This window comes from Lolium perenne, chromosome 4 (genome assembly GCF_019359855.2).
Source record: "Lolium perenne isolate Kyuss_39 chromosome 4, Kyuss_2.0, whole genome shotgun sequence".
Taxonomy (NCBI): Eukaryota; Viridiplantae; Streptophyta; class Magnoliopsida; order Poales; family Poaceae; genus Lolium; species Lolium perenne.
The window spans coordinates 143300530-143365912 of NC_067247.2; the positions used below are offsets into that span (position 1 = coordinate 143300530).

General features: G+C 44.4%; 1 protein-coding gene and 1 pseudogene across 2 annotated transcripts; both read left to right on the plus strand.

The window, feature by feature from the left end:
- Positions 1 to 13500: 13500 nt before the first annotated feature.
- Positions 13501 to 37203, plus strand: LOC127294096 (putative disease resistance protein At3g14460; annotated as a pseudogene).
- Positions 19312 to 27905, plus strand: LOC127294099 (uncharacterized). Of its 2 annotated transcripts, XM_071818811.1 has the most exons (11): positions 19312 to 19855; positions 19975 to 20086; positions 20243 to 20308; positions 20524 to 20642; positions 20877 to 21192; positions 22974 to 23073; positions 23181 to 23336; positions 23644 to 23693; positions 24053 to 24137; positions 24501 to 26679; positions 27539 to 27905. In XM_071818811.1, exons 1-5 carry the CDS (start codon positions 19838 to 19840, stop codon positions 20967 to 20969), a joined length of 408 nt encoding a protein of 135 aa, XP_071674912.1. In that variant the 5' UTR covers positions 19312 to 19837; the 3' UTR covers positions 20970 to 21192; positions 22974 to 23073; positions 23181 to 23336; positions 23644 to 23693; positions 24053 to 24137; positions 24501 to 26679; positions 27539 to 27905. The 2 variants fall into 2 exon arrangements, with proteins under 2 accessions (XP_071674912.1, XP_071674913.1); XM_071818812.1 differs by lacking the exons at positions 23644 to 23693; positions 24053 to 24137; positions 24501 to 26679; positions 27539 to 27905 and having other exon boundaries at positions 23232 to 23574.
- Positions 37204 to 65383: the final 28180 nt, after the last annotated feature.

Sequence of the window (65383 nt, forward strand, 5' to 3'; positions counted from 1 at the left end):
AGGGTTGGGCCCCCCAGGCACCCCCTTGCGCCGCCTCTTTGCCTATATAATCTCTCGTGACGTGAAAACCCTACAACAATTGACGAAACTCCAGAAAGACTCCATGGACGCCGCCGCCATCGCGAAACTCTGTTTCGGGGGACAGAAGTCTCTGTTCCGGCACGCCGCCGGGACGGGGAATTGCCCCCGGAGTCATCTCCATCGACATCACCGCCATCTTCATCGCTGTTGCTGTCTCCCATGATAAGGAGGGAGTAGTTCTCCCCCGAGGCTGAGGGCTCTACCGGTAGCTATGTGGTTCATCTCTCTCTCTCATGGTGTGATCTTTATGTGATCATGAGCTTTGTATCACTATTAATCTATGTGCTACTCTAGTGATGTTATTAAAGTAGTCTATTCCTCCTCCATGTAATGTTGACAGTGTGTGCATCATGTAGTACTTGGCGTAGGTTATGATTGTAATCTCTTGTAGATTATGAAGTTAACTATTACTATGATAGTATTGATGCGATCTATTACCCCTTTCATAGCTATTGTTGACAGTGTGTATGCTATGTTAGTACTCGGTCTAAATTGCAACGGTCTATTATGCACTCTAGAGGTTGCTCTAATATGAACTTCGGATGTTGTGGAGCTTGTTTACTCCGGCTTGAGGTGTGCTTTTGTAGCCCTACACAATGAATGGTGTTTGTTATCCAACAAGAGAGTGTAGAAAGTAGCATTTATTTATTCAGTTATGTGATCAATGTTGAGAGTGTCCACTAGTGAAAGTATGATCCCTAGGCCTTGTTTCTAAGCATTGAAACACCGTTTCCAACAAGTTCTGCTACATGTTCGCTTGCTGCCATATTTATTTCAGATTACAATTACTACTTACAATCATCCATATTACTTGTATTTCACTATCTCTTCGCCGAACTAGTGCACCTATACATCTGACAAGTGTATTAGGTGTGTTGGGGACACAAGAGACTTCTTGTATCTTAATTGCAGGGTTGCTTGAGAGGGATATCTCTGATCTCTACCTCCCTGAGTTCGATAAACCTTGGGTGATTCACTTAAGGGAAACTTGCTGCTGTTCTACAAACCTCTGCTCTTGGAGGCCCAACACTATCTACAGGAATAGAAGCGTGCGTAGACATCAAGCTATTTTCTGGCGCCGTTGCCGGGGAGGTAAGGTAAAAGGTATTCACATCCTCCGACTATTAAGCTATTTTCTAGCACTGTTGCCGGTGTGTGAGTGCTCGAAGCTATCTCCTTTAGATCCTGCAATTATATCTTTTTGTTTCTTGTTTTTATTTTCACTAGTTAGGCTTAATGGAAAACAACAACAAAATTAGAGATCTTTATGAACTTTATATTGAATTAGGACATGATGTGTTTGAAGAGAGAATTAAAAAACCCATGGAACTTTGTTTGCAAAATAGTTGTAGCAATGTTATTAGCATGAACTCTTTGGACACTATTATTGCTAATGCTATGGAAGAATTTAAGCTTGGGGAGGTCGGTTTTGATGAAAATGATATTTTTAGTCCCCCAAGTTTTGAGGAGAAAATTTTCTTTGATGATACTTTGCCTCCCATTTATGATGATTATAATGATAGTGGTATTTTGGTGCCGCCTACTATGGAGGATAAAGGTTACTATGATTATACCATGCCTGCAATTTATGATGATTACAATGATGAATATGGTATTTTCAGTCCACCTACTATTGAGGAGAAAATTAATTATGATTACAATATGCCTCCTATATATGATGATTACGGTGATGAGAATAATAATGATAGCCATTTTATTGAATTTGCTCCCACTACAATTAATAGTAATGACTATGCTTATGTGGAGAGTAATAATTTTATGCATGCAGCTCATGATAAGAATGTTTCATGTGATAGTTATATTGTTGAGTTTGTTCATGATGCTACTGAAAATCTTTATGAGAGAGGGAAACATGGTTATATGCATCTTAATAATATTAAGTTTCCCCTCTTTATGTTGAGAATATTGAAGTTGCGCTTGTGTTGCTTTTCTATGCTTGTTGCATTATGCTTACATGACTTGTTTATTTACAAGATTCCTTTTCATAGGAAGTGGGTTAGGCTTAAATGTGTTTTGAATTTGCTTCTTGATGCTCTCTTTTGCTTCAACTCTTATTTCTTGCAAGAGCATCATTAAAACTACTGAGCCCATCTTAATGGCTATAAAGAAAGCACTTCTTGGGAGATAACCCATGTTTTTGTTTTGCTACTGTTTTGTTGTGTCTTGGAAGTTGTTACTACTGTAGCAACATCTCCTTATCTTTATTTTATTGCATTGTTGTGCCAAGTAAAGTCTCTAATAGAAAGTTGATACTAGATTTGGATTTCTGCGCAGAAACAGATTTCTACCTGTCACGAATTTGAGTAGATCTCTCTGTAGAAAACTCGTAAAATGCTGCAAATTTTCATGCGTGATCCTCATATATGTACGAAACTTTTTCATTAGTTTTGAGTTTTTTCATCTAAGCCTGTTAAGTGCCTCTAAAAAATTCGTCTTTACGGACTGTTCTGTTTTGACAGATTCTGCCTTTTCTTTCGCATTGCCTCTTTTACTGTATTGAGTGGATTTCTTTGTTCCATTAACTTTCAGTAACCTTGGGTAATGTCCAGAAGTGTTGGTAATGATTGTGTCCTTGCTGAACATGTGAATTTTTGATTATGCACTAACCCTCTAATGAAGTTTATGAGAAGTTTGATGTGGCGGAAGTTTTCAAGGGTCAAGAGAGAAGGGTGATATAATGTGATCAAGAAGAGTGAAGAGCCTAAGCTTGGGGATGCCCCCGTGGTTCATCCCAGCATATTTCAAGAAGACTCAAGCATCTAAGCTTGGGGATGCCTAAGGCATCCCCTTCTTCATCGACAACTTATCAGGTCACCTCTAGTGAAACTATATTTTTATTCCGTCACATCTTATGTGCTTTACTTGGAGCGTCTGTTTGCTTTTGTTTTTGTTTTTGTTTGAATAAAATCGGATCCTAGCATTCCTTGTGTGGGAGAAAGACACGCTCCGCTGTTTCATATGAACACTGGTGTTCTTAGCGTTACTTTTAATGTTCATGGCGAAGGTTGAAACTGCTTCGTTCATTGTTATTTGGTTGGAAACAGAAAATGCTTCATGTGGTAATTGGTATATTGTCTTGAATAATTTGATACTTGGCAATTGTTGTGCTCAAATAGATCATGTTTAAGCTCTTGCATCATGTACTTTGCACATATTAATAAAGAACTACCATAGAGCTTGTTAAAATTTGGTTTGCATGATTGGTCTCTCTAAAGTCTAGATATTTTCTGGTGAAGTGTTTGAACAACAAGGAAGACAGTGTAGAGTCTTATAATGCTTGCAATATGTTCTTATGTAAGTTTTGCTGTACCGGTTCATACTTGTGTTTGCTTCAAACAACATTGCTAGCCAAAGCCTTGTACTGAGAGGGAATACTTCTCGTGCATCCAAATCCTTGAGCCAAAACCTATGCTATTTGTGTCCACCATACCTACCTACTATGTGGTATTTCTCTGCCATTCCAAAATAAATTACTTGAGTGCTACCATTAAAATTTCATTCTTTGTCTTTGCAATATATAGCTCATGGGAAAATAGCTTAAAAACTATTGTGGTAAAGAATATGTAGCTTATGTATCTTATTTCTTATAAGTTGCTTGTTGAGCGGTAACCATGTTTCTAGGGACGCCATCAACTATTACACCTTTGTTGAATATCATGTGAGTTGCTATGCATGTTCGTCTTGTCTGAAGTAAGGGTGATTTATCATGATCAAATGGTTTGAGTATGCTTATTGTTAGAGAAGAACATTGGGCCGCCAACCAAAGCCATGTAACATGGTGGAAGTTTCAGTTGGACATTAAACCTCAATCTCTTATGAGAATATTATCTGTTGTTGAATGCTTATGCATTAAAGAGGAGTCCATTATCTGTTTTCTATGTTGTCCCGGTATGGATGTCCTTAGTTGAAATCTATCAAAAACGAGAAATCAAATGCGATCTATCTCCTTGGACCTTTGTACAGGCGGCATAGAGGTACCCCTTTATGACACTTGGTTGAAACATACGTTATGCAATGATAATCCATGTAAATCCAAACTAATTAGGACAAGGTGCGAGCACTATTGGTATTCTATGCATGAGGCTTGCAACTTATAAGATGTCTTATGCATAACACATATGAATTATTACTACCGTTGACAAAATTGTTTCTATGTTTTCAAAATAAAAGCTCTAGCACAAAATAGTAATCCATGCTTCCCTCTGCGAAGGGCCATTCTTTTACTTTATGTTGAGTCAGTTTACCTACTTCTTTCTATCTTAGAAGCAAACACTTGTGTCAACTGTGTGTATTGATTCTTACATACTTGCTTATTTGCACTCATCATATTACTTTGTGTTGACAATTATCCATGAGATATACATGTTGAAGTTGAAAGCAACTGCTGAAACTTATATCTTCCTTTGTGTTGCTTCAAAACTTTCTACTAAGAATTTATTGCTTTATGAGTTAACTCCTATGCAAGTCTTATTGATGCTTGTCTTGAAAGTACTATTCATGAAAAGTCTTTGCTATATGATTCAGTTGTTTAGTCATTGTCTTTACCATTGCTTCGAATCACTTCATTCATCTCATATGCTTTACAATAGTATTGATCAAGATTATGATAGTAGCATGTCATTTCAGAAATTATCCTTGTTATCATTTACCTACTCGAGGGCGAGTAGGAACTAAGCTTGGGGATGCTTGATACATCTCCAACGTATCTATAATTTCTGATGTTCCATGCTAGTTTTATGACAATACCTACATGTTTTGCTCACACTTTATAATGATTTTATGCATTTTCCGGAACTAACCTATTAACAAGATGCCGAGGTGCCAGTTCCTGTTTTCTGCTATTTTTGGTTCCAGAAAGGCTGTTCCGGCAATATTCTCGGAATTCGACGAAACAAAAGCCAAACATCTTATTTCACCGAGACGGACCAGAACACCGAAGGGGAGCCGGAGAGGAGGCCCAGGGCCCCCACACCACACTGGGGCGCGGCCTAGGAGGGGGGCGCGCCGCCCTATGGGGTGGGCCCCCCAAGCACCCCCTTGCGCCGCCTCTTCGCCTATATAATCTCTCGTGACGTGAAAACCCTACAACAATTGACGAAACTCCAGAAAGACTCCAGGGACGCCGCCGCCATCGCGAAACTCTGTTTCGGTGGACAGAAGTCTCTGTTCCGGCACGCCGCCGGGACGGGGAATTGCCCCCGGAGTCATCTCCATCGACATCACCGCCATCTTCATTGCCGTTGCTGTCTCCCATGATGAGGAGGGAGTAGTTCTCCCCCGAGGCTGAGGGCTCTACCGGTAGCTATGTGGTTCATCTCTCTCTCTCTCATGGTGTGATCTTTATGTGATCATGAGCTTCGTATCACTATTAATCTATGTGCTACTCTAGTGATGTTATTAAAGTAGTCTATTCCTTCTCCATGATGTAATATTGACAGTGTGTGCATCATGTAGTACTTGGCGTAGGTTATGATTGTAATCTCTTGTAGATTATGAAGTTAACTATTACTATGATAGTATTGATGCGATCTATTCCCCCTTTCATAGCTATTGTTGACAGTGTGTATGCTATGTTAGTACTCGGTCTAAATTGCAACGGTCTATTATGAACTCTAGAGGTTACTCTAATATGAACTCCGGATGTTATGGAGCTTGTTTACTCCGGCTTGAGGTGTGCTTTTGTAGCCCTACACAATGAATGGTGTTTGTTATCCAACAAGAGAGTGTAGAAAGTAGCATTTATTTATTCAGTTATGTGATCAATGTTGAGAGTGTCCACTAGTGAAAGTATGATCCCTAGGCCTTGTTTCTAAGCATTGAAACACCGTTTTCAACAAGTTCTGCTACATGTTCGCTTGCTGTCATATTTATTTCAGATTGCAATTACTACTTACAATCATCCATATTACTTGTATTTCACTATCTCTTCGCCGAACTAGTGCACCTATACATCTGACAAGTGTATTAGGTGTGTTGGGGACACAAGAGACTTCTTGTATCTTAATTGCAGGGTTGCTTGAGAGGGATATCTCTCACCTCTACCTCCCTGAGTTCGATAAACCTTGGGTGATTCACTTAAGAGAAACTTGCTGCTGTTCTACAAACCTCTGCTCTTGGAGGCCCAACACTGTCTACAGGAATAGAAGCGTGCGTAGACATCAGCGCGCTGCGGCCGAAGGAGATGGCGACGGAGAAGCTGGCATCTTCAACCTCGATGCGCCCCTGTGGATGCTGTCGACGATGGCCGAGAGGGTGCGCCCGGGAACGACCCAGAAAAGGATGCCCCCTCCTTGGTCCACGTGTTTCTCCGCCCGATGAGGCCGTCGGTGCTGTTCATGTCAGCGTCGTACTACGCCTGGAAGAAGTCCGCCCACCAGTCATCGTTGCCCGGGGGGCACAGGTGGGATCGGCGCGCTCCTCGGCGCTGAGGCGAGCGCGATGGGTCCTAATCGCGTCCCTCAAGCGATCGGTTCCCGGTGGCAGCGGCGGGATGCTGATCCCATTGACAGCCATCCTCCGGCCGCCGCTGCTTGGCAGGCGCATGTCCTACGGGACAGGGTACCACACGCGGTACAATGCCCACGCCTCCGCCACCTTGAGGCTGCCGCGCTTGAAGCCATTCGCCGCGAGGATGTTTTTGCGGGAGGAAGACATTGGCACTGAGGCGAGAGGAAGGAATGAGGTGCGGCGAGATTGGAATGAGAAACGTGGAGAGAGGAAGGAGGGAGCTCTTTATTGTACAGCGGCGGTAGGCGAGGCGGCAGCGGGGCGTTGGTCGCAATAAACACCGGCGCGGATGGCCACACGACCATGCACAACGAGACGCTTCACTGCGTCGCCTGGGAAAGCTGGGCACCATTAACGTCGCGCTTGACCAGAGGTTGGCGACGGGTTTTATACTTCCAATTCAATGACGGGTCGGGCCCCCCACTTCTCGCCTCGCTTCTCGTTGTGTCCGGTGTGCCCGGAGTGTCCAGGGGACGGGCTCGGCCGGGCACCATATTGGACCGCGGTAGACGAGAAGGGTTTTTTTTAGAGCGACTCAAAACGGAAAAATGTTCAACGCCCCCAAAATGCTTTGAGATATGCTTTGAGATAGGTTCGCTGCAGATGCTTCTAAATTTTGAGATTGTACACCTGATTGACTTGAACGGAACGGTTGAAAACAAACGAAATTTGATGGCGGACGTCCGCTGCATCCTGAAGTCAGGCTAAGGGCATCTCCAGCGGCGCGACGCAATTTAGCGTCCGCGCGCGTCCGTTTGCGTCGGTCAAAATGGTCAAAATCGAGCGCGCGTCCGTTTGCGTCGGGGGTGGCTCCAGCGGCACGACGTATTTTTTTTTGGCCGAAACTTTTTTTTAATACATGAAACATAATTTACATAGTTAAAACATGAAAAAAAACCCTAACGCCTACTGCTGCTCCTCGTCGCTGTCGAGCACGATGAGCTCCGGTATCACCCACGGCCAGTAGCCATCCGGGGGAGCGTACGCGGGGCGCGCCGCCGGTGCTGGAGGTGGAGGAGTTTGCGGCTGTGGCGGCGGTGGAGGCGCCCAGGGCTGCGGCTGTGGCGGCTGTGGAGGCGCCCAGGGATATGGTTGTGGCGGCGGTGGAGGAGGCGCCCAGGGCTGCGGCGGTGGCGGCGGTGGAGGATTCCAGGGCTGCGGCCGTGGCGCCGCCGAGTCCTGTAGTGCCAGTCGAAGGGCTTCATCCTCCGACAGGCCCGGCGGCATGACGCCGGTGGCGTAGCGGGGCAGCGGCGGCTGCACAGGCGCGTCGTTCTCGGAGACGAGGACGCCGAGCTTCGCAATCTCGTCGTCTGTCATGTTCTCCGGGAACTCGAAAACGCGGCCCTCCGCCACGGCCTGCTGCCATTCGTGGAAGACGGCCGCGACGTAGTCGTCGCTGTCGTCCTTCACCTCCTCGTTCTGGTATGTGAGCGCCTCGATGTAGTCGTCGTCGTCGTAGGCGGCGTAGGCGTCGTCGTCGTCGTCGTCGCCGTTGTCGGCGTCGTTGCGCTGCGCGCGCGTCGCCGCCTGCTGACGACGCCTCGGCGCCTCCTGTCTTCGTGGACGAGTCGGCGGTGCAGCCCCGAAGGGGAAATCCCTGTCGCCCATGAAGCCCGCCTTCTTCTCTTATCCGTCTCGGTTGTCAGATACGTACGCCAGGTGTCGGAGTCGACGGCATACGCCAGATCGGCGCGGAGGTCCGGCGGTAGGTACCGCCTCCTTCGCCGGATCTCCGCGCTCCGATCAGGCTCGCGCGCAGGGACGGGAGGGATGGGCACCCGGCGGCAGCTGAGCCGCCAGCCGCCAGCCGCCATGTAGTTGCACGCCGGACCAGGCCTCGCACGGCAACCATTTGCCGTGCATGAGCCTCCCCAGCGTGACGGGGAGCGGCACCCTCTTGCTGCCGCTGCCGGAGGCCTCGAAGTCGTTCTTCTTCCCCATGGCGCTGCAGCGGTGGTGGTGCGAGTGGAGGTGTGGGGGAAGGAGGAACGCGGCTGGTGGTCTTAAGGGCGGCCGCGCGCGAGATACGATGCCATTGAAGGCGCCGCAGAAGCCCAGCCGCCATCCGCCAGTGCACGTGCAGAACAGGCAGCCGCGCCATTGATGGCGAAGGCTGTGGCGCAGATGCGGAAGCGCTGACCGCCTGAAGCGATGCCCTCGATGCAGACTCGCTGCCAGGCGGGCCCGGTGGGAAAGCGAGCGGACACTTTGCGCGTCCACCGAACGTCCGCAGAGACGCAAACCTGGCGCAACCGCGAACGACCCAGTCACTTTGCGTCGCGTCGCTGGAGAGGGTGCCAGACGCATTTCCGGTCGCCGCCCAGCTGGAGATGCCCTAAGCTCATATGCACGCCTCCTGCCCGTCACACCGTTCCTCCTCGCTCGCCGCCGCCGCCGCTCTATTGCCCGGGTCAAGATCGCCGCCCCAATCACGCAAGCGCTCCTACCCACCCCGAAGCACTAACCACTGCAAATAATACTGTAGCAGGCATCCCGACCCTGATCCTCTCCGCCGCGCTCGCTTCGTCGAGGGCCACGATGGACCAGCTCGCTATGGCGTCCTCCACCGCCGGCTGCCGCGGTTGCTGCCCTGCTGTACATCGCTTCTGCATTCTCCAACTTATGGCGTCCTCCATCGTCGAGGGCCACGATGGACCTGTCGCGGCCTCGCGGGAGCTAAAGGTGGATACCCTGTACCCGAAATTAAGAGCTTCTGAACGCTCTCAGTTGAGAGTGAAACTCCTCCCTCCCCTCGTTCCCCCTCGTCGCTCCCGTGGGCGACGGGAGGGAACCCTAGCCGCCACCAGCCCAGACCCCTCCCCCCGGCTCCTCCCTCCCCTCGCCGCCGCCGGAGGGCGTCGCTGGGCAAAGCCCGGGCGCTGGCGGCGGCGAGGACTCCTCTCCCCCTCACGTGGAAGACCTGGCGCGGGCCGACGGGGCCGGTGAGGGCGGCGCGCTTGACGAGGGGCGTGGCGGCGCGGCTGCTGGAGAGGGTGCCAGACGCATTTCCGGTCGCCGCCCAGCTGGAGATGCCCTAAGCTCATATGCACGCCTCCTGCCCGTCACACCGTTCCTCCTCGCTCGCCGCCGCCGCCGCTCTATTGCCCGGGTCAAGATCGCCGCCCCAATCACGCGAGCGCTCCTACCCACCCCGAAGCACTAACCACTGCAAATAATACTGTAGCAGGCATCCCGACCCTGATCCTCTCCGCCGCGCTCGCTTCGTCGAGGGCCACGATAGACCAGCTCGCTATGGCGTCCTCCACCGCCGGCTGCCGCGGTTGCTGCCCTGCTATACGTCGCTTCTGCATTCTCCAACTTATGGCGTCCTCCATCGTCGAGGGCCACGATGGACCTGTCGCGGCCTCGCGGGAGCTAAAGGTGGATACCCTGTACCCGAAATTAAGAGCTTCTGAACGCTCTCAGTTGAGAGTGAAACTCCTCCCTCCCCTCGTTCCCCCTCGTCACTCCCGTGGGCGACGGGAGGGAACCCTAGCCGCCACCAGCCCAGACCCCTCCCCCCGGCTCCTCCCTCCCCTCGCCGCCGCCGGAGGGCGTCGCTGGGCAAAGCCCGGGCGCTGGCGGCGGCGAGGACTCCTCTCCCCCTCACGTGGAAGACCTGGCGCGGGCCGACGGGGCCGGTGAGGGCGGCACGCTTGACGAGGGGCGCGGCGGCGCGGCTGCTGGAGAGGGTGCCAGACGCATTTCCGGTCGCCGCCCAGCTGGAGATGCCCTAAGCTCATATGCACGCCTCCTGCCCGTCACACCGTTCCTCCTCGCTCGCCGCCGCCGCCGCTCTATTGCCCGGGTCAAGATCGCCGCCCCAATCACGCGAGCGCTCCTACCCACCCCGAAGCACTAACCACTGCAAATAATACTGTAGCAGGCATCCCGACCCTGATCCTCTCCGCCGCGCTCGCTTCGTCGAGGGCCACGATAGACCAGCTCGCTATGGCGTCCTCCACCGCCGGCTGCCGCGGTTGCTGCCCTGCTGTACGTCGCTTCTGCATTCTCCAACTTATGGCGTCCTCCATCGTCGAGGGCCACGATGGACCTATCGCGGCCTCGCGGGAGCTAAAGGTGGATACCCTGTACCCGAAATTAAGAGCTTCTGAACGCTCTCAGTTGAGAGTGAAACTCCTCCCTCCCCTCGTTCCCCCTCGTCGCTCCCGTGGGCGACGGGAGGGAACCCTAGCCGCCACCAGCCCAGACCCCTCCCCCAGCTCCTCCCTCCCCTCGCCGCCGCCGGAGGGCGTCACTGGGCAAAGCCCGGGCGCTGGCGGCGGCGAGGACTCCTCTCCCCCTCACGTGGAAGACCTGGCGCGGGCCGACGGGGCCGGTGAGGGCGGCGCGCTGACGAGGGCGCGGCGGCGCGGCTGCCTCAGCAGCGGCGTGGAGGCTTCGTGGCGGGGCGGCGACCCCGCGCCGAGGCGGCGGGCGCTCTCGGGCAGCCACCAAGTCCGGCGGCGGGAGGCGCGGCCGTCGTATCCTAGGGTGGCCCGCGACGGCGCCGGGGATTGCGGCGACGCGGCTGGGACGACGGCGGCAGCCGGGCGACAGCGTGGTGGCCGGGCGGCCGGAGATGGCGCCATGGCGGCGCAGGCTTGCCGGCTCGGGTCCAGGCCCTTCGGGCCCGATCCGGGTTTGGTGGGCCCCGGCCGTTCGCCCTCCCCGCGCTCGGGTGCGGCCAGGCACCTCCTCCTTGTCCGTCCTCCTCGGCTCCGAGCGCATGGTGCTGCTGCTCTGGCCGGGTTGAGTGGAACCCTATGCCATCTTGGCGTGGCGGCTCGTGGCGTCCGTGCGGCGCTGGCGACAAGGTTGACGGTGCTGGGTGGCCGGCGATGCTCTCTGAGGTGGATGTGTGCAGTCCCGCAGCGGCCCACCCCATGGTGGCACCTGCGCCGCTTGCGGCTCGGTAGTGCCCCTCTTAGGCGGCCTGTCCCTTTGGGGGCATGGCTGCCCCCGACCTGGCGCGCTGGACGTGCTGCCGGCGGGTTGCGCTGCCGAGGCTAGCGCTTTGAGAGAAAAGGGTCAGCGCACGAGGTCTTGGCGAAGGATGGACAGTGCCTGCAGTGGTGAGGAACCATGCTCTAGCGAAAGCCCTGCCTTTCGGGGCCGGTGACGGCGACGCCTGAGGGTGCCGTTTTCCTCTTGTGGCGTCATCGAGGAGTTTCGGTACCTCCCTTGCCTAGGGTCTCATGCTTCGGGTGAAAACCTCAGATTTGGCTAGCCAAATCGGGCGACGACGGCGTCTTGGACGTCGTACCCTCCTTGGAGGCGTCGTCTTGGGAACTTGAGTCCGGGCCGTAGTTCTTCCTCGTGGATCTCAGCGCTGACCACATGGGAGGTGTCTTGCGATGCAGGTAGCGCGCCGGCCTCTCGAGTGCTATCGCGGTGGCTTGCGCGACGAGGATCTTCCTCGAACAGCGCGAGCATGCCTCTGGATGCGCAGTGGTGGGCTGGCCTCTGTGTTTGTTGGCGGGCTGCTGAAGACTGCACGCTTGCACGTCTGTCGAGGTTGCCGGGAGCTAGCCGCTGCGCCGACGGCGTTCCTTGGATCTGGGTCGAGGCCAGAGCAGCAATGCTCCCAGCTGAGCCGTGGTGGGCTCGCGGGATTCAGGTGGTACGCGTCTTGGCTGCGGCCGGGTGTGCTCTTGGTAATTTCGACGATGCACAAGCACTGCGACTTTCATCGGCAAGGGTTCTGTCTTGCGGAGGAGCTCACTCTGCAGCGTCCTGGAGGAGCACTCGACGGATTTTCAGCCTTTTTGTCGTAGTCTAGTTTGAGTGTCGGGTGTGTACCGGGGGCGTTCGGCCTTTTCTTAGGCTTGTAATGTAAACTCCTTTTCTATCAATGAATCGAAACGCAAGCTTTGCGTTTTCGCGAAAAAAAAATGTAGATTTCGGTCCATTTGTTTTGAGAATTTTGAGCTTCAAGTTTCAAATTCGGTGTGAAAGTTACGATTTGTATTTCACTTAAAATGTGAATATTAAGCTGAAACTGTCCGTTTTCCTAGTTGAAACATCGAAATTCTGAAGTTCTGGGCTTCTGGCAGGCTGCGGTGTTGGACGGAGAGGCAAGGGCGGCGGCTTCTATGAGTGGGGTAAATGGGGATGGAGGTCCTCTGTAGTAACTCATACTCTAGAAAAATCAATCCACATACACATTATGCACCGTCACCCGAGGCGGAAAGCACTCCGTCAGGCACGAGCGATGTGCAAGGCTACAAGAGCTGGGAGAAGCTGCGAGGAGGTATCCGATGTCTGCCCAAAAACCCCCTACATTGACAACATGAATAATTCTAGACCAGGGGTCAATTCTTGGATGTTTGTGGTGGCAGCAGCAGTGGGGAGCGGGAGACTACAGATCGAGGAAATAGCCTGGATGCTCAGCTACCAGAAATTCGCTGGTGCACATAAACGTTGTACTCCCTCCGTCCACAAATAAGTGGACATCTAGCCTTAAACTTTGTCCATAAAAGAGTGTACTTCTATGTTCCCAATGCACTTTAAATTAGCAAAAGTTATTTCTCTCTCATTGCACGGAAATCAAACCCAATAATATCTAGCACATGTTATCTTAATTTTATACATGCACTTAGCCTATTGGAGGTGAAATAATTAAAGAGGGGAGAGATGTTGGTTGCATCTTCCCAATGCATTTTTTCTCCCCTTTTACTAATTTGTCTTGAAAATCCCGCACGTCCACTTATTTGTGGACGGTGGGAGTATCTCATTATGTCAAGCATTTAGTGTCCAATGGAATTTTGGTGGAGGACCAAAGGTAGCATGTCCTTCTCCATACTTAATTTAAGGAGGTACATTTATGCGATATTTTTTCCTGCCATGGCCACATTATATGGATATTGCCAAGTCAAATTTGTTGTCTGCTTCTAACTAGTCAGCGTCACACCAAGTTTCCCACTCTCTAAGGAATAGTGTCATCTATAATCCTTTTGACTAGTGGACGCCGTGTATGTAACTTGACCAGGTCTATATACTCAGTACCTGATATGTAGCTGTCGTTCATTTCCCAATAGGACAACCCTGTAGCAATTCTCTGTGTGCACCTTGTACCTCCTTGGGTATTTCTTTAGTTGCGTGTTGAAGTGGAGAAAGAACTTGATGCTTAAGTTTTTATATAAAACCAATGTAGGTACATGCACTTGTTGACTAATTAAGCTTTGGTGCTGTTGTAAGATTCTTCTCCTTATTGACTGACATTCAGGAACTGATCGATGTTGCTTGGTATCCCCAACAATACTTTTGCCTAATCCGTCTCATCCGAGCATAAATGGCACCAATTATTCCACACGCCACAAACTGAGGGCAACCTGGAAAGAAATTGCAGAGCAACCATGGAAGTGGTTGGGGGCATGCTTGCTTCTGCCGTCCTCAAGGTGGTGACCCAGCAGATTGGGGCCGCCATTGGAAATCAAGCCAGGCTGCGGTGGAATTTCAAAAACGACCTTGAAAAGTTGAGGATGCTGCTGGAGTCGGTAGCGGTGGTGCTCGTGGATGCTGAGAGGAGGTCTATCAAGGATGCGGCAGTGCGTCTGTGGCTTGATCGCCTGAAGAACGCCATGTATGACAGCTCCAATCTGATTGATGAATTCGAAGCCAACACCATACCAGCTTCCCGAAAGGTATATATTATATGCAGCATGCGCTTTGCTAAACCCAGTTATTCCATTAAACTGGATTTGAATTTATTGTGCTTTTAGAATATCTTACTTACCTTCTGGTGTCTCCATTTGATAAACCTTATTTACCCTTTAATATGTCCATTTGAGAAGCTTTATTTCTATTTGTGGGGTAGGGAGTAAGTATGAGTTTCACATTGTGAAAATTGTTCAGATTTTCCAAGTTACTGAAGAATCAATGTAAATATTTTGCAGTTGGCAATTATGGTTCCCTGTCATACAGTTGTTTCCAAGATTGCTATGGGTAATAAGATGAAGAAGATGAGAGAGGAACTAAAGGCCATCACAAGTCAACACCAGAGTTTTAGTTTTGCAACAGACAGTAGCTCGAACGTACATCGATTTGTCGATGTACGGGAAACATCATCAAATGTCGAAGAAGCACTCATAGTAGGAAGACTTCAGGAAAGACGTAAAATCTTTGCTTCCTTATCGAAGAGCATGGCCCAAGAGACCATCCTTCCAATATATGGCATTGGAGGCATTGGCAAGACGACCTTAGCACAATGGGTTTTCAATTCTAGCCACTTCAAAGACTATTGCAAGGTCTGGATTTATGTGTCCCAGAATTTTGACTTGAATAAAATTGGCAACTCCATAATTTCGCAAGTTTCAGATGAGCAGATCCAGATGACTGAAAGGCAGATGATACATAATCGCCTTGCAAAGGTACTTGCTGGTAAGAAGATTCTGATTGTTTTAGATGACCTGTGGGAGAAGGATCCATCTCGGTTAGAAGATTTGCAATGTATGCTAAAGGTTGACAAGGGGCGCAAGGTGGTTGTAGTAACCACTCGTGATGAAGAGATTGCAATGAAAATGTGTACAGTTGAACCATTCAAGATGGAGCCCTTAACAAATGATCTTTGCTGGACAATAATTAAGCAAAAATGTGCCTTCGAAGCTAGAGCTGATAAAGAAAGTTTGGAACTGGTAGGGAGGGAGATCGCAAAGAAGTGCGGAGGTGTGGCATTAGCAGCTCAATCTATTGGGTACATGCTACGGTCTATGACATTTGATGAATGAAGATTGGTGGAAAAGAGTGAAATATGGAACATACTTGCTGCTGAAGATGCATCTTCACCTCATCATGTGCATGCATCCTTGAAGTTAAGCTATAGCAGTATGCCGCCACTGTTAAAGTTATGCTTTGCTTATTGTGCAACCTTTGCTAAAGGTCAAAATATAGTTAAAGATGATCTGATTCATCAATGGAGGGCTCTTGATTTCATCAAGCCAGTGAACATATTCTCTACTTGGCAGATTGGTGAGAATTATGTTAGTCATCTATTGGGCATGTCCTTCCTTCAACATTCAAAGTCAGGTTTGGTGAGTTATTGCATTTCTCTACAACTGGACAATTTTATTTTTCTGCAGACTAGTCATTTGTATAAATTACATAGCTGCCAAGTTGAGCAAAAGAGAAGAAGGAAATAACCTTTTTAGTCAAGAGTTATCTTATGTAGCAAGTTACCAAGCTAGATATTTTCTAGTCAAGCTCTACAACTGGAGCAGTATGTTTCTTTGAAAGACATGCCATCAATAGAAAGAGTCAACTCTTTGTCCTTACCTTCCCACAAGAGAGGCTGTCCACTCCTCTCCATCCTCCACTTGATATGTTCTTCTTTTCTCCATTATAACCATAAGGGACATACATGCTGCAACTCTCATAGTATCTTTGTAGTGAGGCGGAGAACACAAGCATTCCATTATATTGAAATTACGACATAATAGAAAGTTACGACTTACAATAAACTTTCTTTATTTTCAAATGAATGGTGTTTCAGAAGTTCACATGTATCCCAAATTAATCTTTGACCATTTACTTTCACTATAGTACATTAGTAAATAACTATAAATAAATAATATTATAGTGATAATTTAGGGCTAGTGCTGAAACGTAAGAAAAATCAGCATGCTACATCATTTTTTTTCTTTCAAATATTCCAATATATATATATATATTATAATTTGTATATAACCCTCCACTATCATGAGGCGCACGCACACACAAAATAAAAGAGGACGATTACACTCTCGGTGACTTCTCACACTCCATTATTTCATCATTCTTTATGCATCCACCTCTGTTCCACTTTCAACTTTTTAAGTAAAGATACACTAGTTTGGTAGAATTAACTATATTCATTTGGTATTTGGCCGTCCACAATGAATCGGCTCTTAGCGCGTAATCCTAGGTGGGGGTATATTGAAACTAAACCTGGCATATTTTCTTACCAAAAGTTGTCTTTGTGGTTATATATTCCTAATTATATTTGAAGTCTAAGTAGGCTCACATTCCTCTTTTTACCTTAATTATAGTTTCAGGAATCTATATTAGTATTTCCTATGCACACCTCTGACGGTCTGACCACTAATTTTTCAGTTGGTATACTAAAAATTTCATCACATATATTTTATAAATAATACACTAATATAAAATGATTGGACTACAGAAAACTTACACTCTGAAGTCCTTTTGCTACAGACTGGTCAATTGCACAACAAAGATGTTACATTGTTCACCATGCATGACCTGGTGCATGACCTTGCAAGATCAGTCATGGCTAATGAAGTTCTGGATGCTAGCAAAAATGGAAATATTGGAGGAAGCAGTTGCCTGTATGCATTGCTCACAGATTGCAGCAAGCCATTGAATTTATCTATTATTTGTCCTGCGAAGATAAGGACTCTACGTTTTCTGGACTGTGGCAAAATTGTTGTTTGTGGGGCTGCATTTTCGTCAGCTAAGTACCTGCGGGTCTTAGATTTAAACGAATGCTCCTTACAGAAGTTGCCACGTTCTATTGGTAGACTGAAGCATTTGAGATATCTTAGTGCTCCGCGGGTGCATGATCGAATGATCCCCAAGTGTATCACAAAGCTCTCAAAATTGAACTACCTAAACTTATGTGGATCTTCTAATCTTTCAGCATTGCCGGGGTCAATTGGCAATATCGAAGATCTAATGCATCTTGATTTATCAGGTTGTTGGAGATTAGAGAAACTCCCGAAATCATTTGTAAAGCTTAAAGCATTGGTGCATCTGGATTTATCACAATGTTATATGGTTAATGGTATCCCGGAAGCTTTGCGAGTCCTTACCAAACTCCAACATTTGAATTTGGCACTGCGTTATTGGATCCAAGCAGACAGACATCATCTCAGAGGGCTACCAGAAGTCATTGGCAATCTCACTGAACTCCGGTATTTAAATCTATCACGGTGCATTCGTGCTATCTTTGGTGTCCCATTAACAGATCAAATTGAAAGTTCCACTCGCCGGTGTTCTTTGTCTGACAATTCATTAACAGATCCAATTGACAATTTCATGGGCCATATCTGTGCCCTTTCCAATCTAGAGCATCTGGACTTGTCTGAGAATATATATCTTCTTAGTATACCTGAATGTATTGGCAGCCTTAGGAAGCTACACACACTGGACCTTTCAGGTTGCGACGAACTAGCAAGGCTTCCAGACAGTATGGTTAACATGGATAATCTGAAGGTTCTTAATGTGAAGGGCTGCCACGAACTGGATAATTCCATTCTCTCCCGCTTCAAGTTTTTTGCCTTGTTGCCGCACTTTGTGGTGCATGCCGGTGATGATGAATCTAGCAATTTTGTCCTGCTTCAGCATGCAAATCCTGATGAACTGCACATAAGTAGAATTGAAAATGTGAAATCTACAGAAGAGGTGCAGAGTATAAAGCTGATGGAAAAACAAAGAATTGTAGAATTGAAATTGGAGTGGACTGTATACGCTGAGAAGTACGTGGATGATATGGAAGTGTTGAGAGAGTTAGTGCCACCTTTCACTTTAAAGAAGTTTGAGATACGAGGTTATGATTGTGTCGGCTTTCCAGCTTGGGTATTGAATATTAGTCATTACCTCCCAAATCTTATCAGCATTACGATGGTGTATTTGCCCAAATGTAGCAACCTACCACCACTCGGGCAATTACCGAACCTACAATCATTGGTACTCGAAAGAATGGACAACATTGCGAAAATTGATGAGGGCTTCAACGGTGGAGCGAGAGCATTTCCTCGACTGGAGAGATTTGAACTAACTGGTATGGAAAGTCTGGAGGAATGGATCACGATATACTCCAGTGGTGAGGATGGTACGAACAAGCTCATGTTCCCCAACCTTGTCAGACTGAAGATACGTGATTGCCCTAAGTTGAGGTTGAGACCCTGTCTCCCTAGAGCTGCCTACTGGGTGATATGGAACAGTGATAATGTACTGTTGTCACGGGGAGAGAGTGTGCCGCGAACCGATGCTTCCTCTTCTCCAATAACTAAAATAGATGTTGGATCCTGTAAGCTGCCTCTACATCAGTGGAGATCACCACCTCCCAGGGCTCTCTAAATTAATTATCAGCGATTGCAATGATCTGACCAGCTCTTCAGATATCATCCGAGCCCTATCACCCCTCCAATCACTACATTTGTCCTCTTGGAAAATCATGACATCACCACCACTCTGGTTAGGAGAACTCAACTCTCTCAAGAAACTTGAGATCTGGGGATTTAAGGGCATTGGTTCTTTTCCGGAAATCATACAACAGCTCACCAACCTCAGAGAGTTACAAACATTTTTCTGCCCTGAACTAAAGCAGTGGTGTGAATCAAAGGAGAACAAGCCCAAACTTGCTCACATAGAAGAAATGGTACGACCCTGCCAATTATTTATCATATTGCTTTTATTTTTGCATTGAACCCAGTACTTTTGGGTCCCCGTGGGTCCTTTATTATTCAACAAACTGGCAAAATAAACACACAAATGAGTTCTAGACACAGACAACATAATGTTAATCTTGAGGATAATCTGACTGGTAAGAACACATAACAAAATCAGGACAGCCACATGAATTTACTACGTAAAAGATTCTCTAGAAGCTATACTCTCACATGTGTGGGATGCATCTAACCTATAATAGATGCCCCCCAACGGGGGCCTCACAGCGCATCCACGACAGCCACTTCGCGCGGGCCGGTTGGGTCGCTTGCCTCGCGTCTAGGCCACGTCTGGTTCGCTGATTGGACATGAATGGGTGTGAGGTGAGACAAAATCAGAGCCCCCTGGAACAAACCCTAGCCATTCGCGTGCAGCCGCCGCCTCTGTCTGCCTCCTCCTCTTGCCCCGCACCCCCATCCCAGCCGCCACCTCCCTGCTCCGGCTGGTCCTCTGCGCCGTTCCGGTGCCGCTCCGCCTCCCTGGCCACCCGCCCTTCTCCTTCTCCCTTTCTCCGTCTTCAACCCCCAGCCTTCGCGTGACCGCGCCACTCCGCCTCCTTGGACGACCGCCGGCCAACAGGAGCAGCGCATCGACGGCGCAAGCAGGAGGGGCTGCTCGAGCTCCGCCCTAGATGGAGATGGCGGGGCGTGCCGGCAGCGCCTCGAGCTCCACCTCGATCTACTGCCTCGCTGCCAAGCAGCACCAGAGGGAGATGCTTCTCTGTAGACACAGAGACGGACGGTAATGTCGAGTCGAGATGGGCTGAACTCCGAACAACATGAGAGAGGGTGCCGATGTAAGTTTTTCCTTCCCAAATTGATAATTTTTAGGCACCATTTCCTCCAGATTTCGAGTTCTAATCACTCTTAGATGAACTTCTAATTTTATTTTGTTCTGGGTCTGATGTAGCTTTAGATGAGGAGCAAACACATTTATCAAAAGAGAAACTCTCATCTCAAAGTTAGGCAGGAAAAGAAGAGAATGAACTTGACCAGCCAGAAAAAGGCTTCTGAACATTCACACAATGGTGATTCAGTTTTTCTTCTTCTGGTTTGTTTGGAGGATTTTGTTATTGCAGCACTTGAGACCAAATTATTGCTGGCGCAATGTTATTGCGTCTGCAATTTTAGACCAAATTTCATACAACAACGAGAGATTAATATTGTTTCACTTGATATTGCAGGAAATGTAGTGGTGCCTTTGAGATTGCCTCCAGAGTTGGATGTCAGAGTGTGCAAAGCATTGACAGGTACCACTTCTTTTTTCTTTGTTTTTCCTCTCTTCCACTTCCATATATGGCGTGAACGTGAGCCAATGCAGCTCATGCAGATATCTTAAAATGATGTACTTGACGTTCACTTCTTTCTTTTGATTTGTTTGGCAACTCGCTCTCTGGCATAATATATTGGTACGTTGTAATTTGCCATATTGATTCCCCAGATCTTGCTGTTTCTGTTTGTGCAGATTTTAACGTGGAAGAAGCACATGTCTGTATTTATTTCTTCTTTCTATCTTTCGTTGTTAAGATGAAGAAAATAAATAGAAGAACCAATTCCGGTGGTGGTTTTCTATTGAAAGTTAGCGTGAGATACAGAAACATCTGCAGATTTCTTATATAATGGCAAGCTAGGATTTAACCTGTCATTGGTCGGGTAGATTATGTTGAATACTTTATTTGGTATTCTCTCATCAAAGAAGTTCACAATTTGTATGATGCGTCCCCTCTTTGGCTATATACTTGCATACTTTATAATTTCAGATATTCTCCCTGGTTGTAGGTATTTGAATTCTAGCTCTGTTTGCTCTCCAATTGACAGGTTGAAGCTATAGGAGAGTCAGATCGTCAATGTCTCTGCCACTGCCATAACCACAGACTAAAACCGAGAGATTACTTGGAAGGGAACCACTGATCCCTTTGAGAGTGGATATCATCAGCGGCATGACATGGCACGGGAAGCAGCAACCAAAACAAGGCAAGGCCAGATGTCTTGAGCATCACGAGGCGTGTTGCCTGGTGTTGCAGCGTCACCCTATCGGTGGAGCACGCTGAGCCTGTCGGCACCCATCATCCAAGCTGACGCCGGCGATGAGAAATTATCCGGAGCTTAGGCGCCCAAATCCTCAACCAATCAGGTAGAACCTTACACTTGCGCCAATAATATGTTTTTTTTTTGGCTTTCTTCTGTGTTGATCTGATACATGGTTGTGAGAATATAAAATATGCATGCGCAGATACATAGAGTTGGCATCCCGTGTATAAAATATGCATGCGCCAAGTTCTTCTATGTTGCCCGATTTAGAGGTGGCATCCCGTGTACATAAATATGCATGTGCAGATACATAAACATCAGATTTCAGTGTCATCACAAACATGACACATATCAAACTAATGTAATGTTTAATCAGAAATGAAAGGAGGCTAGGAGCTTAGTAATTGGACGATAATACTGGTCAAGTGAGGAAGGAAACGATTTGGTTAGCATTTATGTGTTCATTCTAGATCTGCGTACCATAAGTCAAGTTAAGGTTCATTCCTTTTTAACTAAGCTGATTGTACCATGGGAAAAAATCACATTGTATATTACGTATTGTTCTGTAGAGATTTGTGTTTTGCGACATGAGAACCGTCTTGTATCTTCCGCCAAATTCACTTCTTGTTAGTATATATATGATCGCTGGTGTACATGCGAGTTGCAGACTTTAACAGTTACCTGCAGATCTCTGAAAAATAGTGTCGTATTCGGAAACTTGAAAACTGTCGTGGTGTGGTTTGGCCAATAAGTGGGGAATTCACACTTCCTTGTCTAATGTAGGAATGTAGACAAGAGCTAAAACAGAGCCATATGATCAGTATCGGGATATTTTGTTACAGCAGACTGTAACCTATGCATATCTCTGAATTTACTAACTACAGTGCACACTGTCCTAAAATTGTATAAAGCTTCTGTGTTGTCTTTTGTTATAACTCCATTGCATGCATTCCTGTATAAATAAGCCAAGAGAAGAAATGAAAGGAATTCCATTACTTCATGATCACTAATAATCGTACACCAAATAACTATTTTCAGAAGTAGCATGCGTACTTAGGTACCACTAAACTTATTTATCTTGACCATAATCTTTTAGATACAAGGTTAGTGTTTTATCCATGGATACAATTCATCATCTATGGTTAAAATTGAATGCTAAGGTACAACTTAAAGTTACACACATTTCTTTTGACTTTGTGAGGACTTGGAATGGTTTCTAATATTTTACATATGTTCTAGCTGCACATATATTAGCTATTCTATTTACTTCAGCCTGCAAAAGCTGATGTAGATCTTACTCTTTTACTCTTAGATTCTTATGTGCTTGACATTTTAAATTGAGATGTATGCTTCAGTACCTCTTTCCAGACGTAAAAACTCTATTTTGTAATGTCTTTAATAGTGCTATTTGAGTATCTAATTCTTGGAGTAGATGTTATCAAAAGTTCAAATGGGACGAAATTGCTTGGTTGTGGTCGGTTTTATACTTTATATAGGAGCTATAAGCTTTATTTTCTCCCTTTCATATTCATTTATGATATAATTAGCTTAAGTAGGCTTCTGGGCACTTAAATACCATTACATTGCCCGCGTCCCTCCCTCTTAAATACTAGATGTTGTCCCCTGATTTTCATCTCTATTGTCACTTCCTAGCTTTCCTCTTCCCCACATGATGTATACATTTTAAATATAAATTTCACTAATTGTGAATCGGAAGAGAGCTCTTTCATATGTGTTCTTCAAGTCTAGCAGTACTTTGTGTTCTCTTTCCCTTCGAATATAAATTTCACTAAATATGAACCGATCCTTTTCTTTGCTTGGTTGTGCATGAGCAGACTATTCTACTCTCATCGAGACCACTGGCTTCGTTTCCTTGATTTGCAGATGTAGCTGGCAGCATCTCCGCGGTCTCTGATGTTGTGCTCACTGTCCCGGGAAGGACAATTGGTGAAGCAAGGAGGGATGTGCTCCTTTTCGACACAAGGTGGACTACTCACTAATTGTGGACCTTTCCTTTTCTTTCCTTGCTTGTGCATGAGCAGACCATACTACTCTCACCAAGACAACTGGTTTCCTTTCCTTCATATACAGATGTAGCTGGCAGCATCTTTGCAATCTCTTATGTTGTGTTCACGTTCCCAGGAAGGACCATTTGTGAAGCAAGGAGGGATGTTCTTATTTTCGACACAAGGTGGACTACTGATTCGTATCCTATGCTTCCTTTGTAGATACATTTGATTACCAAAGGTGATTTGCCTACTGCCTTTTGTGCTGCACTGTGGACATAAAATTAATTTGCCCTTTTGGGTGATAGGGCTTTTTGAATTAATGTAAATACACTGAGGTTCCGTGGGATGACAGAATCATCTGTTGTTATCTTCGTTAGCACAACCGTTGAGTTTATGTTGTTGCACCTTTTTTTTCTACGAACGTGTACTGTTTTTTAGTGAACTTTGGACCATTTTCTTGGCTTATATAGATTTTTATATGATTGGAAAACTTAATTGTATTTCACGTTTTATTTAATGTTTGCATGATTCATGGTACATTTCAGGTTTGGGTGATCTAGCCATTTGGTCCTTCTGCAACTAAATGTGCTAAATGGTAAGCTTCAGTATTAATCTTTGTTTCATTCCCATTTTTCTCCCACGCTGCACAAGTTCATTTTTGGGGTTCAAATTATTTTAGAATCTGTTCCATAATGTGTTTGGAACTCTAGGTGATCCCATATATGTACAGATCAGCATGTGACAACATTCTGCACCTTTTTTATTTTATTTTGGAGGGTCTACTCATTCGATAAGACCTTGTTTGTCATTGTAGTGTTATTTAGTTAATCGACCTTGTCCTTCCTTTTGCTCCTTCCAGATATGGTGCATATATAAGTTATTTAATGTGCTATATTGACAGTGAACCACATATTACTTAGGTCTATTTGTAGTAACGTTTCCATATATTTCCAGGTTCCATTAAAGTTGTTTCCAAGGAAGTAGAATGGATTGACTAGCTTTTCTATACTTATGCTGATAGCTCATCTGGCATGATTGAGTAAGTTCTTTCACAATTTTCCAAACATGTGTATGCCGTTATTTTTGCTCTCATAGTAGTCCTCCTTTCATTTCCAAGTTGTAGATATAACTTTAAATAGTGGATTAACATCCATATTAGAACAAGACTGTTATATGTGAATCACTATAAATAATGATGTAGCACTCCATCCGTTCACTAATATAAGATGTTTTGGAAAGCTAAGTTGTCTTATACACGAAGTATTAGTGAACAGAAGTAGTCATTGTTAATTCTTATGTAAGCTCATTCATTAGTCACGTACCATTTTGATGCAGTTATATGGTATTTTTTTGTGAGGTGCTATTACATATGAATGAGTTGTTTTCTAACTTACTGGAACAGCCCAGAAGGCATCAAAATTATTTCCTCTCATCTTGAGTTTCCCCATACCGAGGCTCGGATTTTGATGTTAGCATGGTATGTCATTGTTCTCTAAATGTGCCCGGTGATGTATCTTTTTTTTAGTAACTTATATGTCTAATACTAAATGACATATATCTTGTATCAGGAAAATGGAAAATGGGCTGTAAAGCAAGGTTATTTACTCTGGTGTGCATTATTTTTAAACTGTTAAAAATGTTTATCTCTATAATATCATAGTCATTTTGAAGTTTTACTGGCATGAAAGCTCTGTGAGCTGATAGTATTAGTAAGCTGAAGAAGTCATTCCCTGAACTAACCCAAGAAGTGAGTAGTCCATAAGTATGTAATTAGTAGTTAATTATATTTGAAAGGTTTATATTTGTCAAGGGTGAAATAACAGCTGAATGTTTGGGTTAATAGATAGGTTGTAAGTATGTAACTTGCGTTGTTGTCGGGGCTTAGATATTTTGCCTGAAAGGTTGTCATGCAGTTTCAGCCCACAATTTAATGTTTAATTGTCTGTAAGTTCAGTGCCACAGATCAGCTGCAAGTGAGTATCCATCGTCTCTATCTACTTTAGATGATATACTCTGCTTTCACTTGCCTATGACGTTTCTACGCTGGGCTCAAGGCTTTGTTCTATTACATGTGAAAGGCTCGCGGTTTATCTGAACAAAACAAATGGATGGTGTTACTTGGATTTTTTATGGAGATTTGAAAGACGCTTCTTACCCCTTAACTGACATTGTCTTTAATTGCATGCCTTTTTTGTATTAGGTGCTAATTGAGAACCATTGGGAACTTTTATCGAGGTGAGATTGTGTAGACCATTTGTCTGAGTAGTGTCTATCTGCAAGACACGTTTCTTACAATGCTACTGCTAGGTGTAATATATTTTCATACAATCTCCGTGTCTACTTACTCTCTGTCTGTTTATCATTTGCGCTGTGCGGGGCTTGCGCAGCAAGCCACTCCCAAAATATGGCTTCTTTTGCATCGAAAAAATAGCGAATCCATTCCTGCATAGTACTGGCAACTCTAATTAGTTCAATACTGGAAAAGTACAGTATATTATTCTGCCATATTTTAATTGGAAAGTGCTAGCAACTGAATGGTTGGTGTCATATTGACTTTTATCCTCTCAATTTCTTCTGTATTTTTATTTTGATGAGAAAAGAAATTGCCATCAAATCAGAGATGAGCCTCAAGTTCCAATTTTCTGAAATAAAATTATTGTGTTGTTCCATTTTCTTAGATAATAGTTGTTTCAGATGGAAAATTTAAGAGTTCCTTCTCCTATCGCACAAAATGTATTTTGGGATTGCTGGTGCGCTTTTGCCTCTTATGGATAACTTGGCGGTATCCAATATGTTCTTAAACCAATACTCCAATATTTTTCCTGCTTATTGGCCAATTCTTCTAAGTTTTTTTATAGGAATGGTGACTCTGGATTTATAACTGCTGAGCATCTATGTATATGCATCTTTTATATTGTGATAGCAAGATAGTTTATATTTTGTAATGTGTCTGTCAACCCATAAGCAGGATGCTCCTTGCTTCTGGGGACATATTGGTATGGTTGATCAGCCAATATTTTTCCTGCTTATTCGCCAATTTTTCTTAGTTTTTTTATAGGAATGGTGACTCTGGATTTATAACCGCTCAACACCTATGTATACGCATCTTTTATATTGTGATAGCAAGATAGTTTTTATTCTTTAATGTGTCTATCAACCATATGAAGTGGGGGTTGCTTAGGCCCTCATTTTTTAATGTGCTTTATAATTTAGCAAAGTAACTACAGTAAGTGCATCATGACCAAGTATTCTGCTTTTTAAAGCGCTTTTCATTCCTAACTAGACTTAGGAACTAAATATATGTTGTGTTCCCTTCAACAATATGCGATTGTGTTTTTTGTTGTTGTTGGTGTTGTACACATTAGTAAGAGATATTTAGCGTATATTTTCTTCATATAGATTTTGATTCCTAACAGAATCTGGGCTACTGTCTGCTTCAGATTGAATATGCCAGTGTATTTCTGCTGGTGTTGTCACTAGAAAGTTATATTTTTACTTCAGATATAGTGTTAAGTGATTCAGGAATCAAGGGTGAAAATTACAAGCTGCAATATGGAATGAGGTTGATGATCTTATGAAAGGTATTCAACTTTATAGGTGCATATTCAAATAATATTTAGTTTTTTTACTTGATGTATTCATTTTTTTTATTTACTCATGACATGATATAGGAAATGTATCATTGGCTTTAATTAAGAGAAGGACCCGTTTGTATTCATTTTTGGTCTTATGGATTAAGTATGGGCAATTATTTCATGAATCGCGTAGGAGTTAAAGCCATACAAAACAAAGAATAGTTCATAAATTGCCTTGGAGTTAAATCCATTCAAAATTCAGATATTGTTTATATTGTATGACTTTCCAGAAAAATAAGAAAGAGGACATTTCCTTCTCAGCAAATCAGATCGTATGATTACTAGACTTTGGAAATCGGCTATCTCCTTTTCTCGATCTACCTATGGATATCTTTAGTCTGACAACATAGAGCTGAATTTATCAATGTTCCCTTTTACACCATAAACTATTGCTTCACAATCACTCTCTCTATTTACACACCCGTGCTTAATTTTTCCTTCTTGACTTGATTGTTCGGCTCATGGAAGTATATTGTGAGCTTACTCTGTGTCTACACTTAATTACTTTTGGCTAAATAGTTGCTCTCTTGATATTCATGAAAGAGGGTCTCTTATTGTATTGTTTGTTGTTCAACATTTTCTTATGTTTGAGGCTTTCGCTACCACTATTTTGCTACTGTTGTTACTGTATTTTGCTTCAGAAGTTCAAGCATCCAAGTATAGTCAGTCGAGAGGGGACATGCAATTGTTGTTACTTGGCTACCAAACTTATCCTTAGGGTAGATTATATACATTAATCTAGATTGTTGAAGAATTGCCAGTTTCAAAGTGATTCTATTTCTTGACACATGAATAATGATGGCAGATACGCAACAACTGGTCATCATGGCTAAAAGGGATGACGTATCTTCCCGTCTTCTGCCGTCACACCCTGTCTATGAGCATGAAGATAGCTTGGCAAGCATAATTCCATCCTCCTTGACTTTGAGGCCAACCACTCTCAAAGTGAGATCCACGTCTTCGAATTCAACATAGATTATGAGGTGTGATCATCGTTACCTAGATTGAGATTGCTACCTTCTGTATTCTGTTGTAGGTAGAGAACTTAGTACTGAGTACTACCTGAGTACTACCTTGTGTGTATATACCTACTGTTATCTCAGAACCATGTGTATATACTTACCGTTATCTTTGTTGATTTCCTGCTGGTTTCATTAATTGCGTTTAATACATTCTCGGTGTACATTCTACACTTTACTAACTGTCTTCTCTTTTCTACCAATCTACTCTTGCATAATAGTTATTATGTATATCCCTCATTGTATATAAGTGTATGCTGCTCCGTTCTGATTTCGTGTTTCAGTTATAATTTCATCTTGATGTATTTGTTTTATAAATCATGTAAAATGCATCCCCATTACCTAAGATAATTTTCACTGCTGTTATACATGTTGTAGATTGGTTCAAATCCCACGGGATCGCGCCGCCCACCCGGTTCTTTTTTGGTCAATTGTGTCGTTTGGTTTGCGATTTCCGTACGAGGAATCAACCATGCAAGTTGTGCGCCTATTGCAGGGTTTCTATGGGTTCGTGGTTCGTGACTAAAACTACTAGGGAATGCATGCCTATAGGAACCTTGCGCTGTATGTTCTTGCGGGTTCTTAGTTCGGATGACCGTGTCTCGTGTTTGTGTTGTTAGCTCTATAGATCCTCTTATTGAGTCGGTGTGCTGTCAGATAATATGTAATCGGCTTAATTTTCTATGTCCTTTGTGCCATGAGTTTTAAAGACCATGCTGGACATGTAGATGATGATTTTGGTGTTCACTTATTTTTGTTCCTCTTGGCATAATCAACAACCATTAGTTTGCTCTTGGCAGAATCAACTGGTGGTATATAAATGAATGATTTTCTATTTGTAATTTAGTGTGGTTCGCTATATTTTGTAAAACCTAAGAAGATGTATTATCATTTTACCTCCTACAATGAGTCTTACGGGATCGTGCGCCAAGGCGCACATCAAAATCTAGTCTATTAACCTGTGATGGGCTTTGAAACCAAACAAAAAGGAAATATTTGCTAGTACTTTGTTTATTCTAGGAACCACCATCAGATCCAACTTCCGAACCTGTATCACTTGTTTGGTACGAGGGAATCAGGTTGGTCCATGGCCCAAGAAAAGCAATGGAAATTTCCTAAGATGGACTAACTTCTAGGAACCACAGTGATTGTGATGTAATGTCACAATATAGTTTATTCAGCACTCATGCGCTACACATCTATGTTTTCTTGATCTGAACAATATTTTCCCTGTGGCAAGTAACTCATCTGCACTAGAGTACTAGATTTCAAGTTCAAATATCAAAATAAAAATTCAAGCTAGTGATTTAATCTATTTTGCAGAATCTTTGGTAGTTTTAACAAGCCAGATAATGTGCTACGTGCACCACGCTCCAGAGACAGGAGGAAATTGTGGACCATTCAAATTCACAACTTCAGAAGACAGTCGTCAGTAGCAATGCGACTACAAAATGTGGCAACTGATAACTGAGACCCCAACACAAGTCTAGCAAGGTAATCAGTTTGTTTTGCCATCATGAAAATGCGGCGCACCCTTGATTCGATGCCACCTGACAGGTTCTAAATGATTTCACACAACCTCCTCTGTTCTGCCTCATGGAACTGGGTTTTTTCAGGGAGTTCTTTTGCAACAGATTTGTAGGGGACCTCTTTTAATCCTGTACTACTGTTGTATTGAGCCCATTATAATTCCGAAGAACTTTATTCTTCAGACTACCGTTACGGATTGTGTTGGTCTTCTTACATGTACGTTTGATCCCGTCCAAGCAAGCCTACTTAACACACGCTCAAACTGACGTGAATTGGGGTTTTATCTAGAAACAGTTTAGGAATCTTTCAAAGTCTCAAAAGCACACTCCGTGGGTGTTACGTTAGCATTATGATTGAAACAGTGGTGGGAAGTATAATCCACCACTTGTGTAAAAGTTAGGGGCCGTAATTTTGCATTTATAGTCTGTTTTTGTCGAAATTGGACTCCTTCGAAACTATCAAAATAACATAAGCCATAGTCAGGTGGAATACACTTTGTATCCTATAATACATTTTCCGCGAGCAATGGCAGAACATCTGAGAAATCTAAAGGAGCTCCAAGAGCATAAGGGGAGCCTTAGTGTTCTCAACCCCAAGAGCATTGACCGGCTTAGGGAACTTGGCAACGCCCATGATAATGATAAATTTGGGCGGATGGCCATTTTCTTGGAGCCCTCATCTTCAAGCTACACCACAAGAAAAAATGCACCGCCCAGAAAGCCTTGGAGAACAACTTTTGCGAAAAATGCATCACCCAAAAATGGCTTTACTGTCGAGCATATTGCTCAATCTGTCAAACTTTTGGAAAATCTTTCCCTCACTCTCCCTACAAGATTCAGTGTGAGGGCTGCACTTCCTTAACCATGCCTTCCAAGGTTTGGAGGCCTTGGGCGACTGTGAAAAGCAAAATGTTTGCTTGGCTGGTACTCCAAAATAAAATTTGGACGGTGGATAGGCTAGGGCAGCGTGGATGGCGACATTGTAGCCTTTCTGAACTTTGTAACTAAGTCCAAGAATCCTCTTCCCATCTTTTCTTGAAATGCCGCTTCATGATTAAAGTTTGATGGCTTGGCCTCCATGTGGTCAACCCGAGTGAGTGGCATGTTGCTCAAGCCATCAAAGATTGGTGGAGCATCGTTGTTCAAAATAGAGGTAATTCCAGGAGAGCCATGGCATCCCTTTCCATCCACGCGTATTCCGGAACTGCTCGTCGACCGTGTAAGAATCTCACGGTATGATTGCTGCACCCCCATGGGGCTCTCACAGGCGTTTGGATTTTGGGCCGTCCGATCGAGCTGACGTGGCGCGATCTCGGCCAGCCATTCCATCCAGGGCGCGAGGCCCTCCCGCAGACCCGCATTTTATCCACGGGTCCTGTGAAGCCCGCTCGGCCCAGACTCTCCCGTCGCTGTGCCCGTCCTCCTCCCAATCCCCGCACGCCTCTCCCCCAATCGCTCACCTCGCAGCCTCTCCAATCCTCTGCCTCCACCACGGTCCTCTCTGGAACAGCCGGCGCGGGCGACGGGCGGCATGGCCGACCTCCGGCAGGGGCCGCCGGCGGCGCGGCCGGTCAGGCGACCTCCACAGGGGCCAGCGCGGCAGGGCGGGGCGGGCGACCTTCGCCACGGTTCGGGCGAGAGATCCCCGGCGAGCAAGGTGCGGTCGCGGAGGAGTACTGTCCCAATCCCCTCGTCCAACCTTCTTCAACCTCCTCTTTCAAGGATACCAGCAAGAAGCACAACACCCTGCCTGTCCCGTCCTCTTCTTCGTTGGTTGGAAACGTACAGGTTTCTTGTTGGAGACCTACAGGTTTCTCCTCCACCTCCTTCTCCTCTCTCTCTCATCTCCAATATCCATGAATTTATTCCCGTCAGATCCAGATCCGTTTTATTGAAGCAAGGCATGAACTGCCATGGTATGGATGCATCCAGATCTGAAGAAGCACCTTATTTTTTCTTGTGTTTTGTTCATGTAAAGGAACACTTCTTGGTGCTGATTGTTTGGATTTTTCATTGTAAAGGAAATAAGGTATTCTGTATTTGGAAACAGAAGCAATTTTTTCCTCCTTTATTTTCGTACTTAGCCCAAATTAATCTACAGAAGGAGCCTGTACAGGTGGACTGACCACCCCTTATTTTAAAATATTACTCCTGATATTGTTTCCATTTCATGACCGATGTAATTTTTAACGTCATTCATGTATATCATGACAAGTTCTTTTATCTATGATCATGGATTTATTGCCAAATCACTTATCTTTAACTTTTGTAGTCACTTCATGTTGCTTTTAGATCGGAAGTTGCAATGTAAATGTGTTGGCCTGTTGAAATCACTCAACTATCTGCTGTAGGCAAAGATATACTTTTTTCATTCATTTCTTACTTTAAAGCATGCCATTAAATTGACATTTGCTTCACATGGTTTAGTGCGTCACGGATTTATACAGCTACCTAGCATACAATAATATTGTGAGCCAGTTGAAAAAATAGTTGTATACCATTTAAGTTCTAATTCGTTACTGTTTTTCTGATCCACGTACTTACTAACTCTACTTTGTGTTTGTATTGTGTCTCACAGGTGATCAGAACTGACTATTGCAATTATTAGCCACTCTCATGTGAGCTATTTTTACTCATAATCTGATTTCTCTCTTAGATTATTGCTCTCAGCTGACTAATACTCGGTCATATTCCAAACTTATATTTCCCAATGTTACCTGAAGCAGGTAATGACGCAGGTCTGCTTATGGTGGCTGGGAGATGGCTAAAGGGAACAAGATCGATGTCGTCGTCCTCAGCGCTGTGGAGCGTGGTTCCCCTGTTGTCCTCGTCCCTCCATGAGCAGCCCCAAGGATCTGTGGCCGTTTTTCCATGGGAGTAAATGGATAATTCAGGCTCGGGTCAAACGGCAAGCAGATTCCTTTACGGAGGTAATCTACTAGGGCCTCTGTCCCAAGTTTTAAAGTTGAAGCATTGCAGCCATCTGCATCGTAAAACAGCATTTTTTTCTTTTTCCTTCTTTTGCTGCTATTTCTCACTCGAGAGGTATATCATCTGCAGATGGAGCTGCTGATGACATATCGTATAACAGAATCCTTGCAGTCTTTCAACAGCGAAAAATATGTGCATGTAATTGAGTACCGGGATCTGCCTCAAGTATATGTGGTTTGTTGGTCTAAATTTCAGGTACATCTCATGCTTACCTATTAATATCCGGATGATAAATCAAATGCTTGCTGCCATTTTTATCAACTATTTTTGCTTCATTCATTTTGGAAATGTTGCTCATTCTGGAACCGTGCTAAATTAGGCTTTAGTTCTGCTCCATTCTTCCAGAGATAAAATGCTTAATGTATCGACCGTTAAAAAAACTCCCTAATCCCAGCTGACCATCTTCATCAGTTGATTTTAGCTCCAAGTTATAAAAGACTCTGATTCTTTTGCCTCCCTTCACGTTGACTTGTTGGTGCAATTATCTCAAGGCTACTCTTGTTGTGTGTGGCTGAAACAAGCTGTTGCTAATTTTGCTTGCTATTATTTATTTGCATTTCTGCTGGAGAGGATTGACGAGGAGATGCCGAGGACGATGACAAGGAAGTTGTACTTCGTCTCCAGGTCAAGGGAGAGGTGGATGGCCACTATCTTTAAAGTTGCTATGTTTTCCTGAATTTTCTTAGTCGGATTTCCATTGCAGTGAGCAAGAAAAGAATGTCTGGTAAATCTCCTCTTCATTTCTTTTTTATTTCCATTAATACTCGAGTTGGCATTTCTGATAGTTTTGGTTGCTGTTGGCAGCTGCGAGGTGGATCATATTGAGTGATGTAAGATCGGTGATTCTATGAGAAATCCTCTGACTGGCTTCTGAAGGTACGATGCATCATTCTGATTAGTTTATCTGACAGTGAAGCATGTGTTTGTGTGTGGTTCTTGTGATCTTGCATGATTTGAATGTTCAGTGAGAGAACCAGATCATATGATGTTTGATAATAATAGCCTTTTGTTCCTGATATATCAATTGGTGAAGTTGTAGGAATATACTAATGTAGATTTTTTTTTGCTTTGTTATTTTCAGAAACTGATGTCCTGTTCACATGTTAGAACATGGATAGGTACTTCTGGATTGTCCCTAAATCCTGGGCAGAGGCATATCATGAACGTGCACCAACTCTACAAGCAGAACTGGCTGAATTAGCCTCGGAAAATCACAAGATGAGCAGACAGTGACGCCGCAGATGAGCTTGGTGCTGTACTTGCTGCCTGTTATTGATCATCCTGATCCAAGCAAAGGGACTATTATCAATGGTCCTGACAACAAGCCTATCATTGGTGTTCTGCAATACTGACCTTAATGTCCAGGTTAGACAAAAGATCATTCGTGTAGCCTCTTCCTGAGATATCAGTACCTACATCTACCCTGCGCAACTTCCAACCATCCCTCTGTGTCTATCTTGACTGATCTATACATCATAAGGAATAGTTGGTTGGTCACGAGCATCAGTAATCTATCTCTAATAAACAATTAGCTTATTGGAAGGAGCCATGCATTCTGACCTCATAAAGGCAAACTATATATGAATATTTGTTCCTGCATGTTTCAGTCTTAATGTACAGCTGAACTTAACATGATTTCACAATACGAGTCATGTATCTTTCTATGTTGTGTGGGTTACAAAATTATATGACAAGTCTGGTAATGTAACAACATGAATTATGTGCTCTAGGCACCGGCTGAAATGCGCCACCACAAAAAAATCAGTAGGCCTTGATGTTTGAATTATAGGGACAAGTAGTTTCTCACACTTAAGAAGTTTATACTATGCTTGTGTGATACAGTCTTGTACGCTCTGTTCTGCTCTCCTTTATTCCTTTGTTACCTTCAGAAAAATCTGAGCTGGGAATTGTCACTTGAACTACATCTTGTGCTTTCGTTTGCCTTCTTTCAACCATTAGATTATATTTTATGCATGCATGGGCCATTCTTTGACATTTCTTACGGCGGGATACCAGAATTAGCCCTTTAAACATAGACATATATTCATTTTACCTTCTTGCCTTCCACTGAAGCTTATATTTTTCAATTCCGAAATTTGTTGAGTAAGAAGTGGCGAAAGTTTTGTTGGCTATAGAACCCCAAATTTTGTTGACTTCCTATTTTGAAAGTTATGCCTTAATCTCTACTGTTATGTTGCGTAGTTGCGAGGTAATAATTCTTTTTCACTAACCGATTGTGATCTTTCCTGGTGAGGTCCTTGTGCCCCTCCCAATTAAACTATTATTTCTATGATTCATTTCTCGTTTTCTTTAAGCATATACGCATCTATGTTTTGTGCATACTACAATGTTTATGAAAAGAAAATACATTGGGCCCGTGAGCAACTGTCCATGTTCTTCAATCATGAGGGAACGATTAATTAGACTTCATATTTATTCATTTCTTAACAAGAGCACTTGAGTGTGTGCTGAATCTAATGATTTTTTTTTCACTTTTCTGTGGTTTTTTCCATATTGAAACTGTTTTTTACATTATTCTCGTGTTAGGTTGCCCAGCCAACCGTTTCTTCATATGGTTGGAAAATTATATGACAGTCAGAGAAACTAAGATTTAACTCCATCTTGTTAGGACTGGGACTGCTGACGGTTGGGACTGCATTCACATGAGAACCTCCAATTTCTCCATTCAAGATTTTGTTGAGATTGGGATTGGGATTGTTATGTCAGTTAGAAATGTATTAAGATTTTTTGTAACTCTTTATATTGCGAACTGAATTGGGATTCATATTTCTTTCTTTTACTAATTGGCTTATTTTTTATAGGGTAATTTGTTAATGGTTTACTTTTGACAATTCTACCGCTCTATACTGAAAACTATTTGGATTTTGATTTATCCAAGCAATACTCCTCGCTTCCCTCCTCTCAGTTATTCAGGTAATTGTCCTTTACGTCTCTCTCTATTCTAGATCCAAACTCCCATTGAACCCAGATGATATGATAGAGCGACAGAGGGTGATGTTGCGATAGCTTGGTCGTGCTGACTGTTGAAAACATTGTAGAGGATTCAGCCGAGGTGGTGATTTTTATAATTTAGCTCTCATACATTTATTGCTCAATTTTTTATGCAGATAGGTAGTGGCACTGATCAATTGACATGCAGATATGATTCTCACATTTCTGTAGTTCTAATTAGTGTAAGGTAAGCTAGAACTAAGGCTTTAGATATTTCTTCCTTCAATATTTCACATGCAGATATGTGAATGTTACGAAAATAATTTGACTCTATATATTTTTCAGAGTGTATATGCCAAACATATGTGGCCCAGCCGTCCATTCTCAAGAAGTTACTTTGGTGAAATACATGATCTCCAAAATACACCATTGATCAGTAACTTCTATCCTTATATTTTGATTGCCCATGTCGCCAAGGATGACACTAGGAAGGTATCCAGTTACTAGCTGGATCATGTACTTCCTGCACATTTAAGAGGAGTCAATAAAAGAAATCAGCAAAGTTTGGAAACGCTCTTGGTGAATACCAACAAATGACAATATAGTATATCCATAAATAATCTTTGAAAACCTCCTTAAGAAATAGCATGCGAGCCAATCAGACCAAGGCCGATTAGTTTTGCATTACCAAAAATCTATTTTTGTGCATGTTTTAAGATAGAAATCTATTTGTGTGAACGTTTTCAGATACCTCAGACTCAGTGACTGAATTTTCATTTAGCATAATGGTTTGTTCCCAGTTAATTAAAACATGTAGACATGATTGCAACATATTTTTAATCTATTTATCTCCTCATTCGTGGACAAATGACTTGGCTTCAATTTCTCCAAGAGTTCTATGTATGCTTTCACAAATTGTTATGTAGTTTCTGTGATCGGCTATTGTCGGTTTCTTCGAATAGTTCTCACAAAAGTTGAGATCTGGAGTCTGATATGCATTATCCTTACTTGTATGGAACATCAAAGATCTTTGGCATAAGTAAGAGGGGACAAGATTGTGATTTGCATCTGTATATCCATAGAAGTAGCTGCTACCCACTCTGTCTCTCTCGCCATGTCACTGGTCTCACTGCTCATATGTTGTGATCATGGGCGAACTCTACGGAGAAAATATCCAACACATTGAACGGGCAATTGCTACGAGGGATCCCTATAAGCAGAAAAGGAATGAAAGGGTAATCTCTGTACCAACGGAACGACGCGCTGACGCTTCCGCAAGATGCAGTTGGGGCAGCTGGTGTGGCTGATGTCTCATTTTATCTTTTTGTGTAGTCTGCAGCGGAACACTGAAGTATGTTGCCATTTATTTTTATTCTCATGTAGGCTCCTCTGCAAATAAATTTGAATTGAAAATAAGATGTTTCAAAGTTTCTTCTCAATGGTTTGTATACTAAAAGCACATTCACGTGTTTCTCATATACACTCAGTGATGATTTACATAGACTGAACTTTTTTGCTTTTTTAGCACATGTTTACTTTGTAATGTAACTGCAGGTTACATAGACGTTAGTAAAAACATCATGATGTTTCTAATTTTCCTAATGCTGTTCTCGCCCATTTTTTATCTGTACTTTCAAGACTCTACATTGCAGCTGGAAGGTGCTACTGTGTACACAGGAAGGTGTGTGGAATCCAATCTTCAAATACATTGAAGAAGCAACCAACATGGTCATACACTGCTCAAACAGCTAGAAGATAAATATGAATACCTGATGCGGCAAGTCAAACCGTTTGTTAACTTGGAATCAAGGTTGTATCAACAAAAAGCTGGTGTGCAGTCTATAGTACCAGTAGGGTCGTTTATAGCCAACTCGATTCTGTTGTTTGATCGCTTTTCAACACAAGTGTTATCACCGATGCTGGTCGGTTAGACTATATGTGTAATTTTGCGATGGTTTCGGTAATCATGTTTACTCTGCTGTCTCTGTCCTCTAAGGTTGTTATAAAGCGTTTTACAAAACATCCATCGATGTTGAAGACTGGGTTATGGGCAAAGGCGTGACACTAAATTTGCTGCTCCGTTTGTAATTTCGTCTGCTTTATCCTAATTCAATTTTTACCGACAACTCTTTGTGAGCCTAAGAAATATATTATTATATTAGCAATTAATTTATATAGTCTTTATATAAAATAAATATCGTCATGAGCACCACGGGATCGTGCGCCAAGGTGCACATCTAAATCTAGTTAAAGTTAAGGCGACGATGTGGTCCTTGGCCGTGTGACCTTTTGTTTTGTGTGTCTTGACTTTTTACCTTGACCTTGGGCTTTGTAACACTCTAAAACCTTCTTCTCAAACAATGGAATATTAGTCTTTTGTCTTCTTTAAAAAAATGGGGTAAAATATTTGAGAAGCACAAAATAGATCTTCCAATGTCTTTGCATGTCACAAATAGTTGAATTCACACAAGTCGTCCTATAAGACAGTAATTCGAACGTTTATGGCTTATAATGTCAAATGACAATTAAAACAATTGTTCCAAAAAATACCAGCCGGAAACAGAACAGTCCCTCAGGAGGTTCTGATTGTTAGAAATATACAATAAATATCCGTATTTGTAATATGTGCACAGTATATAATAGAAAGAAACTTACCCGACGAGGCACGTCGGGTCGGCCCAATCTCTCATACGATTGCTACTTCTTTCATTGTACCATGAGCAGCGACCTGACCTAGGGTTTGGCTTCCGCCGCCGCCGTCTTTCGCTTCCGCCTCCGCCGCTGCAGCGCCTTCTCCTGCGATGGCTTCCGGGTCCTCTACCCTCTCTACGACGACGACATCGTCCACTTTTGCCCCGAGTAGCGCCTCGCTGGTCGCCCTACCAATGGCGCTGACGACAACTGGTTCCTACCCGTCATATTCTCGCCCCACGCTGGGTCCGGTGCGGTGCCGGTGCCGCCCGTGTCCGGTCTTGGCACGCTTCCCTCGTTCTCCGGCGTGATGCCACCAAAGTCCTCTCGGATGCCCTCATCGTAGCATCGGTGGGCGACACCTCCGGCCTTGGACATCAGGGCTACAACCATGGTGGGATACATCACAGCCGTGCATGGCTACCTGCCCGTGGCGGGGTATGCTGCTTCTGGCGCGCTAGGTGTGGGTGCATGTACTATGGCGCCAACCATGCTTGGGTACCACCCGATGGCGTCACCCACCTACAAGGCGCACTTCTTCAACAACGCCATGCAGGGACCCTTCTTCAACAACTCCATGCCGAACATCGTCACCATCGCCTCAGCCATCACCATCAAGCTGACGAGCAAATATTGCATGTCTTGGCGTGCCCAAGTTGGTCCGCTTCTCCGGAGCCACATGCTCATGGTATATGTCGATGGGTCCATTGTCTGCCCCGACCCCCACGTCATCTTCAGTCATGCCGGCGGCATGCACCAGCAGCCGAATCCGGCGCATCAGCATTGGACCCACTAGGATCAGGCCATCCTCTTCGGTTTTGTCTCCTTGATGACCGAAGCTGTCCTTGGCATGTCCATGCTTGCTGGCACGTCACGCGAGGCCTGGGCGACGCTGAATGGCGCCTTTTCCTCCACCTCCATCGCACAATCCTCGGCGATTCGACAACATAACTGAAGAAGGAAAACAAGACCATCAACGTCTACTTTCATTAGATGAAGGTACTCTCAGACTAGCATCGGGATGCCTCTTCGTGACGAGGAATTTATTTCGTACATCCTCGCCGGCCTTGATGACGACTACGATGCTCTCTTTGACGTGGTCACTGCTCGCACCACCCCCATGCCTATACGAGATTTGTTCTCGTAGCTCCAGTCTACAGAACAATGCAAGCTCTCTCAACACCGCACCAATGGTTCCTAGCACTACCGCGCAACACACACCACCACACACACCAGCTCGCCGATTGCGGCCTTTGGCGCTGCACAAGGAGGACCTCGCCCGTCACCGCCCTTCGCCTCGTCACCGACCAAGACAACTCCACCTTCCACCACATCCAAGCCTAATAATGGTCGTGATAGTGTTGTCTATCAGTTGTGCGGGATTCCACGCCACATGGCGTCGAAGTGCTTCAAGCGCGTCAACCACGACTTCCCGGGAGTTGGGAATGATGGAAGCAACACCGAGCGTTAGATTGACATGAGAATGGTGGCCTCTCAAGGTCCACATGGTGCTACACAATCGTCCATAGACCCGACGTTGTACGCGGATTTCGGCTCTACGCACCACAACACCCACGAGCTGGACAAGCTCACTACTCGTGAGGCCTACCACGACACCAATCAGGTCTGTACAACTAATGGAACAAATATGCGTATTCATAATATTGGTCATGCCATATTGGCCATGCTGTTTTATCCGCTCCTTCATCTAGTTCTTTAGCTCTCAACCGTGTTCTACATGTTCCCAATGCCACTTGTAATTTGTTGTTTATGAGTAAACTTTCACATGATAATAATGTGTTTATTAAACTTCATCCATATGATATTTTTGCAAAGGATGAGAGTACCCATACTTAGAGGTCGATGCAGTGGAGGTCTCTACGAGATTAATGCCCCTGCCATCATGCAAGCGCTCAGCAGCGTCAAAGTGTCCCGTGATACGTGGCATGGTCATCTAGGACATCCAGTTTTACAAGTTGTTAAACATGTTTTTCATAGTCATGACTTACCATCCATTTATGAGTCCAATAAAATTGAGCCAGTTTATGATGCTTGTCAACAACAGAAGAGTCATCAATTGCCTTTCTCCTTGTCCACCCGAGTAATAAAATTTCTATTAGAGATTATTTATTTAGATGTTTGGGGTCCTACTCAAATATCAGTCAGTGGACATCGTTTATATCTGAGTTTTGTTGATGCCTATAGTCGCTGTACTTTAATCTATTTACTTAAGCATAAATCTGATGTCTATGATGTATTTATTTAACTTAAAAAACATGCTGAACAACTTCTGACTCGTAAGACCAAGACCATCGGTGTACAAACTGATTGTGGTGTTGAGTATGGAAAACTTCATCCTTTCTTTCACAACTTAGGTGTCTCACACCGCACGTCTTGTCCTCATAGTCATCAACAAAATGACACTGTTGGACGTAAGCACTGTCACATTATCGAAACATGTCTTACTTTGCTTGCTCATGCTTCTGTTCCTTTATACGGAATGATGCATTTGCTACAACTTTTTTCGTCATTAACAAGCTTCCTAGTCGAACCATTGAGATGAAAACACCTCTTGAGAGACTTCTTCATGAAACACCTGACTACACATTTTTAAGATTTTTGGGTGTGCTTGTTATCCCCATCTCGGACCCTATAATAGCTATAAACTTGATTTTCGGTCGAAGATGTGTATCTTTTTGGGCTATAGATGGCTTCATAAAAGATACAAATATCTCCATGTTCCATCTAATCGAGTCTACATCTCTAGGAACATTATTTTTATGAGAATGTGTTTCCTTTTGTCAACATGCCTAACTCACACACATAGCCACCTATCTTAGAGTCATCTTTACATCCAGCTGACCAGTTTATAGATGTTGCACATGCCGCGTGTTTGCTTGCTACCCATGGTGCAGGTACTGCATGGGCGGGCCCAGAACTTTGTAAATGGGTATTCAAAATAAATAAAAAATAGAAAGACAATTGGAAAAAATGTTGAGGAAACAGGGATTCGAGCACAGGATGTGCTTATACAAGCCAACTACCCTAGCCAACAAAACAACAAATTATTTCTGTCAATACGTGGACTGTATTGTATACTATTTAATGATAATTAATAGCTGTATCATATGATTTGAAATTTTTGACAAATATTTTGGGTATTCACCTGCATACCCATGAATACACATAGGCCCGTCCATGGGTACCGGACGCGGCCCTAGACTGGAAATTTTACACCCAACACATGTCTACGTCGATCAGCAGGGGCGCGTTTCTTGCCTGGGCCGATTTCCTACATGACTGCGACAGCGAGATGGGAGCCCCTGCACGTCGCGAACGGGCTATGAGCCACTTTTGGCAGGTCGTTTGGTAGCCCGTGCAGCCTTTTGCATGCCGGAGAAGGAACCCAGGCCCCATCGTTTGGTTGCCCGTTAACAGTGCTTTCTTCTCTGCTCGTGTAGCCCACAGCCTGTTTGGTTGCAGATAGCTCAGTGTTGTGGTAACCCCTTCACTTAGAGTGGTGAGGTTACCCAGTACTGAATAATAGCACACATTCGATTCAGTTCATCAGAGAATATGCTGCTAATACACAGCAACTACTACTTAGTGAGCGATGTATCACGAACGAAGCAACTACTTCGTGATGCATCACAGGTTCATCATGAGGGGTTAGTGTAAGAGCAAGATCATTATCCCGTGTTTTGTGTGTTTGATGACAACACTCGAATGATTCAGTGCATGAAGATTGTCTTTGATAGGTTTGCAAGGTGTATGTTGCCCTCGTCGGACACATTATGATCGGAAGACTGAAGCGTAGTTCTTAGGCTTTCTGGTTTTGTGTGTGTCGCGAGGTAACATGGTAGGAGAGGAAACGAAGAAAAGCAGTTTTAGCCATAGCGGTACTACCGGTAACAGGAGCGGTAGTACCGCTACCCCTACTGGTACCGCTCTGAGGTTTCCCACGATTTTGTCCCACAGTACTAGTTATGGTACCTCTGCGGTACCTTGAGCGGTAGTACCGCTTGCAAGCGGTAGTACCGCCCACGGTACCGCTCACGGTACCGTAACTAGTTACGGCAGTACCGCTTCGGTACTGCTGTGGTACCGCTTTGAGTCCAGTAAGGTTTGGACCCCATTGCGGTACCTCAAGCGGTACCGCGAGCGGTAGTACCGCTTTGTGTCCACGTGGACAAGTTCAGTGGGGATTTCGAACTCAGAGCGGTAGTACCGCTTACCAAAGCGGTAGTACCGCTTAGGCAAAAACTGCACCTAACGGTTGGATTTGAGGAGACCTATATAAAGGCCTCTTCTTCTCCAGCTCGTTTTTAGCTCTTCTCTCTCTCTCTCCTCCATTGTTGCTGAGCTCAAATTGAGTGGATCTCCCTACCTACCCAATCAATCTTGCTCATACTTTGTGAAGTGGTAGAGGAGACCCCGATCTATCGTTCTACCGAGAGAAATTTCACCAATTCGTGGTAGTCCTTAGTGGATCTTGGTGGTAGAGTTCCTATTGTGGAATCTTGGAAGAAGTGCACCTATGGAGGCTAGCTTGGTGTTGTGCTAGCCCCATAGGTTGTTGGGAGCCTCCTTCTGGTGTGGAGCTCGCCCCAACCTTGTGAAGGAATCACCGCTTCGACCGGTGCCATAGTGGAGAAGGGGGAGCCCCTTTGTGGAGCTCTCTAAAGGAAGAAGGTGAGGCCTTCCTTCGTGGTGTGGCCGCCTAGCCTCTTGTGTGAGGCTAGCACCTCCTCAACGCAGACGTACTCCCTTTTGTGGGGGGAACTGCGGGAAACAAACCTCGCCTCGTCTCCGCGCCCTTCGGTTGTCTCGCTCCTTACTCTTACTATCTTGTTTGATTCCTTTGCTTGTTGCACTAGTCTAGGATCATAGTAGGAACACCACCATCGCTAAAGCTATCACCTTTACCTTCCGTTGCACTAAAATTGAAAAAGGCTAAAACTTGACGTAGCGTCCATTCACCCCCCTCTTGTTCGCTATGATCCATTGATACGTTTCCAACGTATCGATAATTTCTTATGTTCCATGCCACTTTATTGATGATACCTACATGTTTTATGCATACTTTATGTCATATTTATGCATTTTCTGGCACTAACCTATTAACGAGATGCCGAAGAGCCGATTCTTTTCTGCTGTTTTTGGTTTCAGAAATCCTAGTAAGGAAATATTCTCGGAATTGGACGAAATCAATGCCCAGGATCTTATTTTTCCACGAAGCTTCCAGAAGTCCGAAGAGGAAACGAAGTGGGGCGACGAGGCGGCCACACAACAGGGCGGCGCGGCCCAAGCCCTGGCTGCGCCGGCCTACTGTGTGGGCCCCTCGCGTCGCCCCTAAACCTACCTCCTCCGCCTATTTAAGCCTTCGTCGATAATAACTCCAGTACCGAGAGCCACGATACGGAAAACCTTCTAGAGACGCCGCCGCCGCCAATCCCATCTCGGGGGATTCAGGAGATCGCCTCCGGCACCCTGCCGGAGAGGGGAATCATCTCCCGGAGGACTCTTCACCGCCATGGTCGCCTCCGGAGTGATGAGTGAGTAGTTCACCCCTGGACTATGGGTCCATAGCAGTAGCTAGATGGTCGTCTTCTCCTAATTGTGCTATCATTGTTGGATCTTGTGAGCTGCCTAACATGATCAAGATCATCTATCTGTAATGCTATATGTTGTGTTTGTTGGGATCCGATGAATAAGTGAATGCTATGTTATGTTGATTATCAATATCATCTATGTGTTGTTTATGATCTTGCATGCTCTCCGTTGCTAGTAGAGGCTCTGGCCAAGTTGATACTTGTAACTCCAAGAGGGAGTATTTATGCTCGATAGTGGGTTCATGTCTCCATTAAATCTGGGGGAGTGACAGAAACCTCTAAGGTTGTGGATGTGCTGTTGCCACTAGGGATAAAACATCAATGCTATGTCTAAGGATATATTCGTTGATTACATTACGCACCATACTTAATGCAATTGTCTGTTGTTTGCAACTTAATACTGGAGGGGGTTCGGATGATAACCTGAAGGTGGACTTTTTAGGCATAGATGCATGCTGGATAGCGGTCTATGTACTTTGTCGTAATGCCCAATTAAATCTCACAATACTCATCATAACATGTATGTGCATGGTCATGCTCTCTTTATTTGTCAATTGCCCAACTGTAATTTGTTCACCCAACATGCTTATTCTTATGGGAGAGACGCCTCTAGTGAACTATGGACCCCGGTCCATTCTTAACATTGAATACAATCTACTGCAATACTCGTTCTACTGTTTTTTGCAAACAATCATCATCCACACTATACATCTAATCCTTTGTTACAGCAAGCCGGTGAGATTAACAACCTCACTGTCACGTTGGGGCAAAGTACTTTGGTTGTGTTGTGCAGGTTCCACGTTGGCGCCGGAATCGCTGGTGTTGCGCCGCACTACACTCCGCCGCCATCAACCGCCAAGACACGCTGCAAGGGGAGTCTCCACCTCCAATCTCTTTACTTTATTTTTGTCTTGCTTTATTTTATTTAGTACTTTGTTTGCTGCACTAAAACAAAAAACAAAAAAAATTAGTTGCTAGTTTTACTTTATTTACTGTCTTGTTCTCCATATTAAAAACACAAAAAAATAGTTACTTGCATTTACTTTATCTAGTTTACTTTATTTACTGTTGCTAAAATGGGTGCTCCTGAAAATACTAAGTTGTGTGACTTCACAACCACAAATAATAATGATTTCTTATGCACACCTATTGCTCCACCTGCTACTACGGCAGAATTCTTTGAAATTAAACCCGCTTTACTGAATCTTGTTATGAGAGAGCAATTTTCTGGTGTTAGTTCTGATGATGCTGCTTCCCATCTCAATAATTTTGTTGAATTATGTGAAATGCAAAAGTATAAGGATGTAGATGGTGACATTATAAAATTAAAATTGTTTCCTTTCTCATTAAGAGGAAGAGCTAAAGATTGGTTGCTATCTCTGCCTAAGAATAGTATTGATTCATGGACTAAATGCAAGGATGCTTTCATTGGTAGATATTATCCTCCTGCTAAAATTATATCTTTGAGAAGTAGCATAATGAATTTTAAACAATTGGATAATGAGCATGTTGCCCAAGCATGGGAAAGAATGAAATCTTTGGTTAAAAATTGCCCAACCCATGGACTGACTACTCGGATGATCATCCAAACCTTTTATGCAGGACTGAATTTTTCTTCGCGGAACCTATTGGATTCAGCTGCTGGAGGTACCTTTATGTCCATCACTCTAGGCGACGCAACAAAGCTTCTTGATAATATGATGATTAATTACTCTGAATGGCACACGGAAAGAGCTCCACAAGGTAAGAAGGTAAATTCTGTCGAAGAAACCTCTTCCTTGAGTGATAAGATTGATGCTATTATGTCTATGCTTGTGAATGGTAGGAAAAATGTTGATCCTAATAATGTTCCGTTAGCTTCATTGGTTACCCAAGAAGAACATGTTGATGTAAACTTCATTAAAAATAATAATTTCAACAACAATGCTTACCGGAACAATTCTAGTAACAACTATAGGCCATATCCTTATAATAATGGCAACGGCTATGGTAATTCTTATGGGAATTCTTACAACAATAATAGGAATTCACCCCCTGGACTTGAAGCCATGCTTAAAGAATTTATTAGTACACAAACTGTTTTTAACAAATCTGTTGAAGAAAAGCTTGGAAAAATTGATATACTTGCTTCTAAAGTCGATAGTCTTGCTGCTGATGTTGATCTTTTGAAATCGAAAGTTATGCCTAATGAAAATAATGATATTAAGTCATTTGCTACAGCAAACGCCATCCAAGTTAGAATTAATGAGAATATAAGATTGATGGCCGAATTGCGTGCTAGGTGGGAAAAAGAAGAAAATGCTAAAGAAGATAATATAGCTAAAGTTTGGACTATTAGCACCACTAGTAATGCTAATGCTCCACATGTTGCTGCACCTCCTACTATTAATGGTAAAATAATTGGTGTTGGCAATGTTTCCACTTCTAATGCGAAGCGTGAAAAACTGCTCGAAATCGCTAAAATCGCTAAATCGCTCGTGATAAAACTGCTGAAATTTTTTCCAACATTGGGGACAATGATCCCATTGCTTTAGATTATAATGGTTTGGATTTTGATGATTGTCACATCTCTGAAGTTATAAAGTTCTTACAAAAACTTGCTAAGAGTCCTAATGCTAGTGCTATAAATTTGGCTTTCACAAAACATATTACAAATGCTCTCATAAAAGCTAGAGAAGAGAAATTAAATCGCGAAGCTTCTATTCCTAGGAAGCTAGAGGATGGTTGGGAGCCCATCATTAAGATGAAGGTCAATGACTTTGATTGTAATGCTTTATGTGATCTTGGTGCAAGTATTTCCGTTATGCCTAGAAAGATCTATAATATGCTTGACTTGCAACAATTGAAAAATTGTTATTTGGATGTTAATCTTGCTGATAATTATACAAAGAAACCTTTGGGGAGAGTTGATAATGTTCGTATTACGATTAACAATAACCTTGTCCCCGTTGATTTTGTTGTCTTGGCTATTGAATGCAATGCATCTTGTCCCATTATATTGGGAAGACCTTTTCTTCGAACTGTTGGTGCTATTATTGATATGAAGGAAGGTAATATTAAATATCAATTTCCTCTCAAGAAAGGTATGGAACACTTCCCTATAAAGAGAATGAAGTTACCTTTTGATTTTATCATTAGAACAAATTATGATGTTGATGCTTCGTCTCTTGATAATACTTGATACACACTTTCTGCGCCTAGCTGAAAGGCGTTAAAGAAAAGCGCTTGTGGGAGACAACCCATGATTTTGCTACTGCACTGTTGTTTTATATTTGAGTCTTGGAAGTTGTTACTACTGTAGCAACCTCTCCTTATCTTAGTTTTGTTGCATTGTTGTGCCAAGTAAAGTCTTTGATAGTAAGGTTCATACTAGATTTGGATTACTGCGCAGAAACAGATTTCTTGCTGTCACGAATCTTGGCCTAATTCTCTGTAGGTAACTCAGAAAATTATGCCAATTTACGTGAGTGATCCGCAGATATGTACGCAACTTTCATTCAATTTGAGCATTTTCATTTGAGCAAGTCTGGTGCCTCTTAGAAATTCGTCTTTACGGACTGTTCTGTTTTGACAGATTCTGCCTTTTATTTCGCATTGCCTGTTTTGCTATGCTTGATGGATTTTTCTATTCCATTAACTTTCAGTAGCTTTGTGCAATGTCCAGAAGTGTTAAGAACGATTATGTCACCTCTGAACATGTGAATTTTGATTGTGCACTAACCCTCTAATGAGTTGTTTTGAGTTTGGTGTGGAGGAAGTTTTCAAGGATCAAGAGAGGGAGATGATACAATATGATCAAGGAGAGTGAAAGCACTAAGCTTGGGGATGCCCCGGTGGTTCAACCCTGCATATTTCAAGAAGACTCAAGCGTCTAAGCTTGGGGATGCCCAAGTCATCCCCTTCTTCATCGACAACATTATCAGGTTCCTCTAGTGAAACTATATTTTTATTCCATCACATCCTATGTACTTTGCTTGGAGCGTCTGTTTGTTTTTGTTTTTTTTTTGTTTGAATAAAATGGATCCTAGCATTCATTGTGTGGGAGAGAGACACGCTCCGCTGTTGCATATGGACAAATATGTCCGTAGGCCTTACTCATAATATTCATGGCGAAGGTTGAATCTTCTTCATTAAATTGTTATATGGTTGGAAACAGGAAATGCTACATGTAGTAATTGGTAGAATGTCTTGAATAATTTGATACTTGGCAATTGTTGTGTTCATGTTTAAGCTCTTGCATCATATACTTTGCACCTATTAATGAAGAAATACATAGAGCTTGCTAAAATTTGGTTTGCATAATTGGTCTCTCTAAAGTCTAGATAATTTCTAGTAAGGGTCGAACAACAAGGAAGATGGTATAGAGTCTTATAATGCTTACAATATATCTTTTATGTGAGTTTTGCTGTACCGCTTCATACTTGTGTTTGTTTCAAATAGCCTTGCTAGCCTAAGCCTTGTATCGAGAGGAAATACTTCTCATGCATCCAAAACCCTTGAGCCAAACACTATGCCATTTGTGTCCACCATACCTACCTACTACATGGTATTTCTCCGCCATTCCAAAGTAAATTGCTTGAGTGCTACCTTTAAATTTCTATCCTCTATCTTTGCAATATATAGCTCATGGGACAAATAGCCTAAAAACTATTGTGGTATTGAATACGTACTTATGCATTTTATTTCTTATAAGTTGCTTGTTGTGCGATAACCATGTTCCTGGGGACGCCATCAACTACTCTTTGTTGAATATCATGTGAGTTGCTATGCATGTCTGTCTTGTCTGAAGTAAGGGCGATTAACCATGAGTTGAATGGTTTGAGCATGCATATTGTTAGAGAAGAACATTGGGCCGCTAACTAAAGCCATGATCCATGGTGGAAGTTTCAGTTTTGGACAAATATCCTCAGTCTCATATGAGAAAATTAATTGTTGTTGAATGCTTAAGCATTAAAGATGAGTCCATTATCTGTTGTCTATGTTGTTCCGGTATGGATGTCTAAGTTGAGAATAATCAAAAGCGAGAAATCCAATGCGAGCTTTCTCCTTAGACCTTTGTACAGGCGGCATAGAGGTGCCCCTTTGCGACACTTGGTTAAAACATATGTATTGCGGTGATAATCCAGGTAATCTGAGCTAATTAGGACAAGGTGCGGGCACTATTAGTATACTATGCATGAGGCTTGCAACTTGTAGGATATAATTTACATGATGCATATGCTTTATTACTACCGTTGACAAAATTGTTTCTTGTTTTCAAAATCAAAGCTCTAGCACAAATATAGCAATCAATGCTTCCCTCTGCGAAGGGCCTTTCTTCTACTTTTATGTTGAGTCAGTTCACCTATTTCTCTCCCATCTCAAGAAACAAACACTTGTGTGAACCGTGCATTGATTCCTACATACTTGCATATTGCACTTATTATATTACTTTATGTTGACAATATCCATGAGATATACATGTTACAAGTTGAAAGCAATCGTTGAAACTTAATCTTCCTTTGTGTTGCTTCAATGCCTTTACTTTAAAATTATTGCTTTATGAGTTAACTCTTATGCAAGACTTATTGATGCTTGTCTTGAAAGTACTATTCATGAAAAGTCTTTGCTATATGATTCAATTGTTTACTCATTACATTTACCATTGCTTCGAATCGTTGCATTCATTACATGTGCTTACAATAGTATGATCAAGATTATGATGGCATGTCACTTCAGAAATTATCTTTGTTTACCTCAAAAAAAAAGAAATTATCTTTGTTATCGTTTACCTACTCGAGACGAGCAGGAACTAAGCTTGGGGATGTTGATACGTCTCCAACGTATCGATAATTTCTTATGTTCCATGCCACTTTATTGATGATACCTACATGTTTTATGCATACTTTATGTTATATTTATGCATTTTCCGGCACTAACCTATTAACGAGATGCCGAAGAGCCAGTTGCTGTTTTCTGCTGTTTTTGGTTTCAGAAATCCTAGTAAGGAAATATTCTCGGAATTGGACGAAATCAATGCCCAGGATCTTATTTTTCCACGAAGCTTCCAGAAGTCCGGAGAGGAAACGAAGTGGGGCGACGAGGCGGCCACACAACAGGGCGGCGCGGCCCAAGCCCTGGCCGCGCCGGCCTACTGTGTGGGCCCCTCGCGTCGCCCCTAAACCTACCTCCTCCGCCTATTTAAGCCTTCGTCGATAATAACTCCAGTACCGAGAGCCACGATACGGAAAACCTTCCAGAGACGCCGCCGCCAATCCCATCTCGGGGGATTCAGGAGATCGCCTCCGGCACCCTGCCGGAGAGGGGAATCATCTCCCGGAGGACTCTTCACCGCCATGATCGCCTCCGGAGTGATGAGTGAGTAGTTCACCCCTGGACTATGGGTCCATAGCAGTAGCTAGATGGTCGTCTTCTCCTAATTGTGCTATCATTGTTGGATCTTGTGAGCTGCCTAACATGATCAAGATCATCTATCTGTAATGCTATATGTTGTGTTTGTTGGGATCCGATGAATAATGAATGCTATGTTATGTTGATTATCAATATCATCTATGTGTTGTTTATGATCTTGCATGCTCTCCGTTGCTAGTAGAGGCTCTGGCCAAGTTTTTGCTTGTAACTCCAAGAGGGAGTATTTATGCTCGATAGTGGGTTCATGTCTCCATTAAATCTGGGGGAGTGACAGAAACCTCTAAGGTTGTGGATGTGCTGTTGCCACTAGGGATAAAACATCAATGCTATGTCTAAGGATATATTCGTTGATTACATTACGCACCATACTTAATGCAATTGTCTGTTGTTTGCAACTTAATACTGGAGGGGGTTCCAATGATAACCTGAAGGTGGACTTTTTAGACATAGATGCATGCTGGATAGCGGTCTATGTACTTTGTCGTAATGCCCAAATAAATCTCACAATACTCATCATAACATGTATGTGCATGGTCATGCCCTCTTTATTTGTCAATTGCCCAACTGTAATTTGTTCACCCAACATGCTTATTCTTATGGGAGAGACGCCTCTAGTGAACTGTGGACCCCGGTCCATTCTTAATATCGAATACAATCTACTGCAATACTCGTTCTACTGTTTTCTGCAAACAATCATCATCCACACTATACATCTAATCCTTTGTTACAGCAAGCCGGTGAGATTGACAACCTCACTGTCACGTTGGGGCAAAGTACTTTGGTTGTGTTGTGCAGGTTCCACGTTGGCGCCGGAATCCCTGGTGTTGCGCCGCACTACACTCCGCCGCCATCAACCTTCAACGTGCTTCTTGACTCCTACTGGTTCGATAAACCTTGGTTTCTTACTGAGGGAAACTTACTGCTGTACGCATCACACCTTCCACTTGGGGTTCCCAACGGTCGCGTGTTGTACGCGTGTCATCCATTCAAGTGGTATCAGAGCGAGGTTTTCTTGCTCGGGCTTTACCGCCTAAGAAATGGCCGAACAAGAGGTGGTTGTGAATGGAGTCCTTCCCGGTGAGCAATCATCTCCATCATCAATTGCCGATAATACTCCGGCTACTTTGGATGACCTCAAGAAATTGGAGTCATCCATTGTATCTCAAATGAAGGCTATGATGATGGAGTTGATTACTCCCAAACCAAACCCCATCATAGATCCTAAGAGAGGTGTCGATGTTCCCCCACCACAAGTCAATACTTTTCCCCTTGTTGGATTTGTTGAGCAATCGACAAAGCCACCTCGGGAAAAGGAACTTGAGGATGTTGACACCTCATCAAAAGGGAAGGATGAATCTCCGGTTGCGGGACAATTAAGAGGTAATCATGCGGTGCCTCCACCAAGTGATTACACCGTGAATGTCCCAATACCCATGCCTCGTATTTTGACTCATGGTTCGCCACCGCTACTTGAATCTAATAGCTTTGAAAATTGGCAATTCTTAATGCGTTCGCATGTGCGCAGTGCTTCTACCGAGCTTTGGCGTATCATTGAGGAGGGGTATTCACCACGAGACCCAATGAACTTGACAAGAAGGGAAGTGGTGGATGACCAACTCAACACCACCACCATCAACATGATTCACACAGCCGTCATGCCCAAGGACCGCGCTCATATCCGCTCGCTCAAGACCGCCAAGGAAGCATGGGATAAACTCGACAAGCTCTTCCTCGGAAATGAGAGCATCCAAAGCTCTCGTTTTGATGAAGTGAACAACATGGCCGACAACTTCGTCATGAATGAAGGAGAGACCCCCGAAGAAATGTATCGGCGCCTCATCGCTCTTGCCGTGCAAATGCAAGATCTTGGAGCAACGTTTGTGGATGACCATTGGATCAAGCGTAAGTTCTACAATGCTCTCCTCCCTTATGAGGAAGTGAAGTGGACGGCCATCCGCCAAAATGCCTCCTTCCGTGCTATGACATCCGATGAAGTTCTTAGCGAAGTCATCGCTTTGGACATCTCCAAGAAGAATGCGGAGGATCTTGTTGCTCGCGCCCACAACACCCGCAAGCCCAACCTTGCATTGAAGATGAAGGAGCATAGAGCTAGTGAGAGCGATGAGGATCCCATTGAGTGGGGTCCGGATGATCTCAAGGCCAACTATCATGAACACATGGCTCTTGCCGCCAAGAGTTTTTGGAGTGGAAACAAGACACGAAGCTCAAGACCAAGAAGATACTCACCTCATGAATCTACTAGAATCTCCTTCAAGAGCCCGAGGGAGGAACAAAAGGGAAGTTCTTGCTACAATTGCGGCGACAAAAGTCACTTTGTTGCGGATTGTATCTATGAGAGAAGGGAAGACAATGGTGGAAAGCTTGTTCGTAAGAGCAAGTTTAGATCTCTCTCCAAAGGTTTCTCCAAGTTTTCCTCCAACTACGACGACACCAAGATCTCCTCCACCAAGAAGCCTAGAGCCTTCATTATTCGTGAGGAGTACTCCTCCGATGAAGGTGATGAGCGTGAAGACAAAGGGAAAGAAGGAGAAGTGGCCGCCGTCGCCATTTCCACTCTCTCTATCTCTCCCTTCGACTCCCCAAATAAGAACCTCATCACCAACACTTCTCGTTGCTTAGTGGCAAAGGTATTGTTGGAGGTAGAACCCCTTTCCGAACCTACATATTTGTAAAATACTATATCTATTGTGGGTTTGGATGCTTCTCCCACTAACATGCTAGGAGATCAAGACCATATGATGGAAAAGGAGAGGCTTGAGAAGAAGAAGGAATTAGAGCTTATCTTTCTCACTCAAGCTCATGAGGAAGAAGTGTGTATGCGTATGTCTCTTGAAGCTAGTGCCATTGTTCTTGAGGACTCCAACAATACTCTCATCTCCCAACTCATCAAGGACCGAGATTATGCTCTTGGTTGGGTGGATGAGCTCAAGGCGAAGAAGCGTTATCTTGAAGAAATCCATGAATAGTTGCTTGAGGATGTTGCAACTCTTACCAAGAACTTCAAATCCTTGGAATGCAAGTTTGAACTCCTATCCGAGATGAAGAGGCATCCTCAGGGAGAAGTGAACAATAAGAAAGAAGATGAAGGTCCTAATTCATGTTGTGACAAGCTCCTTGACGAAGTTTGCTTCTTGAGAAGACACAATGCGAAATTCTTGGAAGTCATTTCTACTCAAGTGGAGGCCTTGGATGAATACTATCGCTTGAGTAAAGAGAAGGTGCAATGTTGTGACCATAAAGAGGAGATTGCCACTCTAAAGAGACACAAGGCCAAGCTAGTTGAAGTGAATGATAGGCAAAATGAGACCTTGATGGAGTGGATTCATTTGAGCAAGGAAAGTGTCACTTGTTGTAACCATAAGGATGAAATTGCCTATCTAAAGATAAGCAAGGACAAACTTATGGTGATCAAACTTATGCAAGATGAAGCTTTAAAAGAATACCAACTCTCAAGCAAGAATCATACTTGTTGTAATCATGAAGACGACATTGCCACCTTGGAAAGACATAAGCATTTACTCTTGAAAAGGAATTCTCTTCTTGAGGAAGCTCTATCGGAACAATTCCGGGTGAATAAGGAGAAAGAGGTTCAAGTGTTTGACATAACTCACCCTCACCCGGATCATGAAGATGAAGTCAATCGCTTGAAGTCCAAAACTGAAAGTCTCCAAGTCCTAGTCAAGTTCTTGGAAGGAGTCATTGAAGCAAGAGTTGAAACTTATGAGGACTCATGCAATGAAGGAGAAGTGGCAATCATGCCAAAGAAGAAGAAGAAAGGAAGAAGGATCAATGTAAAGAAGAACGTCGTGATAGGGCCCATTGAAAAATGGGTTCCTATTTCCAAGTCTTGATTCTTGAAGGACCTTGCTTTCGGTGGTGCCTATTGGGTGGTTGATTTTGAAGCCACAAGTCCTATGACCGGAAGCAAGGAATTCGTTGTCATCATCAAGTCATTTTTCTCTACCATTCTCATGACGACAACACAAGCAAGCTTAAAGGTATTGGGGTCTTGACAAGGTGGTGATCATGTCCTATCTTGTCAAGACTCTTGCGTATGTTCTCTTTGTTCATTGCCTTGCACTTTTGGGTCTTTGTACCTACTATAATGAACATGTGGGGGTTCTCTTGTGGAGCTAGTCTCTTCAAGAGGCCACGGTCTCGGACTAATAGGAAATGCTTCCTTGTGTAGAGATTGTGTTTTGTAGGATTTGCGTTGAAGAAAATGAACCATGATGAAGTTTGTCAAACTAATTCAATGCAAGTTCTATGGCATGATCCTTGCAAGAAGGAGCATCAATGGAATGGAGTTTAAGCTTAAAGATCTTGGATGTCTTCATTGGCAAAGAAGGAATCCGTCATATTCTCCTAGCCATAGTCTTTCCCTAACTTCATGGGGTCGCCAGAACTGAGAGACAAATCTTAGTTGAAGACACTCAAACATGATGATGGAGTACGAGTATATTGTATGGTTTGTGGTAGTGTGTGATGATACTCTTTTGATGAAGATGATAGTTCTTTGGAGGGGGCGAAGTGCTTCTTGTGAGAAAGGAGATGCAACTCCCCCGGTTACTGTAGGAAGGATGGGTGTTGGCACTCGCCGATCTCAAAAGCTACCTTCTACGAGTGCCGGGGAATGACGAAGTTCCACCTATGTGGAGCCATCTACACCACAAGGCCAAGTCTTTTCCATTGGACAACCAAGTGTAAAGTCACCTCTCCCACAACCTCAAGTTCGGCATCAACAACAATGGGGGTCATGGCGAGGACCTAAACCTTTCGAAGATCAAAGGATCTCTCAAGAATCTATTCCTATGATCTATTCTCGCCGATGTGCAAAAGTTCAAGACTCTCTCATATCTCAATCAAAGTTCATCAAGACACACTCAAGGGAAGCTATGTAAGGGGTCAACGGTATGAAAACCCCGAAGTACCTCAAGTATCTATACTCCTTTGATGAGGCCAACAAGGATATGTTCTCATGCTCTACCGGTCAACGTTAAGGTTTGCTTCTCTCTTTGTGCGTTTCGTCCGGACATTGCATTGAGAGTGAACATCATGCCACTTTCGTGCTACATGTCTAGATGGAAAGCACGCGTGAATATAGGGGGAGTGCGGTTTAAACTTATTGAGCTATCCCTCCCCCATAATGCAAAAAGAAACCCAAAACATTCTCTATTTGTCATCTTAGTGACTTATGAGCTTCATGTTGAGTTGTGGTCGTGAGTTCTAGATTTATCTACGCAACCTCACACCACCTTACTCTTACACGATGGTTTCGGCCATCAACCTCCTCTTTGAGGAGTTTTTTTTGCTTCTTTTTTTGTTTTTCCTTGATCGTGTTCTTCTTTTTTATCTTTGTTTCTTCGTGGGAGATTCACCCAAGCTTCGTTTTTCTTGCTTTGATTCTTGCAAGCTTGGTTGGGTAGTACCTTAACAGTTCCGCCATCTAATCCTAAGCCATTATCTATCTCTTGAGTCAATTCAGTCTAAAAGCACAAGTCTACACCAAAATCTGAGTGTCTTTAAGTTTTGGAGGCTGGTACTACCGGATCTCAGGCCGGTACTACCGCTTAGGGGCAGTAATCTGACGAAATACAGAATTTGGCTCCAGAGCGGTACTACCGCCCGAGGTACCGGGCACGTACCGGTAAGCGGTACTACCGCTCCTAGGAGCGGTACTACCGCTTGCACCTTTGACTAGAGGTACCGGGTGGGTCGGGATTCATCCCAAATCACCACATATCCCCACTCTCCTCAAGCCAACGGCGCCCCCAAGCTCAAGACCTCGAGGAGACCGGCCCCGATCTCCTCTTCCAGCCGCCCCCGGCCAAATCTCCTCCGTGGAGAAGCTTCCCAATCGTCTTCTCCGCCATGTCCGCCGGTATGAACCCTAATCTCTCTCTCTAGGGTGTGTTAAATCCCTAGATGCATAGGCTAGGGTTTGATGGGGGTTTGCGGTGGAAAAGTCCTCTTGGAAGCTCTACATGTACGGGGATACTAGCTTGCAACATTGTGTGACACTATGAACTTCGTTGCCATGTCCCCAATCTCGATCTAGATGTGCAGAGCTTGAGCGGTAGTACCGCTCTATCACGGGCGGTACTACCGGGTCAGATTGTGGTACTACCGCTTTGACTAGTTTCACCAATGTTGCTTGTTAGTGTCCTCTTTGATCTTTAACTTCATGGCTTGTGCACTTATCCCCTATTCCCTCCCAAACCTTTGCTGTTCACAGGAACATCTAGGTCCCGTGGTGGCGGCAAGGTCAAGCCATCCTCTCGTCGTCATCGAGATGAAGACGAGCAAGAAGAGATCGTTCCGACAAGAACCACCAAGCACCAGAGGGAGGCAGCAGCTGGTACAAGGGGCCCTCAAAAGTCAATGATAGACCTCAAGAAAGCCCAATTCTTGGAAGTACGAGGGGCCAATCCATATTTGCTACCAAGGAATGCTCGTCAATGCCCCAATACCTATTTCTATCATGTCAACCAGGAGAGGATCTACAATGAAGTCTATGGGGCTAAGGAATTCAACTGTTGCCCCCAATACTCCATCAGCATGGACAAGCTCAACTCCAACCTCGAGTACTTTGGAGAAGCTCTTTAGATATGTGAAGAACAAGGGCTTACACCTCTGATGACGTTCTCTCACAACTACTCCGAGGAAGTGATATGCCAATTCTACGCCACAGTTGTGTTTCTTGAAGATGAAGGAGGCTTCCGCACCTTGAAGTGGATGACTAAGGAGCATGTGATGGAGGCCACGTGGGAGGAATTTGCTAGAGGCATTGGATATGAGCTTCATCACTACAACTCCAACTTCTTCCAGATTCACCTACAATCCAAGCCAATGGCCAAGGAAAAGATGGCCAACATCTACATCTGCGGAAGGATGTTGTGTGGAAGTGCCAAAAACCTCCTTCCCGTCTACGACATCATGAACCGCATCTACCGCAGCACCATCAACCCCAAGCACACCAACCATGATGAAGTGCATGGGTTACTTGTGAACCTTCTTGTGCACACTCATGAGATGAGGGCCGCGGCAAGCAACTGGACGTCATGGACTACATTTGGCATGAGATGCGTGATTGTGCTTTTCTTCACAAGCTTCCTCAATATGGGCCCTACATCATGAGGCTCATTTGTCTCAAGTGGGCACAAGCAAGCCGTGGAGATCTTCTTGAGCAATGCCGCCCCAACATCACTATCCATAAGGAGAAGAGTCCTCTTGTCAAGAACCATGATCTTCCAAGGTTCGGCAAGGGGCTCCCAAGGACAAGGAGGAAGAGGAAGCAGATAGTGATGACTCCGACTTCGTGCCCAACTCAGTCAAGACCAAGGGTCTCTTCGCCAAGCTCACCGCTCGCCTCAAGAAGTCCTTTTGCTTCAAGAGGGACCTTGAAGATAGGATGTATCAAGCTCATCATGACAACAAGAAGATCCGCCAACGCCAAAAGGCGATGATTAGGCACATGCAGCTTCCTGTCTCCGAGGGCTCCGAGGACAACATCACTCCTTTCGGTGAGTAGAAGTCCAAGCTCATTTGGCCAAGTTCCGAGGACTCCATCCCCGAGCCACCTCATGGAAATGGCCATGCTCAAGATGAAGACGACGATGATGAAGACGGAGATGAAGAGGAGGAGGATGTCGAGGAGGAGGACGACGAGGAGGGAGATGACGAGGAGGAGGACGATGATGACGAGAGATCCCCTTGGGACGTTAGTATGCTTCTTCTCCCTTTTTGGTGTCTCGATGCCAAAGGGGGAGAAGTTGATCTATTAGGACGGGAATTTGCATGGGGATGCCATGGGCTTGGTGCTTCATTTTGGTTCTTTCGGCCTTGGCATCAAATCTTTTCCCTGGTTATTTGGGACTCTATTCTTATGTGTGCTTGCTACTCTATTTGTGGATCTCCCGATCCCCCGGTTTGTATTAAGACTTAATCATTCGTAGCCTATTGGTCTTCACGCCTATTGGTCTTCACTATTTATCTCTTGATTGGCTACATCAATTTTATGGAGGCACTTATTGTGAGTTTGGGTTTTCTCAAGGCAAAGGTTTGAAAAGTTCACCCAAAGTCTCTTATATACTCTTATGATTGCCTCCATAGTGTGCTTGTGCTATATGATCATGTCACGTGTTCTTCTTAGCACTTGTGCTTGGTTTGTTGAATCTAGGGGGAGTTTCTCTCTAGGATGTGTGCATTTGTATAAAAATGCATATTCTAGATATGCACACATCTAGGGGGAGCTCCGTCTACTCTTGCAAACCAAATACCTTATCATAATCTCCTATGCTTTATTGCAAATTCGTGTGTTGTCATCAAACACCAAAAAGGGGGAGATTGTAAGAGCAAGATCCTTATCCCGTGTTTTGTGTGTTTGATGACAACACTCGAATGATTCTAACCATGCACGAAGATTGTCTTTGATAGGTTTGCAAGGTGTACGTTGACCTCGCCGGACACATTATGATCGGAAGAGTGAAGCGTAGTTCTTAGGCTTTCTGGTTTTGTGTGTGTGTCGCGAGGTAACATGGTAGGAGAGGAAAAACAGTTTTAGCCATAGCGGTACTACCGGTACCAGGAGCAGTAGTACCGCTACCCCTACTGGTACTGCTCTGAGGTTTCCCACGATTTTGTCCCACAGTACTAGTTACGGTACCTCTGCGGTACCTTGAGCGGTAGTACCGCCCACGGTACCGCTCACGGTACCGTAACTAGTTACAGCAGTACCGCTTCGGTACCGCTGTGGTACCGCTTTGAGTCCAGTAAGGTTTGGACCCCATTGCGGTACCTCAAGCGGTACCGCGAGCGGTAGTACCGCTTTGTGTCCACGTGGACAAGTTCAGTGGGGATTTCGAACTCAGAGTGGTAGTACCGCTTACCCAAAGCGGTAGTACCGCTTAGGCAAAAACTGCACCTAACGGTTGGATTTGAGGAGACCTATATAAAGGCCTCTTCTTCTCCATCTCGTTTTTAGGTCTTCTCTCTCTCTCCTCCATTGTTGCTGAGCTCAAACTGAGTGGATCTCCCTACCTACCCAATCAATCTTGCTCATACTTTGTGGAGTGGTAGAGGAGATCCCGATCTATCGTTCTACCGAGAGAAATTTCACCAATTCGTGGTAGTCCTTAGTGGATCTTGGTGGTAGAGTTTCTATTGTGGAATCTTGGAAGAAGTGCACCTATGGAGGCTAGCTTGGTGTTGTGCTAGCCCCATAGGTTGTTGGGAGCCTCCTTGTGGTGTGGAGCTCGCCCCAACCTTGTGAAGGAATCACCACCTCGACCGGTGCCATAGTGGAGAAGGGGGAGCCCCTTTGTGGAGCTCTCTTGAGGAAGAAGGTGAGGCCTTCCTTCGTGGTGTGGCCGCCTAGCCTCTTGTGTGAGGCTAGCACCTCCTCAACGCAGACGTACTCCCTTTTGTGGGAGGAACTGCGGGAAACAAACCTCGCCTCGTCTCCGCGCCCTCCGGTTGTCTTGCTCCTTACTCTTACTATCTTGTTTGATTCCTTTGCTTGTTGCACTAGTCTAGGATCATACTAGGAACACCGCCATCGCTAAAGCTATCACCTTTACCTTTTGTTGCACTAAAAATTGTAAAAGGCTAAAACTAGACGTAGCGTCCATTAATCCCCCTCTTGTTCGGTACGATCCATTCAGTTAGTATATACCACCTCGAACAAGTTCATCATTACAAACTGGGAATCAGGTTATAGCAAGTCCTAGCTAATGGAGGGATACAAGATCACCTCCCAAAATCAGCGGATCATGAGAAGGAAGCAGAAGCACTAAGCTGGAAATTGGTTGCGGAGCCAGGTCCTAAGCCAGCTCGTCTTCTCCGGTGGCTGCACTTATGATAGACGACATACTCGGTTTCATTGTCTGCAATGAAGTCGATAGCCCTGACCAGCAAGTTAGGCTGAAACTTCTGTGCCTTGCAGACGAACCGGGGAGTGAAGATCGTCTTCATCTGAGCGTAGTTTGTGATCGGGGTGCCGACGTACTGACGGTTCTTCGGGTACCGCTGCAATCCACAAGGAACACTTGTTAGTGGGATGACATTGACATATATATACTTTCAGATCTATGCAGGAAATGAGGCTTCGTACCTGGATGTACTCGTCCGCCGCCCCTTCATCACCGCCGTAGAAGCAGCAACTATCTTCGATCCAGTCCAGAATTCGATCGGATTTCATCTTCATGATGACGCTTCGCTTCGTCCTCCAGTTTCTGATGTGGTTGTATATCTGAAGAGTGGTGACATGTACGCCGGCGAATGCAAGAACATCCACGACTACCTTCTTCATATGTTGCTCCATGAATCCCATGTTGAAGCATACGTCGCTACGAACGAGCTGAACCAACCCGGTTCAGCACAAACTCTGATAGCTCAGATTTTCAAACCATGGCTGGTTTGCTTGCAATCAGACAGTCGGTGTGAGCTTTCACAGTAGGCGCAGACAGATCAGGGGAGCCAAATGGTATGATGTCCTATATGACAAACACTAGCAGATCAATGAACGACCACATGGACATCCTTAAGCACTAGCAGATCAATGAACTACCACATGGATATTCTTAAGCAATAGCAAATCTATGAACTACCAGTACCACATCAATGAACATCGAGGTAGGTAAGATCGGCCTTACAGTCAAAGGAGCCACACACAACACTGAGGTAGGGGAAGCAGGTGACGAGGGATCACCTCGTCAATGCCTACGTATTGTAGACTTGGGTTTCGGGAGAGAGCGACGATGGAGATTCCGGGAGCGAGATTAGGCACACGACGTACCCAGCTTCGGGTCCCCTCGGTGGAGGATCCCTACGTGCTGCTAGCAATCCAGTATATGAGCACAAGTATGTTTACAGGGTGCCGCCATAGGCGGATCTATGTTGTCTATCTCTTGGCCTCTCTATTTCGGGTGCCCTGTCTAGCTTTATATATGCAACCAGCCTAGGGTTTTACAAGAGTCCTAGTCGACTACTTCTTCGAGTTGCCTTGTTGGGCCTTCTCCATATTTGGTCTTCTCCATATTGGGCCGAGCCAGGTATACTAATAATGGGTACCCGAAGGGTATGCCCATGTCAGTAGCCCCCGAGTTTATAAGGAAGTCGAAGACTTGCGTAGAAACTCCAAGCATAACAATCTCCGAAGTCGAAGAAAAATACAAGGCGAGGTCCATGCCGCAGATCACGTGTAGCGTAAATGATGTCGACGATTCTTGAAATTATCGGGTACGCGGCAGCACTCCCGATGGGTGTAGCCCCCGAGTCTATGGGCAAGTGCTTGCACTTGGGCATAGACTCAAGTTATACTACTCGATGAAGAATTTGACTGTACTTCTGGGCGCAGCCCCTCTTTTTATCGACTCCTGTTAGAGGACTTAATGAAATCCAACACTCCCGATGGGAGTAGGCTCCACTCGAGTCGTAGAATCGAGTTGAGTCTACAAACATTGATTGTCGTAGATGCTGTCGAAGTTATTTTCTATCGGGTGCGCGACCAGCGCTCCCGATGGGAGTAGCCCCCGAGGCTACAACCAAGTGTTTGCACTTGGGTGTAGGCTCAACTTGCTTGTAATTGACTCCACAATTTTTCCTCTTTCTTGTATCTTATCGGGAGGGTGAACAATACTCTCGATAAGAGTAGCCCCCGAGCCTATGAGCAGGTGCTTGCACCTAGGCATAGGCTCAAGTTTGTACTACTCGATAAACAACTTGGCGCAAACCCTCTTTTTATCAACTCCAGGACGTTGCTATTTTTATTTGACATCCATATCTATATTGTACAGGGATAATGGTAATTGGGGCTAGTTCATCTGACGGATCAGGTACTAGTTAACTGCTCTAGTGGCAATCCGCAAAAACCTACTTCAAGATCACGTTCCTGGACATGATCCCGGGATACTGGTGTTAACTCGACAGGTGCCACTTAAGGTCTTACCATTCTGTCGAGTCCCAGTCAGATTTTATCGGGTACCTAACGCGTCCGTTAGGATTTTTCTTCGTATCTGTTGATACAGATAAAAGTAGCAAACCGACGTCAGAGACGGTGCCACGCCGCTCAGAACGGATCTGGGGTCTTACCTTCGCAGAGTTTTGCGGCATTCAGAGATTGTTCGCGACTTTGGTGCTCTGAGAATATTTTGTCAATTGCCTTGTTCGGCTGATGCAATGACCCATTTTGCGGGCTCTTCTATTTTTCTCTCGGGCTTGATGAGACAGCCGAATATATTGGTTCTTCTATATTTTCGGGTACATCACCGATGCTCTTGCTCGGAACAATATGACGAGTCAATGGACCCGAAGATTTGTCCATCCTCTTTTTTTTTTGGTTCCTCCTTGATGAAAATTTCGTCGAGTTCTTTCTTGAAGAAAATTTCTTCGGGTCCTCCTTGAGGTCAATTCTTCGGGACCTCCTTGAGGACAATTCTTCGGGTTCCTCCTTCAGGAAAATACTTCGGGTTCCTCCTTCAGGATAGTTTCTCCGGGACCTCTTTGAGGATAATTTTTCAGGACCTTCTTGAAGATAATTCTTCGGGACCTCCTTGAGGATAATTTTTCGGGACCTTCTCTTTTTTTGAAGACAATTTCGTCGAGTTCTCCATGTAGACAATTTCGTCGGGTTCTCTCCTATATACTTTGAATTTTGCTTTCTCCTGCACAAATAAACAAATTTTTCTATCTTTCCCTTGACTCTCTTTTTCGCATGCGGTGTCAGATGGTCAGATTCGATGATATGTAAAGTGAATATATGCCGCGCAGCCCCCAAGTGTCGGGTGCGACGAAAGTAAACGATAATCAACTTTGTGCAAAATAAAAGAACACTTAGCTTTTTGGACACGACGAAGTTGATGCATGATGAAGTCTTCGAGTATAGATAAGAAATCTAGCCAAAGTAGAAACCACCAAATAGCAAAAGTGGATGCCGCGAAATTGTTGATGAAGAAATAGCCAAGCCCCCGAGCGTTGCTGAGGTGATGTCATGATTGTTGTGTCGCAGTCGTGACCCGAGGTGAAATCGTTGTCGAGCCCCCGAGCGTTAGGTGTGATGTCGAAATAAGTTGATGGAGTCGCGGCGTCATATTTGGTGAAGCCGTTTAGGATGAAGCCATAGACAATAATATACGAAGATGAAATCCAGATGGAGTATTTGAGATGAATCCATATTGAAGATTACGCCATTAAATATAGAGCATATAGTGAAGATAAATCCGTTGATATCATAGAGGATGAATCCATTGGCCCGAAAAATCCAGTAATAACCATAGAAGATGAATCCGCTGATGTCATAGAGGATGAATCCAGTGATTCAAAGAAAATAGTTCCAATAATAACCATAGAAGATGAATCCATTGGCCCGGAAACGCATCGGATAATATTGTATAAGTGAACCAATAATAACCCAAAGAAAACCAATCCAGCAATCCGAAGAAATTAAATCCACTGAGCCGAAGAAAATAATTTCACTGAGCCGGAGAAGATATATCTAGATCCGAAGAAAAGAAATTCACCAAGTAACCGAGTATATTTGTGGTAACGAAGTAATTGCGCATCTCCAGTATTGGATGAATTTACTGTAATAATGTTATAGTGCAACACCCGAGTATTCGAGTATTCGGGTGTGGCGAAAGTAAATAATAATTGACTCTCGGAAGAGGAACCCTTAGCTTTTTTATCGGGTGCGACGGAGTCGTCGCTGAAACAGGTCGGTCGATGTAGGCGCGCAGCGTCTGGCTGAGAGTAGTCGATATAGTTGCGCAGCGCCTGGCCGACATGGTTGATATAGTCGCACGGCGCTTGGTCCTTGTATCGGATGAAATTGGAGCTGCGACTTGTGCTGAAAATACGCTGGTGGATCTCCGAATATGGCGGGTGTACAACGGCGAGTGCACGGTCCGGATCTGTGAGCTTCTTGGACTCATGATTGTTCCAAATTAGGCATAAATAAATATATGTGTGGAGATATTAACTCCAAACAAGTCAATTGGTAAGATAATAATTAAAGAGAAAAATTAAATAAGAAACGAAAAAGAGAGAAAATACTAATCAGGAAACAAAATCGTTTGGTGATGTTTGTTCCTGTGACTTGCCTTTTCCTGGAACAACCACTTTTATCTAGAAACCTAATCTATGTAAGCAAGCGTGGAAGAAAGTAATACTTAGCTTTAATGTCATCTGGGAATTAGTGAAGACGACGAGAGGCACGATCCTTGCATATGCTCGTTGTTTACCAGGATGATGGTGCCTCCCGCGCCACACGAGGCAGGTCTCGATTTTTCCCTACGCCAGCCTGGTTCGTCGACTGGGACCGTCCTCCTGTTTCTGTTCTTTTTTACCCAATCTTGCCATTATGATCGCAGCTGCGAGAAGACAAAGCCACGTGATGGCTTCCAGAATTGATGGATGTAGACGTTGCTTCTTTTTTGGGCAGATCAGATTTCCTTGGACTTGATGCACTGACGATGCTGCTTGGTTGATTTTTCTGTATTTTAGTCAGCTAGACTCGCTGTTTGCTTGATTTCTGCCGGATTGGCTTTTCTTTCCAGAACTTGACTCTTCATCTTTTTCATTTTGCCCGCGAGTAGTACCACAACTGGTACTTTGATGGATTGTACGAGCCGAAGCAGATCGAATCTTGCGAAGGAGGATTTCGTGGCTGCATTGCATCAAGAGTAATTCCGCGCACACATCCACGATTCCTGTTCGCGAACAAATCCGACGGGCCACCAGGCGAAGTAGTTGATGATGAACTATGATGGATCCCGCCCGGATAACGAAATCCAGTTGTCGCTATCCCCACGGTCGGCGCCAATTGACGAGGGATCACCTCGTCAATGCCTACGTATTGTAGACTTGGGTTTCGGGAGAGAGCGACGATGGAGATTCCGGGAGCGAGATTAGGCACACGACGTACCCAGCTTCGGGTCCCCTCGGTGGAGGATCCCTACGTGCTGCTAGCAATCCAGTATATGAGCACAAGTATGTTTACCGGGTGCCGCCATAGGCGGATCTATGTTGTCTATCTCTTGGCCTCTCTATTTCGGGTGTCTTGGCTAGCTTTATATATGCAACCAGCCTAGGGTTTTACAAGAGTCCTAGTCGACTACTTCTTCGAGTTGTCTTGTTGGGCCTTCTCCATATTTGGTCTTCTCCATATTGGGCCGAGCCAGGTATACTAATAATGGGTACCCGAAGGGTATGCCCATGTCAGCAGGGGACCCTGGCGAAGATGCAGGCAGCACCACCGTCCTAGTGGAAGAGTCAACGGCAAGAACGATCCCCGTCGTAGAGTCAGATGGAACCTGGAGAACCTCCACAACCTCCACCGGCGACGAAGGAATGTCCTACAATGGATCCGTTCAGACCCCGGTTGTGTACCCAGAAGATCTAGATCTAAGGCTAGGGTTTGCAGAAACTT

What these genes read in the sequence shown, in the direction of transcription:
- LOC127294099 (XM_071818811.1), top strand. An exon ending in TTCTGAACATTCACACAATG is followed by an intron (nt 20,087 to 20,242) that starts GTGATTCAGTTT and finishes TTGATATTGCAG; the next exon opens with GAAATGTAGTGGTGCCTTTG. An exon ending in GTTTTCTATTGAAAGTTAGC is followed by an intron (nt 20,643 to 20,876) that starts GTGAGATACAGA and finishes TCCAATTGACAG; the next exon opens with GTTGAAGCTATAGGAGAGTC.